The sequence below is a fragment of the Lathyrus oleraceus genome, chromosome 7 (assembly GCF_024323335.1).
Source record: "Lathyrus oleraceus cultivar Zhongwan6 chromosome 7, CAAS_Psat_ZW6_1.0, whole genome shotgun sequence".
Classification (NCBI taxonomy): Eukaryota; Viridiplantae; Streptophyta; class Magnoliopsida; order Fabales; family Fabaceae; genus Lathyrus; species Lathyrus oleraceus.
Window position 1 is genome coordinate 299,619,727 of NC_066585.1, and position 72,089 is coordinate 299,691,815.

At 37.8% G+C, this 72,089-nt stretch overlaps 2 protein-coding genes across 2 annotated transcripts; both read left to right on the plus strand.

The window, feature by feature from the left end:
- The first annotated feature begins 1,931 nt into the window (after window positions 1-1,931).
- Window positions 1,932-50,714, plus strand: LOC127103523 (uncharacterized). The gene is made up of 3 exons (XM_051040776.1): window positions 1,932-2,472; window positions 12,290-14,274; window positions 50,520-50,714. Exons 1-3 carry the CDS (start codon window positions 1,932-1,934, stop codon window positions 50,712-50,714), a joined length of 2,721 nt encoding a protein of 906 aa, XP_050896733.1.
- A 4,604-nt stretch (window positions 50,715-55,318) lies between these two features.
- LOC127107891 (F-box protein At2g27310) lies at window positions 55,319-56,824 on the plus strand. Its single transcript, XM_051045234.1, has one exon. It carries the CDS (start codon window positions 55,598-55,600, stop codon window positions 56,639-56,641), a length of 1,044 nt encoding a protein of 347 aa, XP_050901191.1. The 5' UTR covers window positions 55,319-55,597; the 3' UTR covers window positions 56,642-56,824.
- The last annotated feature ends 15,265 nt before the right edge of the window (window positions 56,825-72,089 follow it).

Sequence of the window (72,089 nt, forward strand, 5' to 3'; positions counted from 1 at the left end):
GGTGGAAGGTAGGGATAAGTAGCCTATCCCCCACTATTCAGTGTGTCCTCTCTCTGCTCCCATTACATGGTTGAAGCATCGAGATAAAAACCCAAGATCTATCGAGTCAATAAGGGGAAAGAGTTCCATCTTTCTGAACTCCCCTACTTTCTATTTGATGCTCTCCCAGGCCAGGGATAGAAGCAATGAGGCACACCCCTCATCTCCTTTCCTCTGCTTCACCTTAGCCTCTCAATGGCAAGGTTAAGAGCACACTTACCCCATTCCAGTTGGCCCTAGTGCCTAACCTCTGATGTTTGAGCCCCCTTGTTGGTGTGTTTATTTTATGCTATCTGTGTTTGTGATTGCTTTGTTTGCCTCTTTAGGCTCTAGTTGCTTGCCCTTGTGCAATAGGTTGTGCTTGGCTTGCTTCCTGTGCAAGTCAAGTCTGTGTGGCTTAACCCTTGTGTGAGCCACACTTAGAGTTGCTAGGCCGAACTACGGCAACTCTGATTCTCATGTCCAGATGAGATACGTAGGCACGAGATGCGATGTCTTGTCGAGTTTGACTAACCACTAACACTAATTCTTTTCTCTCACCCCTGTTGTGATTGAGATATCCCCTTTCTCTTGCCACTAGTTGCAATTGAGATCCCTTGCTTCCTGTGCAAGCCTTGTCTAGGATAGGTTGGCCCTTGTGCCATTTAGCTAGAAACCTTAACTTAGGGTTGACTTTGCATGACAACATCTAGGCTCGAGTCGTAGTCTCCCTAGAGTTGTGTCTCCCTCTGTTATCTGGTTAGGCTAGATCCTTTGTCCCTGCGTAGGGGAACTACATCGCCCTGATCTTCATACCAGATGAAGTATGTAGGCAGGAGATTGAGCTGATCTCTCCGGGCGCCCTTTTTCTTTTTCCACCTTTGTGTCTTAACCACCCTTGTGTGTGTTTTGGTTCGGATGCTGATGTAAGTCCAGTGATTGGCATTCAGGCTCCATGTTTGCCTCTTTGTGTGTGTTTTAGGTTCGGATGCTGACATAAGTCCAGTGATTGGCAGTCGGGCTCCATGTTTGCCTGTGTCTTGTTTGTTTGCGTGCGTGTCAGCCGAGCTACGAATGCTCTGATTCTTCTCTCGTCCGAGAAGATACGTATGCATAGGGTGCGATATCCTAGCGAGCATGTGTCCTTTCCCCAGTCCGAACTACTTCGACTCTGATGTCTATGCCTGATAGACTAAGTAGGCCCAGGATGCGACATCCTGCCGAGTCAGTTTCAGTCAGTTCCTTTGTCTCTTTCAGCCAGTGTGTGTGAGTATTTGAGCAGTGTTTAGCAACCAATTTTCCTTCCTTTTGTGCATGGATCCCGTAGAGTACTACGGATGCGTAGGGTGCCTAACACCTTCCCTTCGCATAACCGACTCCCGAACCCATCCTCTTTGGTCGCGAGACCATGTTTTTTCCTAGGTTTACTTCGAGCGTTTCCTTTCCCTCTTTCGGGATAAATAACGCACGGTGGCGGCTCTGTTGTTTCTTTCTTTTCCCGCCGGTTTTTCGCGCGATGCGACACCATCACAGCATCCCGTCCTTGGGAAATACCCAGGGATCTTAATCAAGATAGATATCAACAAGAGTTCGTTCCACCAAATGCTCCTGTCTTCACTAATGTGCCTCCCGTTGTTCACTATACTCCTCACCTAGGAGAACCTGTCTATCACGGCCCTACCCCAAGTGAGGATCCTGGTCTCAATGATAGAATGGATGAATTCCAGGATCAGTTTGCGGAATTACAAAAAGAGATAAAAGCTCTTCGTGGGAAAGAACTGTTTAGCAGAGATGTAAATGATATGTGTTTGGTTCCAGACGTAAGGATGCCAGCAAAATTTAAACTACCAGAATTTGAAAAGTACAAAGGAAGTTCTTGTCCACAGACCCATTTGGTTATGTACGTGCGAAAGATGTCAATGTACACTAACGACCAAAGGATGCTCATTCATTGTTTTCAAGACAGCCTTACCGGTGCAGCTTTACGTTGGTATATGGGATTAGACAGTTCTCAGATCAAGACTTTCAACGATTTAGGCGAGGCCTTTATCAAACATTACAAATACAACCTGGATAATGTGCCAGACCGAGATCAGTTGAGGTCCATGCAACAAAGAGAAAAGGAGACATTCCGTGAATACGCGCAAAGGTGGCGCGAAATTGCAGCACAGGTTGTTCCACCTATGGAAGAAAAGGAGATGACGAAAGTGTTCTTAAAGACTCTTGATACTTTTTATTACGAGAGGATGATTGCAAGCGCTCCTACAGACTTTAGTGACATGGTAAACATGGGAGTCCGTTTAGAGGAAGCAGTTCGAGAAGGGCGTCTAGTTAGAGAAGGAAGTTCATCTTCAAGCGGGGCAAAGAGGTACGGAGGTTTTATGAAAAAGAAGGAACAAGAAACTAATGTTGTGTCCTATAATCATCCAAGAAGGATCAATTATCCTTACCATTGTAAGAACAAAAATTGTTCTACAACAGATTCCTTGATTTTGATGATAACAAAGGATGAAACCAAAAATGGCACCCTAACGAAAAGTTTCTAAGTGTGCAGGGTTCTAAAGAAAGAAGGAAGAAATCTGATGATGTCATCAGATACAGAACCAGATCAGAAGCATATTATCATATGATCAGAAGCATCTGAAGTGGAAACAAGTTCAAGGAAGTCTAACTCTGAGCATAACAGCAAAGTATCAGAAGCATCTGAACAAGAAGTAAGCTCTAGATGTTCTGACTCTGAACAACGCTATCTCTAACTTCCAGAAGTTATCAGCTCTATCTGAAGAAACTATCTGAACTCACAAGAGATTAACATCAGAAGCAAGATTCCAAGATTCTCCAGAAACACAAATACTCTGAGCATGGAATTGCTAATCATGAAAGAGTAACGTTAAAGTCAAGTAAAGATTTGCAAATGGTTTTCCTAATTAAGAAAGAGACGTTAATCTCCAATTTCAATAAAGAAGATACTACTTGTGGTAAGTAGTCATTTCAAGGAGAGAAAGTTATCCTGCAGAAGCTATTTAAGTGATGGCGTAAAATCATTTTAATATCCACCAGTTTCAACTACTACTTCAACTGATATATAAAATGGGCTGCAATCAACTTTGAAGAACAAGCAAGCCAACAAGCCAAAATTATACTGAAACATCAACGCTCAAGAAAAACACTCTTGCTCTCTAAAGATCTTCACGAAGCTTTTGCTTATAACGTGAAAAACTCTTGTTCTTAATACTGTAATATTTGCTTTCTTAGAAGCACTCTAGATTACATAAATCTTTTATCAATTGTTTGTTTATTTCCTCAAGTGACTTTGTGAAGTTTGTATACTTGAGAGGACTAAGAGATCTTTCTCTTAGACGTTGTTTGTAATCTTTCAAGATTAGTGGATTAAGTCCTTGTTGAAGGCGAAATCACCTTGGCCGGGTGGACTGGAGTAGCTTTGTGTTATAAGCGAACCAGTATAAAATCATTATGTGGTTTTCATTTTGAAAAAGCGCTTATTTTTCCAAACAATTCAAACCCCCCTTTCTTGTTTTTCTCACCTTCAATTGGTACCAGAGCTCCGGCTCTGTTATTGATTTTCTAATCAAACACTTAACAGTGTAGAGAGATCCAGTACGAGAAAAACCATGGCCCACTCAAATGAAAGAGATAGTTACAATGCTAAGCCTCCTGTTTTTGATGGAGAGAAATTTGATTACTGGAAAGATAGAATCGAAAGTTTCTTTCTTGGTTATGACGCTGACCTCTGGGACATTGTCACAGATGGATACACACCTCCAGTCTCAGAAAATGGAGCTGAAGTTCCCAGAAATAAGATGTCAGAAGATCAGAAACGTATCTTCAAAAATCACCACAAGGCCAGAACAATACTTCTAAATGCTATATCATACAACGAATATGAAAAGATCACCAACAGAGAGACAACCAAAGATATACTTGACTCTCTGAAGATGACTCATGAAGGAAACTCCCAAGTCAAAGAGACGAAGGCTCTGGCGCTTATCCAGAAATATGAAGCCTTCAAAATGGAAGATGACGAAGCTATAGAGGCTATGTTTTCTAGATTCCAAACTCTTATTGCAGGTCTCAAGGTGCTAGACAAAGGATACACAACTGCAGATCATGTTAAGAAGATTGTCAGAAGTCTGCCAAAGAAATGGAGACCTATGGTTACTGCTCTGAAGCTGTCAAAGGATCTGAACAATATCAGCCTTGAAGAACTTGTTAGTTCTCTCAGAAGCCATGAGATAGAACTAGAGGAAGATGAGCCTCAGAAAAAGAACAAGTCCGTAGCGCTAAAGTCCAGATCTGAAAGACGGAAACCTGACAGAACCAAAGCTCTCCAGGCAGAAACTGAGGATACTGACGACTCTGAACCAGAAGACTCTGATGATGAAGAAGAGTTGTCCCTACTAACCAGAAGAGTTAAGCAACTCTGGAAAAAGAGGAACAACAACTTCAGAAGACCAAGACCCAGAGGGGATCAATCTGAATCAACTTCAAAAGGTAAATCTAACAAAGATATTACCTGTTATGAATGTAAAGAAACAGGTCATTACAGGAATGAATGCCCCAAGCTAAAGAAAGACAACCCTAGAAAAGAAAGCTTCAAGAAGAATACCTTCAGGACAAAGAAAGGACTGATGGCTACCTGGGATAATAGTGAATCTGGATCATCAGAATCTGACTCTGATGAACAGGCCAACGTGGCACTTATGGCTACCACATCCAGGAGTAGCTCAGATGAAGAATCTGAAGAGATATCCTATGCAGCAAAGTTCAGACACCAGTCATGGTACCTGGACTCTGGATGCTCGCGACACATGACGGGAAGAAAGTCTATGTTCCAAAGTCTGGAACTTAAAGACGCTGGATTTGTAGGCTTCGGAGGAGATCAGAAAGGAAGGATCAGAGGCTCCGGAACTATTGGTAATGGTACTCTTCCCTCTATATCTGATGTTCTCTATGTAGAAGGATTAATGCATAACTTGTTATCCATAAGTCAATTAAGTGATAACGGTTATGATGTAATCTTCAATCAAAAAACATGTAAAGCCATTAATCAGAACGATGGCTCTGTCCTTTTCACAGGCAAGAGGAAAAACAACATTTACAAAATAAATCTTTCTGATTTAAAAGATCAAAATGTTAAATGTCTAATGTCAGTTCACGAAGAGCAATGGGTATGGCATAGACGCTTGGGCCACATTAGCATGAGGAAACTTTCTCAGCTAACTAAACTCGAGTTAGTCAGAGGCCTACCTAAACTGAAGTTTTCTTCAGATGCTCTGTGTGAAGCTTGTCAGAAAGGAAAATTTTCAAAAACATCTTTTAAAAAGAAAAATGTTGTTTCTACCTCTAAGCCTCTGGAACTTCTTCACATTGACTTATTTGGTCCTGTGAAAACAGCATCAGTTAATGGAAAGAAGTATGGACTAGTCATTGTTGATGATTACAGTCGCTGGACATGGGTAAAATTCCTAAAGCACAAGAGTGAGTCTCACTCTGTATTCACTAGTTTCTGTTCCATAGTGTAAAATGAATTTGACTCTAAAATTATTAGAGTCAGAAGTGATCATGGTGGAGAATTTGAAAACAAAGATTTTGAAGAATTATTTGATTCTAATGGAATATCCCATGATTTCTCCTGCCCTAGAACTCCACAACAAAATGGAGTTGTAGAGAGGAAGAATATGACACTCCAAGAGATGGTCAGAACCATGATCAATGAAACTAATGTAGCAAAGCACTTTTGGGCAGAAGCTGTAAATACAGCGTGTTACATTCAGAATAGAATCTCTATAAGACCTATTCTAGAAAAGACTCCCTATGAACTGTGTAAAGAAAGAAAACCAAACATTTCATATTTTCATCCTTTTGGATGTTCTTGCTTTATATTAAATACTAAAGAACATCTGAACAAGTTTGATTCCAAAGCACAGAAAGGTATTATGTTAGGATACTCAGAACGCTCTAAAGGCTACAGAGTATACAACACAGAAACCAAAATTGTGGAAGAATCAATTCATGTCAGATTTGATGATAAGCTTGACCCTGAAAAGTCAAAGCTAGTTGAAAAGTTTGCAGATTTGGAAATCACTCTTGTAGAATCTGATAAACATCCAGAAGCAACTGTCACTCAGAACTCTGAAGAAATTAAATCTCCAGAAATCCCAAAGAAAGTTAAAAGTCGTATCAATGTATCTGAAGATTTGATTCTGGGAAACAAGGACGAACCTGTCAGAACCAGATCTACCTTCAGGACTTCTGAAGATACTCCTCTGGGACTAGTGTCTCTGATTGAGCCTACGTCTTATGATGAAGCACTTCAGGATAACGACTGGGTGGCAGCTATGCAAGAAGAATTAGATCAATTCTCAAAGAATGATGTCTGGGATCTCGTTCCTAAACCCAGAGGCACTCACGTCATTGGAACCAGATGGGTATTCAGAAACAAGCTGAATGAGAAAGGAGAAGTCGTCAGAAACAAAGCTCGACTGGTAGCTCAAGGTTATAGTCAACAAGAAGGTATTGATTATAATGAAACCTTTGCTCCAGTCGCGAGGTTAGAATCTATTCGTCTTCTTGTATCTTTTGCTATTAATCATTCTATCAAATTATACCAAATGGATGTCAAGAGTGCATTCCTTAATGGTTACATTTCAGAAGAAGTGTATGTCAATCAACCTCCAGGCTTTGAAAATTCAAACTTTCCAGAACATGTTTTTAAACTTAAAAAATCTTTATATGGACTTAAACAAGCTCCCAGAGCTTGGTATGAACGTTTAAGCAATTTTCTTCTGGAACAAAATTTTATCAGAGGGAAAGTTGATTCTACACTCTTCTGTAAAAACCTTAATAATGATCTCATGATATGCCAGATTTACGTTGATGATATTATTTTTGGTTCTGCTAATATCTCTGTTTGCCAAGAATTTTCTAAGTTAATGCAGGTAGAATTTGAAATGAGTTTAATGTAAGAACTAAAGTTCTTTCTGGGAATTCAAATCAATCAAACTTCAGAAGTCACGTACGTTCATCAAAGCAAGTACATTAAAGATGTTCTGAAAAAGTTTGACATGACTGAATGCAACTCTGCAAAAACTCCCTTGCACCCAACTTGCATTCTTGAAAAGGAAGAGGTAAGCAACAAGGTTTGTCAGAAGCTCTATCGAGGTATGATAGGCTCTCTTCTCTATCTGACTGCTACTCGTCCTGATATTCTCTTTAGTGTCTGTCTTTGTGCCAGATTCCAATCAGATCCTAGAGAATCTCATTTAACAGCAGTTAAGAGAATTCTTAAGTATCTGAAAGGAACTCCTAACCTGGGCCTGATGTATGAGAAAACATCAGAGTATAGACTCTCGGGTTACTGTGATGCAGATTATGCAGGAGATAGAATAGAACGAAAAAGCACTTCTGGAAATTGCCAGCTTCTGGGAAACAATCTGATATCCTGGGCTAGCAAAAGACAATCAACAATTGCTCTATCAACTGCAGAAGCAGAATATATCTCAGCATCACTATGCACAACTCAGATGCTCTGGATGAAGCATCAGTTAGAAGATCTGCAAATCTTTGAGAGTAACATTCCTATCTTTTGTGATAATACTGCTGCTATTTGTTTAAGTAAGAATCCCATTCTACATTCCAAAGCCAAACACATTGAAAGAAAACATCATTTTATCAGAGACTATGTTCAGAAAGGGATAGTAACATTGAAGTTCATTGATACAGAACATCAATGGGCAGATATCTTCACTAAGCCTCTAGCTGAAGATAGATTTCTTTTCATCTTAGAAAATCTGAACATTAAAAATTGCCCTGAATGAAGTATGGCTCTGAAAATGTAAAATGAGACTCTGATATAAAAACAAATGTACTTCTGCCTCTGACTCTGATACTTCTACCAGTTAAGAAGATATTTGAGTTAGAAATCTCCAGGAATCAATCTTTTGGTATTCCTGAAGATCAGATACATCAACACGTGGAGCACTAAGCGTCTAACCCTAGAACTTCTAGACAGCTGTCAAAAGAAATTCAAAGGACAGACGTTTTGAAATCTCCTTGAGCAGTGTGCGTACTGTTGGGATTAGACATTCATTAATTAGCTGTAATCATTTTTCCCCCAAGCGTGCAATCTTGAGCTGTGTACTAACGCAAATTGATGTGTCGTTTTGCATGTGTTTTACTTAGAGTATATAAACACTTTTCTCACATTTCACACACTTATCACTCTCACTCACTCTAAAACCCTAAACCTCTCTGAAGCATTCTCTGAAAGCTCTTCATCTTCATCAATCTTCTTCTTCTTCACCATGGACGCTCAACAACAACAAGTCTTTAACTTCTCTCAAGAAATGGAATCAAGCTCTACTGCTCAAACTTCAAGCATTCCAACTCCAACGGTTACAGGCGTCACCATCACCCCTGTTTACAAAGAACCCCATGTTCTTGACCGTGAACGCCATATTAACCTTTCAACCCCTTTTGAAGGACTGGACGTGTTGTGTGAATCGCTAGTAGATTTCGACAACTTGAAGAGAAATGGCGTTGATCTCACTGAAGAACTTCGTAAACAAGGTTGGGAAAACTACTTCCAAAGGCTTTATGGTCATGTTTAACCTCTTCTCATCAAGGAGTTCTGGAGATTTGCAGATGCAGATGACCATTTCATCGTCTCCTATGTTCTGGGGGTAAAGATTGTAATTACTGAAGGGTCAATTGCCTCTTTACTGAACATGGAGAGAGCTGGAGGAAAAAGGATTTACAACATCCCTCCTAGGTCAAAGCGCATTACTGATGTAATCAATCCAACAATCTTCAAACCCAACACTGAAGGAAATCCTTCAAAGAACAAAGAGCTGCATCAGAACCTCAGAGTGTGGCTGAAGATCATTCTGGGAACTATTCACCACCGTCCAGCCTCTAACTCCTCTGACTACATCAATGCAGATCAGAAATGCATTCTGTATTGCATTCAGAAGGGTGTGAAGATCTGCCTCCCTGCTCTCCTTTTCAGATACCTCAGAGATTCTGTCAGAGAAACCAGAAACAATATGAAGCCCAGATCCTACATCCCTCTGGGAAGATTGCTACCTGATGTTTTCATCGAGAATGGACTGGTAGATCATCTGGAAAAGACCAAACTGATGGATGATCTGGCAATAGATACTGGGAAGCCTCTGAATGCCAGAAATCTCAAGAGTATGGGGATAATTAAGAAGATTCAAGTCAGACCCACTCTGGACACATCCTGGGATTCTTTGAAAGATCAGAGGAAGATGCCTCATGGCCTTGCCAGGTTCTTCAAGAATGAACCCAGAGATGCTGTTGCTATCTATCTTCAGCGTCTGCTGGATGATGGTGTTGACATCTCTGACTTCAGCCTCGACGACTGTTTGGATTCAGAAGAAGACTTCGTCAGATACAAGAGAGGTCTCTCTGAGAAGAAGATAGCATCACAGGCAAAGAAGGCCAGAATTGGAGAATCTTCTGGAAGCAGATCTCCAGCTCCTCTGAAAATCTCTACTGGTATGTCTGTTCCTCCTCTTTCCTCTGTACCTCCGATGGTTTCCTCTACCCCTTCCTCTAATCCTCTCCCAACACCACCAATTTATACAACCTCTGAAATCTCACCTTCAACCATCAGAACCTCTCAGCCTTCACCAGTTTTAAATGTCGCCCGTACATTCATACCTCCTTCTGAACCTGAACAAATGAACCAAAGCACTTCCTCTTCTTCATCTTCCACAGCCCCAGAATCACCACCATACCTCAACATTTCTTCTGACCCAGAACTCTCAGACTCTAACTCTCCAACCCTAGCCCAAATTTATGCTCTAAACCACGCTTCACAACAACCAACAGAACCTGAAATAACTTCACCACCACAACAAACAACCACCATCCCTTCTGAAAACCAACCTTCTGAAGACCAACCCTCTGACCTTCCCACCTCTGATATCAACCCACCAAACACCTCTACTGCACCTGAATCAGAAACTGAAACTGAACCCTTAGACTTAAACCCTCTTTATGCTTCACCTCAAAGATCTGAACCTGAAGCAGAATCTGAACCTCTCACATTAAATCTCAGCCCTCCACCATCTTCACCTCAAACCTCTGAACCAAACCTTTCTGTACCTACCCTTGAGGAAGCCATCATGCTGGTAGCAGGGGCTTCAGTACAAAAGGTCAAGTCTCTGACCACTAACTCTGAAGTCAGTGATGATCATAAATCTGTAAGGACACACTGGAACAGAGTCATTGGCTGGATGACCTCTGAGGCTTTTCGACTGAAGAACATCTCTGAACAAGTCAGAAATGGCTACATCAGAGATGCTGAGGCAAGACTCCAGGAAAGACTTGCCAGAGAAGCTGCTGAGGAAGCCAGAAGGCTAGAGGAAGAGAGACTTGCGCGAGAAGCTGAAGAAGCTAGAAGGCTAGAAGAAGAAAGAGCAAAGGAAGCTGAAGCTAAGGCTCTGGTAGATGCTAAAGCGCAAGCTGCTGCTGAAGCTGAAGCGCAGGCTGCTGCTGAAGCACAGCAGGCTCTGACTCTGGGGGAGTCCTCTTCTGTTATCCCTATGGTTCTTCAGACTCTGAAAGAACTTAAGCAAGATCAGAATGAACTCCGGGCCAGAATGGACAAGCAAGATACTGTCAACGACAACATCCAGAACATGCTTGCAATGTTGCTTCAGAGAATGCCTCCGCCTCCGAACCCTTAGGCACTTAGGATTTATTTTGTTTGCCAGTTTGTTTTGTTTTTGCTTTCTGATGTTTTCATATTCTTGTTGCCTTTGTGTTTTTATCTGAATACAAGTTTTTCTCTTAATTTATTTATTTTTTGCTATGTCTTTTTGATTCTGACAAAAAGGGGGAGAAGTCATTAATAGCTCTGATGAAAATATTGTCTAATACCTTAAACACTCTGCAACATATTTTTCTTAAAAATAAAATTATCTAACTTGGACTTAAGAAATTGCAGAAAGTTTCAGAAACCTCATTGCTTGGAAGCTCTGGTAAGAACTTCTGAACTCCCTAGCACTATCTCAGGGGGAGCTTCTGTCTATCTGATCTGATATTATTCATGTTTCATCTGCTAATTAAGTTTGTTTTGTCATCATCAAAAAGGGGGAGATTGTAAGAACAAAAATTGTTCTACAACAGATTCCTTGATTTTGATGATAACAAAGGATGAAACCAAAAATGGCACCCTAACGAAAAGTTTCTAAGTGTGCAGGGTTCTAAAGAAAGAAGGAAGAAATCTGATGATGTCATCAGATACAGAACCAGATCAGAAGCATATTATCATATGATCAGAAGCATCTGAAGTGGAAACAAGTTCAAGGAAGTCTAACTCTGAGCATAACAGCAAAGTATCAGAAGCATCTGAACAAGAAGTAAGCTCTAGATGTTCTGACTCTGAACAACGCTATCTCTAACTTCCACAAGTTATCAGCTCTATCTGAAGAAACTATCTGAACTCACAAGAGATTAACATCAGAAGCAAGATTCCAAGATTCTCCAGAAACACAAATACTCTGAGCATGGAATTGCTAATCATGAAAGAGTAACGTTAAAGTCAAGTAAAGATTTGCAAATGGTTTTCCTAATTAAGAAAGAGACGTTAATCTCCAATTTCAATAAAGAAGATACTACTTGTGGTAAGTAGTCATTTCAAGGAGAGAAAGTTATCCTGCAGAAGCTATTTAAGTGATGGCGTAAAATCATTTTAATATCCACCAGTTTCAACTACTACTTCAACTGATATATAAAATGGGATGCAATCAACTTTGAAGAACAAGCAAGCCAACAAGCCAAAATTATACTGAAACATCAACGCTCAAGAAAAACACTCTTGCTCTCTAAAGATCTTCACGAAGCTTTTGCTTATAACATGAAAGACTCTTGTTCTTAATACTGTAATATTTGCTTTCTTAGAAGCACTCTAGATTACATAAATCTTTTATCAATTGTTTGTTTATTTCCTCAAGTGACTTTGTGAAGTCTGTATACTTGAGAGGACTAAGAGATCTTTCTCTTAGACGTTGTTTGTAATCTTTCAAGATTAGTGGATTAAGTCCTTGTTGAAGGCGAAATCACCTTGGCCGGGTGGACTGGAGTAGCTTTGTGTTATAAGCGAACCAGTATAAAATCATTGTGTGGTTTTCATTTTGAAAAAGCGCTTATTTTTCCAAACAATTCAAACCCCCCTTTCTTGTTTTTCTCACCTTCAACCATTCCCAACACCAATATATAGCAGCCGTGACTCCAGTAATCACTTCCGCTCCAGTTCAAGTCCAATACCCTCAGCAGCGTACCAACCGCTTCCAACAAAATACTCAGTATCAGCAACAACATCAACCTCAACAACATCAACATCAGTTACAACAACGCCCACCACAGCAACAAAGAAGAACCAATTTTGATCCAATTCCGATGTCATATGCAGAATTGTATCCAGCTTTGATCACTAAAAACCTTGTGCAACCACGACCACGACCTCCTGTACCAGAAGTGCTACCTTGGTGGTACAAGCCAGAGGTATCTTGTCCCTTTCATCAGAATGCTCCAGGTCATGACTTAGACAACTGTTTTGCTTTAAAGTTGGAAGTACAGAAGTTGACAAGAGCAGGTATCCTGACCTTCAAGAGCATGGGTCCCAATGTGAAGGACAATCCAATGCCAAGTCATGGTCCTTCATTAGTGAACAATATAGAAGTTTGTCTCAATGAACAACGTGTTACGAAGATAGAGGAGATTCGGCAGTCTTTGGTTGAAATTCATTCTGTTTTATGTGCTCATGGTCTATTCCAACATGACCACCAGATCTGTGGTACATGTTCAGTCAATTCAAGAGGTTGTAGAAAGATTCAAGATGATTTGCAAGGCGTCCTTGATCAGGGTTTGATTCAGATTTCTAGACAAGTGAGTTCTCCAGAATCACAAGAACAAGAGGTGAATGTCATCATTCCTTGCTTCAACATTCCAGAGAAAGTAGAGATAGCTTATCATCCGAGGGAGCCAGTGGTGATTTGCCCTCCGGGCCCAATGCCTTACACTTCAGATAAAGCGGTCCCCTACCGCTATGCAGCAACTATTATTGAGAACGGTAAAGAGGTCGAGATTAAAACCTTAGCCTCAGTTACCAATATCGCAGCAAATAGCCGAATGACGCGCAGTGGCCGCGTGTTCGCTCCGCCGGTTATCCCAAGTAGAAATGTTGAGAAAGATCCAGTAGTCGTGGTACCAGTGACAAGAGAAGCAGAAGGGCAAACAAGCAATTCAACCCTTGACAAAGAAACAGATGAACTACTCAGAATTATCAAGCTCAGTGACTACAAAGTGGTAGATCAGTTGCTACAGACACCGTCAAAAATCTCGATCCTGTCCTTATTATTGAACTCAGCTGTCCACAGAGAAGCACTACTGAAGGTGCTTGATCAAGCCTTTGTAGAACAGGATATAACAGCAGAGCAGTTCAACAATGTTGTAGGCAGCATCACTTTGTGCAATGGCTTAGGCTTTTGTGATGAAGAACTGCCAGAAGAAGGAAAGAATCACAACTTCGCTCTCCATATCTCAGCCAATTGTCAAGGGGATTCTTTGTCTAATATCCTAATTGACACCGGTTCATCTCTGAATGTCATGCCCAAGTCTACCTTGTTGAAGCTAAAGTACAAAGGGGGGCAAATGCGGCACAGTGGAATTATTGTGAAAGCGTTCGATGGATCAAGAAAAACAGTCATTGGAGAAGTTGATTTGCCTATTGGTATTGGACCACACGTATTCCAGATCACTTTCCAGGTTATGGACATAGTGCCAGCTTATAGTTGTCTGCTCAGACGCCCATGGATTCACGAGGCGGGTGCCATTACATCCACGTTACACCAAAAGTTAAAGTTTGTCAAGAATGGGCAAATAGTGACGGTTAATGGGGAGCAGGCTATGCTGATTAGCCACCTTTCATCGTTTAGTGTGATAGAAGTAGACGAGACGGCTGTTCAGACTCCATTTCAAGCCCTGACCATCGATGATTACAAGAAAAGTGAAGGTTCAATCGCGTCATTCAAAGACGCCCAACAGATTGTCAAGACAGGTCCTACAGAAATATGGGGCAAGGTGATAGAGTTGCCAGAAAACGTTAACCATGCAGGATTAGGCTTTGTTGATGGAAAACAAGTGCAGACTTCAGTGGTGCGACCTTTCAAAGATATCTTTCACAGCGGTGGGTTTATCAACATGGTAGTAGTTGAGGAGGATACTTTTGAGGGAAAGACAGAAGACGAAGGCCCCAGATTTATGACAGCAGGAGTAGTTATGAAGAACTGGACCGCAGTTGACATCCCACATTGTGTCCACATATCAAAGTAATTAAGCTTTTCAGTTTTCAAAAATCTTCCGCTTTAGCCCAAAGCGCGAAGCATTAATTTTGTAAAATGGGCACTTTTGTCAAAAACGTACTATCCATGAAAAAGATCTTTTGTGTTCCTATACACTTGTGTCCTTTTATCTTTTCAGCTTTTTCGGAAAATGGTAACACAAAAAAAACCTTAAAAAGAACACATTTTTGCATGTCATGGTCAGTCCTCTAAAAACAATTGTTTGTACAGGTTACTTAAACCCGTTGAACACAATGACATCATGCCCTCTCCCAACTTTGAACATTCTGTATTTGAAGCTGAAGAGGAAGAGTGGGATGAGATTCCAGAAGAGGTCGCCCGCCAGCTTGAAAATGAAGAAGACACTATTCAGCCATACAAGGAGCCTTTGGAAACAGTCAACTTGGGTTCGGAAGAAAATGTGAAAGAAGTCAAAATTGGAGCATTGTTATCCCCACAGGTCAAGGAGCAATTGATCAGCCTGTTGAAAGAGTATGTAGATGTGTTTGCTTGGTCTTATCAAGATATGCCTGGTCTCGACACTGACATCGTAGAGCACAAGCTACCTTTGAAGCCAGAATGTCCACCGGTCAAACAGAAATTAAGAAGAACACATCCAGATATGGCCGTCAAAATTAAAGAAGAAGTTCTGAAGCAAATAGATGCTGGTTTTCTTGCCACTTCAGTGTATCCAGAGTGGATAGCAAATATTGTGCCAGTTCCTAAGAAGGATGGGAAGGTACGAATGTGTGTCGACTATCGTGACTTAAATAGAGCAAGCCCAAAGGATGATTTCCCCCTGCCTCACATTGACATGTTGGTAGACAATACAACAAAGTTTGACATATTCTCCTTCATGGACGGATTCTCCGGGTATAACCAGATCAAAATGGCTCCCGAAGACATGGAAAAAACTACATTCATAACACCATGGGGAACATTCTGTTATCAAGTGATGCCGTTTGGGTTGAAGAACGCAGGTGCTACTTACCAGCGAGCCATGACAACGCTCTTTCACGACATGATGCACAAAGAGATTGAGGTTTATGTGGATGACATGATCGCGAAGTCTCGTTCAGAAGAATGTCACTTAGTAGATCTATTGAAGCTGTTTCAACGATTGAGGAAGTTCCGTCTTCGCCTCAATCCGAACAAATGCACATTTGGCGTCAGGTCAGGTAAACTCTTGGGCTTCATTGTCAGCCAAAAAGGCATTGAAGTTGATCCAGATAAAGTAAAAGCTATCCAAGAGATGCCCGCACCAAAAACAGAAAGGCAAGTGAGAGGTTTTCTAGGACGATTGAATTACATATCCCGGTTTATTTCTCACATGACTGCCACTTAAGAACCTATCTTCAAATTGCTGAGAAAGAGTCAGAATTGTGTTTGGACAGAGGATTGTCAGAAAGCATTTGACAGTATCAAAGAGTACCTCATGGAGCCTCCTATCTTGTTACCACCTGTTGCTGGAAGACCGTTGGTTATGTATTTGACAGTGCTTGAGAATTCTATGGGCTGTATTCTGGGTCAAAAAGACGAAACTGGAAAGAAAGAGCATGCCATTTACTACTTAAGCAAGAAATTTACTGACTGTGAATCACGATACTCCTTACTCGAGAAGACATGTTGTGCATTGGCTTGGGCTGCTAAGAGATTGAGGCAGTATATGTTAAGTCACACCACTTGGTTGATATCCAAAATGGATCCAATCAAGTACATTTTTGAGAAGCCTTCACTCACTGGTAAGATTGCCAGATGGCAGATGCTGTTATCAGAATACGACATTGAGTATCATACCCATAAAGCTATCAAGAGCAGTGTGTTGGCTGAGTACCTTGCTCACCAACCCGTTGAAGATCACGATGATAATGAGGATGAGTTTCCTGATGAAGATGTCATGTTCCTAAAATCCAGAGATTGTAAAGAGCCACTTCCTGAAGAAGGACCTGAACCAGATTCTTAATGGGGTTTAGTATTTGATGGAGCTTCCAACGTTTATGGACATGGAGTAGGTGCAGTCATTATCACTCCAGAAGGTTCTCATATTCCTTTCACGGCAAGAATTTGCTTTGAATGTACAAACAACATTGCTGAATATGAAGCCTGTATCATGGGTCTTGAAGAAGCCATTGACCTCCGCATCAAAAATCTTATTGTTTATGGTGACTCAGCGTTAGTTATCAATCAGATCAAAGGAGAATGGGAAACACGGCACCCTGGCTTGATCCCATACAAAGACTATGCAAGAAGATTGTTGACTTTCTTCACCAAGGTTGAATTGCATCACATTCCTCGGGATGAGAATCATATGGAGGATGCTCTAGCTACGTTGTCTTCAATGTATCAAGTGGGTTTTCCAAACGAAGTACCCAGAATTGTGATCAAGCGACTTGATAGACCAGCACATGTGTTTACAGCTGAGGCCAATTTTGATGATAAACCATGGTACCACGATATCAAGCATTTCCTTCAGACTCAGGAGTATCCTCTTGGAGCAACAGAAAAAGATAAAAAAGACTTTGAGAAGATTGTCAGGCAGTTTCTTCCTTAATCAGAATGTGCTCTATAAGAGGAATTATGACATGGTCTTACTCAGATGTGTTGACAAAAAGGAAGCAGAAATGTTGATGAAAGAAGTTCACGAAGGGTCCTTTGGTACTCATGCAAACGGCCACTCTATGTCAAGAAAGATGTTGAGAGCTGGTTACTACTGGTTGACCATGGAATCAGATTGCTGCAAATTTGTAAAGAAGTGTCACAAATGTCAGATCTACGCTGATAAGGTTCATGTACCACCAACCTTTTTGAATGTGATTTCTGCTCCTTGGCCATTCTCAATGTGGGGCATTGACATGATCGGTATGATTGAACCCAAAGCTTCCAACGGACACCGTTTCATTCTCGTGGCAATTGATTACTTCACCAAATGGGTGGAAGCAGCTTCGTATGCAAAGGTGACAAAGCAAGTGGTGGTCAGATTCATCAAAAATAATCTCATTTGCCGATATGGCATTCCAAACAAGATCATCACTGACAATGGCTCCAATCTGAACAACAAAATGATGGATGAATTATGTGAAAGTTTCAGGATCGAGCATCACAACTCTTCTCCTTACCGTCCCAAGATGAATGGGGCAGTTGAAGCAGCAAATAAGAATATCAAGAAGATCATTCAAAAGATGGTTGTTACCTACAAAGATTGGCATGAAATGCTGCCTTTTGCACTACACGGATATAGAACATCAGTCCGTACTTCAACTGGGGCAACCCCATTTTCACTTGTATACGGTATGGAAGCTGTGTTACCGATAGAGGTTGAAATTCCATCAATGAGGATACTAATGGAAACTCAATTGTCAGAGGCTGAATGGTGTCAAAGCAGATACGATCAGTTGAATTTGATTGAAGAAAAAAGAATGACTGCCTTGTGCCATGGACAGTTATATCAAAAGAGAATGAAGCAGGCATTTGATAGGAAGGTTAAGCCGAGAGAATTCAAAGAGGGTGACCTTGTGCTCAAGAAGATGATACTATTTCACAATGATTCTAGGGGCAAGTGGACTCCTAACTATGAAGGACCCTATGTTGTCAAGAAAGCCTTCTCAGGTGGTGCTTTAATTCTTACAAACATGGATGGTGAAGAGCTTCCACGTCCCGTGAATACAGATGCAGTCAAGAAATACTTCGCCTAAAAAATGAAAAGAACAACTCGCTAAGTTGAAAACCCGAAAGGGCGGCTTAGGCAAAAATGAGCGTCTCGGTGGACTGAAAACCTGAAAGGGCGGTCCAAGCAGAAATTAGAGACATAAAAAAACAAAGAGAATATTATCCCGGTAGATTGAAAACCCGAAAGGGCAATCTAGGCAAAAGTTAGGGATTTCAGGCAAGTAACTACATAACAGAGATAAGATCATTGAAGTATCAGAATATTTTCAACAGTTCTCCAACTTTCTCAAGGCTGCAATACAAGTCAAAAGTGGAAGAGAGAATGATGTCATTGTAGTTCAATGTACCCTTTTTCCACGAAATTACCATTTTCCAATTTGTAAAGATCTATGGAATCACGCTGTTGGCTGATTACCATCCTATAAAATCAATTTGAGCCTTTCTATATTTCTTGGCACTCTTAATTTTCATTTCAAATTACGAAAGTTCTTTTACTTTGACAGATATGTTTTGAAACAAAAGTTTTGAATTAAAAACAGTTTTTGAAAAATATAAAGATTATTTATTTTGATTTGTGGACATCAATAAAAGGATTGAGACATGTGGTCCCAGTAATTCTGAAATCATGTGATTCCAACTAGACATGTTCATATTACTATCCTTATATGTATATGATGAAAAAATCTCCACAGGTGTCTTGGCAGTAATATTTTTCCAGCAGAGGTTGTGATTCTGGATATCCCCAGTTATGCTTCCTAGTTTTCCTCAAGAGATCATGAGTAATACAGAGGTCTCCATCCCTCAGCGAGTGAAGAAAGTTGATATTCAGAAACTACAGGGAATCTCCTGTTGTTCTCTGTCCATTCAATAGAAGGATATGTCTCCTCCTCAGTAATGTTTTATAGTAAAAGAAGAGTGTGTTATGCATTTTAAGCAAATTCAAGAATTGCAGGATTTCTCCTGAATTCTCATTTATATTCAAAGGTCAGACATCACTGTTCCCCGGCAGAGTCTCCTAGAGGAAAGATCTCGTAACCAGATATCAGACACCATAATCCCCTGCAGAGTCTTCATATACAGAAAGTCTCCATGATAATTAAAGCAAAAAAATCAAGGATAGATTTCCCCTATATTCTTATTCCCTGGAAAGATACCACCTATCCCCAGCGGACTTTATCCCCAGCGGAGTCTTCCAGAAGAATAATCCCTTCTGCATTATCAGCAAATTCAAGAATTGCAGGACTTCTCTTACAATATCATCTTATTTCCAGAGGATAACACCTTGTATCCCCAGCGGAGTCCTCAGAAAGGTCCAATCCTCATATACCTCACAAATTCAAGAACCACAGGGAATCTCCTGCATTTTTGAAGTAGAAGGCATCTCCATTCTTCTACAGAATCCTCAGCAGAGACAGACTTTTAAAGAAACCTGGATATGGTGCTCTTGTACCAATTCCCCAGCAAGTCTTTGTACTACTCCCTAGCGAGTCTCAGTGCAAATCTCCAACAAGTCCTTATGCAGTTGTTAACATTTTTAGTTATTCCTAGTTTTGTCTGTCCATCATGCATTCATTACTAAATATTCATGCATATCTATGACATATCATGCTTGCATTCATATGCACCTTGTTTCCTTGTTTATATTGTGGGTTGAGTCAATCTCTCCATATAGAGTATCCTCATAAGCAGCAAAACACCTTTTATTGGTCATGTTCCCCACAGAGATCTATGCCTCGTGGAAGATGGTTGTTTCAGTTGTAAATCCTGATGAGTTCATTCCTCTTCAGTTGAAGTCTTGTTTGACCGTTTCATTCTAGTTCTATCCTAGTTTGAACCTCGTGTCTCCAGATAAAGCTCAGAAATTGCCAGTAAAAGAAGGCAACAATATAGTCTTTGTGACTCTCATTCAGTAAAACAGACATGACAAATATTGTGTCCAAGTCCTTTATACCTTCATCTTTGAGTTGGTACCCGTTACAAACTTGAGTTACCTACATCCATGAGTGGTAACCTTTGTTATCCCTCGGATAAATTAATTACTATCTCCATCTATGAGTTGATAACATCCTCACAGAAAGTTCCATGGTTCTACCTGCAACTTTGAGCTGGTAGCGTGCTTTCGTCTTTGAGTTTAGCACAGATTCCTTTTGATTCCACCTTCGTCTTTGAGTTGGTGAAGTACCTTCAACTTTGAGCTGGTAATATGCATTCATCTTTGAGTTCGCACATTTTCCTGTGATTCCATCTTCGTCTTTGAGTTGATGGAGTACCTTCATCTATGAGTAGGGTATGTTTGATCCTTGTTGAACTGATAGTGTGCTTTCATCTTTGAGTCTGCACAGATAACTTTTGATTCCATCTTCGTCTTTGAGTTGATGGAGTACCTTCATCTATGAGTTAGGTACATTTTGTCCTTCCACCGTCATCTTTGAGTCGGTAATGATAAACATCTCCAGGAGAATATGTTCTAAATTCTTTTAAACACCTTTGTCAATGAATCGGTGGTTGCCTTCAACTTTGAGTCGGCATTTCTCTGTCTACCTCATCAATGAGTTGGTAGTGTGCATTCAACTGTAAGTCTGCACAATGATCCTTAGATCTGATTCTTCATCTACACCATCATCAATGAGTTGGAATTTGATTTCCCTAGCAGTGTTATTATCAATCTTTTGAAGGTTGCCTTCAACTTTGAGTTGGCATGTCCTGTTTACCTCATCAATGAGTGGGTAGTAAGTTGTCAACCATGAGTTAACGCAGTTCGATTCTTATTATGCCCTTGTTATACCTTCATCCTTGAGTTGGTATTCATCTTTTCTGTTACCTCCATCTTTGAGTTGGTAATGTACTGTCACATCAGTACTCTTGTTATATTGATCTTTTCCCACTTTCACCTATGAGATAGTGATGTATCGTCAACATTGAGTCGATATCTCTTTTCCTCCTATTTTCCATCTATGAATAGGTAGTGAATCTTCCCCAGCTGAGTATTCTCAGTGTTTACCTTCATGCATTGAGTCGGTGTATGTCCTTCCCCAGTAGAGTTTGCACTCCTGTGTCTCTGTGTCTGTCTGTCTTTTGCATCATGCATACATGCATTTGCGGTCAAATTTTGTGGCGTTTGTCATATTTAATTACCTTACGCCATTCGATAGCCTCCGGCTATCTGGCCTAAGTTAATTAAATAGGGGCATTTGTCGCACCCCAAAATTTGACTTTGGCTTTGTTGACCACATCTTGATTAATCTCGTTGTCTCGTATTCATCTCAATTTCTTAAACTTCGCGTGACAACTGGTTTGATTAGGTTTTGTGTGTTTTCGTTGCTTACCGTGTTGTATTTCGTTGTTTTAGCAAAACCTGGCCGATATCGTTGCCTTGTATTTATCTCGCTTATCTCTTTTGTGCGTGGCATCGCTTCGATTAGGTTTTGTGCGTTTTTATCTATTTAATTGTTTGTTTGTCGGTATTTTGACTGTATTTCGAATATATTAGAGTTTTCGTATTATCCGATTATTTGTGATTGTGTTTGTCAGCGTTTTCGTGATGTCGTGTTGATTTTATTATTGCCTAGGGTTGTTTATTTAATTACGTGTTGTGCCTTGTGATTTAATCGAGTTTGTTTGAGTCGTGTTGTTGATTTTACTGGTTTATCGGTTTACTGGTTTATTGGTTTTATCAATTTGTCTGTTTTGCTGTGCAAATTGTCATCGTTTTTATCGCGTTCGTGTCGCTCGATTTTATCGTATTTTAATCGTGTGCCGTTTAATATTATTTGTGCTTAATATTAATTGTGTTTAGTTGTTAATTAGTTTATTTAATTAGGATTAATATTATATTAGTTTATTATTATTATTATTATATAATATATAAATTATATTATTAATTTATGTTAGATATTTTTTTAGGTTTCCTATTGTTTAAGTAATCTAAATATATATTATTAATTTATGTTAAATATTTTTTAGGTTTCCTATTGTTTAAGTAATCTAAATATATATATATATATATATAGATGTTGTTAGTAAGAAAAGAAGGGGGGTGAATCAGTAAGGAAAAAACGTGTGGTGAGAGAAACAGAGAATTGAAAAGAAATATTTTTCCAAAAGCATTACCGTATTTCACTTGTTCTTCATTTTCGGTAACCCAAAATCGTCCCGATTATTCATCGAACACAAAACCAATTTCATATCTTTGAAGTTCGTTGAGTCCAGGTCACAAATATCCAAGGTTCATTTCATTCCGGCGTCGTTTCACCGATCAAAAGCGACGTTGAAGTCAGGTACTCACGAAGGCAGCCAGCACTGCGTCGGTGACGGTTTCCAGCTTTCGGTCGATCATTTGGACGATCAGAAGTTCATCCTCTTCACACAAGGTAATATTCTTCACTTATCTCTGAAATCGGCAAAGTTCCGGCTTGCCGACATGTGTTTTAATATATTATTTATCTAAATATATATATATATATATATATATATATATATATATATTATTTTTGTCTATTATATATCTAAATATATATATATATATATATATATATATATATATATATATATATATATATATATATATATATATATATATATATATATTATCTTTGTCTATTATATATATTATATATATATATATATATATATATATATATATATATATATATATATATATATATATATATATTTGTCTGTCTATATATTATTTGTTTAAATATACATATATATTATTTTGTCTACTATATATTTAAATAAATATATATATATATATATATATATATATATATATATATATATATATATATATATATATATATATATATATATATATATATATATATATATATATATATATATATATATATATATATATATATATATATATATATATATATATATATATATATATATATTACTTTTGTTTACTAAATATTGTTTATCTTTTATTATTATTTTGCATATATGTTTTATTTAAATGTTAGTTAAATTAATTATTTGTTTAAATGTTTATTTTAATTAAATGTTTATTTATATCAAATGTTTATTTTGTCTAAAGTAAATGTTTATATTGTTTTTTTATATTTGTTTATGTTGTTACTAACCGTTTCGTTTCAGTTTCAGCTCGATTAACTCCACTAACTATTCGTAATACTAACTATTCATAGCTAACTGTGTTGTAATAATTTACTTTCTCGCATTTTTTATTTTCTGTATTGTGTGTTTAATCGTATTGTTCACGTTTTATGTTAAAAAATCGAAAAATCCAAAAAAGAGAAACCCGATGCGATTCCAACGGTCGCCGTTTAAGAAACCCTTTTCACACACTCATAAGCTTACTCTTGGGCTTTCCTGTAATGAGCCCATTTATTTATTTCTTTAGGGTTTAGGCTCGTTCAAATCTAAAATCAACAAAACAGACTTTCCCCTTTTCTTTAGGGAGAACTACGTGGATTCTGATTTCTCCATTGCGCTTTGGAGATACGTAGGCTTGAAGTCTACGACTTTATCGAGTCCAAAAACAATAAAATCAAGTTCTTTTCTCATCTCCCCAATCAAACGATCAAAGCGAAAAAAGCAAAGCATTCACATAAACATAAGCAAAAAGGTTCCTGTGGAGTACCACAGATGTAGAGGGTGCTAATACCTTCCCTTTGCATAACCAACCCCCGAACCCGTAACTCTAAAGGGATTTATCATTATTTTTCCCTTCCTCTTTTTGGATAAAATAAAAGACGGTGGCGACTCTTGCATTTAAAATATTTTTCAAACGGGTTAAGTTCAATCAATACTTAATCTCGTGAAAAATCCCGCCGCGACACTTGGTAGAGACTCCTATAGGAGTTAACCCTATAGGATGCAAGTGGGTCTTTAAAAAGAAGACTGGCATGGATGGTAAGGTACATACCTATAAGGTAAGACTGGTTGCAAAAGGATATAAACAAATTCATAGGGTTGACTATGATGAAACCTTTTCACCAGTTGCAATGCTTAAATCTGTTTAGATTTTACTTGTTATCGCTGCATATCATGATTATGAAATATGGCAGATGGATGTCTAAACTGCTTTCCTTAATGGGAATCTTCTTGATGATGTGTACATGACACAGCCTGAAGGATTTGACATACCAAAAGAAGCCCAAAAGATTTGTAAGTTACAAAGATCAATCTATGGATTGAAGCAAGCTTCTAGAAGCTGGAATCTTCGTTTTGATGAAATAGTAAAACAATATGGATTCATCAAGAATAAATATGAGCCTTGTGTCTATAAGAAGGTTAGTGGGAGCATGATCATCTTCCTGGTATTATATGTAGATGACATATTACTCATTGGAAATGATGTCCCTACCGTAAAACAAGTAAAGTCTTGGTTGGGGAAATGCTTTTCTATGAAGGACCTAGGTGAAGCAACCTATATATTAGGAATCAGGATCTATAGAGATAGATCATAAAAACTGTTTGGCCTAAGTCAGAGTACATGCATAGACAAAGTGCTTAGACGCTTTAATATACGTGATTCTAAGAAAGGATTTGTACCTATGCAGCATGGCTTGTGTCTATCAAAAACATATTCCCCTTCAACTAAGGAAGAAAGGGATCGCATGAATAAGATTCCATATGCATCTGCAATAGGACCTATCATGTATGCCATGTTATGTACTCGACTAAATGTTTCGTATGCTTTAAGTGCAACGAGTAGGTACCAATCTAATCCCGGTGATGCTCATTGGGTAGCTGTCAAGAATATCCTTAAGTATATGAGAAGGACTAAGGACTCATTCTTGATATATGAAGGTCAGGAAGAGCTTGTTGTAAGTGGATACACCGATGCTAGCTTCTAGACAGATAAGGATTACTTTAGATCGCAATCTGGTTATGTGTTTTACTTAAACGGTGGTGATGTGAGCTGGAAAAGTTCAAAGCAAGATACAGTTGTTGATTCTACAACCGAAGTCGAGTATATTGCTGCCTCAAGTGCAGCAAAGGAAGTTGTTTGGGTCAAAAAGTTCATTAGTGAACTTGGCATATTTCCTATCATTGTGGATCCCATTGATCTCTATTGTGATAACAATGGTGCTATCGCACAAGCTAAGGAGCCTAGATCTCACCAATGATCCAAACACATACTTATGCGTTATCACCTCATTCGAGAGATAATAGATAGAGGATATGTGAAAATATGAAGAGTACCTACACTTGATAATATTGATGACCCACAAACAAAGCCTCTTGCACAGCTGAAGCATGATGGCCATACTATATCTATGGGCATTAGGGGTATGCCTGATTAGCTCTAATGCTAGTGGGAGATTCTTGGTGTAAGCCCTAGAGGCCAATACTTTTCGTACTTGTATCGAATTATTTATTAATAATAAAAGGCTTTTTCTTTATTATGTTTGTTTAATAAAGTCCCTAGAATAGATAGTCCGTTTAATGTATCAAGTGTAACTTAATCATGACATCCCATTAAACATAAGGACACTATTCTTAAAGTATCCGCAGTCGACCTTTGTTGTGAAGTGGGATAACATTAAAGCATTAAGATTGTTATGTATATAGACTGATGATCACATCTCATGGATCATAGATAAGGAGTTATCAAGTCTTAAACATAGGTATGAATATTAGGAATAATATTTATAATGGATTGACCCGCTATAAGAATACCATATAGAATATTATGCAAAGTGTCATAAGTTATTCTCATAGTGATAATGGTATATATCACCCTTCGACCTGAAACCACTATGGACCCTAGTTGTAGAGTCGAATGCTTTATTGCTGATCAAACATTTTCTGTAACTGGATGACCATAAAGACAGTTTATGGGTACTCCATGAAGCATGCTGAGGGACATGAGTGACCTAGATGGAATTTGCCCATCCTGCGTAACAGGATAAATGTCTACGGGCCCAATATTGAACTGGACAAGGATGGCACGGTCTATGCCTTGTGTTCAATATAGACATAGGGGAAAAGGGTAATTATACACATAAGTATTATCACAAAAGGGTTTGTCATATCACATGACATTTTCGTGTCTTGGGTAGCAGTGATGTGTTGCTAGGTACCGCTCACTGTTTATTATGTTAAATACGTGATGTAATATAATTACCAATGTCGCGAGAACCTACAGGGTCACACACAAAAGGACGGGTTGATGAGAGATAGAGTAAATAAGGAACATCGTAAGGTACGGTGCACTTAAGTGAATTGTAGAACATCGTAAGGTACGGTGCACTTAAGTAGAATACGAAATATGGTAAGGTACCACGTGCTTAAGTGATTTTGGTATATCATAAGATATGAGCCACATACACTTAAGTGGGTTTTTTAGCTTAAAACCCACACAAGTGGTTCTATAAATAGAACTCTTGTGCATAAGAATTTGTTCAATTGAAATTTTACTTCTCTCTCTCTCTCTCTCTCTCTCTCTCTCTCTCTCTCTCTCTCTCTCTCTCTCTCACACACACACACACACACACACACTCTATCTCTTTCTCTCTCTCACTCAAAGCCTTCATTCGTAGTAGCTAGCACTGAGATATAAGGAATTCGTTCATGTGGACTGACTAGAGGCGTTGTCACCATTCAACGTTCGCGATCACTCCTTAGATCTGCATCAAAGGTTTCAATCGCCACAAGAGGTAACGATTCTATCACTGGTCATACCCATTCGTAAGGATCACTAAAGGAGAAAAAAATTAATTTCCGTTGCGTTTTGGATCGCTATTCTCCTTTAGAAAGAACCATTCAGTCGTTTAAAGAGCAGATTGAGTTAGTTAACTTGGTTTCCGAGGATGATATTAAGGAAGTCAAGATTGGGTCTCAGCTTTGTCCAGAAATTAAGAAGCAGTTGGTTGATCTTACCCGAGAGTACTCTGATGTGTTTGCTTGGTCCTATCAAGATATGACAGGTCTTGATACTAATACTGTGGAGCATAGATTGCCTTTGAAGCCAGAATGCTTGTTGGTCAAGAAGAAGTTGAGAAGAACTCATCCTGATATGACAGTGAAGATTAAGGAAGAAGTGCAAAAGCAGATTGATGATGATTTCCTTGTTACCTCCGAGTATCCGTAATGGGTGGCCAATATTGTGCATGTTCCTAAGAAGGATGGAAAAGTCCGCATGTGTGTTGATTATAGAGATTTGAATAAAGCCAGTCCTAAATATGATTTTCCTCTGCCACACATTGATATGTTGGTAGACAACACAGCTAAATTCAAAGTCTTTTCTTTTATGGATGGATTTTCCGGTTATAATCAAATTAAGATGGCACCCGAAGATATGGAGAACACCACATTCATTACGCCTTGGGGAACATTTTGCTATAGAGTGATGTCTTTCAGTTTAAAGAATGTTGGTGCAATGTACCAGAGAGCCATGACCACTTTTTTCCATGATATGATGCATAAAGAGATTTAAGTTTATCTTGATGATATGATTGCTAAATCAAGGAATGAAGAAAAGCATTTTGAGCATTTGTTGAAGTTATTACAGCATTTGAGGAAGTATAAACTTCACTTGAATCCCAATAAGTGTACTTTTGGTGTTCGCTCTGGTAAGTTGTTGGACTTTATTATCAGCGAGAAGGGTATTGAAGTTTATCCTGCCAAGGTCAAAGCAATACAAGAGATACCTGCACCCAAAACTGAGAAGAAATTCATAGGTTTTCTCGGCCGCTTGAACTATATTTCGAGATTTATTTCGCATATGAATGCCACATGTGTGCCTATATTCAAGCTCCTTCAGAAAGATCAATCTTGTGATTGGACCAAAGATTACCATAAAGCTTTTGACAGTATCAAAGAATATCTGCTTGAGCCTCCGATTCTGTCTCTGCCTGTTGAAGGAAGACTTTTGATCATGTATTTGACTGTGCTTGAAGAGAGTATGGGTTGCGTTCTTGGTCAGCAAGATGAATCTGGGAAGAAATAATATGCAATTTACTACCTCAGTAAGAAGTTCACCGACTGTGAGACTCGATATTCTATGCTTGAGAAGACATGATGTGCTTTGGCTTGGGCTGTTAAGCGATCGTGCCAGTATATGTTGAATCATATTACTTGTTTGATATCCAAAATGGATCCAATCACGTACATTTTATAGAAACCTACTTTAACTAGGAGGATTGCACGTTGGCAAATGTTATTATCTGAGTATGATATTGAATACCGAGCTCAAAAAGCTATTAAAGGTAGTGTCTTGGCTAACCATTTGGCTCACCAACATATTGATGATTATCAGTCAGTGTAGTATGATTTTCCTGACGAAGAGATTTTGTATTTGAAGATGAAAGATTCTGATGAACCATTGCTTGAAGAAGGGCCAAAACCTGGTTCCCGTTGGGGCATGGTATTTGATAGAGTTGTTAAATCATATGGTAATGGCATTAGGGCAGTGATTATTACTCCTCAAGGCACTCATTTTCCATTTATAACTAGATTTATCTTCAAGTGTACAAATAATATGGCTGAGCATGAAGCTTGCATTATGGATCTCCAAGAAGCCATTGATCTCAGAATAAAATATCTTGACGTCTATGGAGATTCAGCTTTGGTGGTTAATCAGGTCAAAGGTGAATGGGAGACGAATCAAACCGGTTTGATATCGTATAGACATTATGCAAGAAGGATATCAACTTTCTTTATAAAGGTTCAGTTTCATCATATTCCTCGACATGAAAATCATGGCAGATGCTCTTGCAACGTTGGCTTCCATGATTATGGTGAAGTTTTGGGATGAAGTTCCCAATCTAACTGTGATGCATCTTGATATGCCAGCTCATGTATTTGATGTTGAAGAAATCAAAGATGATAAACCATGGTATTATGATATCAAATGTTTCCTCCAAAGTCAGGTTTATCCGTCTGGGGCATCTTTGAAAGATAAGAAGACTTTGAGGAGATTAACTGGAAACTTCTACCTGAATGGTGATGTGCATTATAAGAGGAATTTTAATATGGTTTTGCTCAGATGCATGAATAGACACGAACCTAACTTATTAATGATAGAAGTCCCTGAAGGTTCCTTTGGTCCTCATTCCAATGGACATGCTATATCAAAGAAGATGTTGAGAGTGGGTTACAATCAGCTGACAATGGACTCTGACTATTGCAAGATTGTGAAGAAATGCCACAAGTATCAAATTTATGCGGATAAGGTTCATGTTCCTCCGAAACTTTTGAATGTTATTTCCTATCCATGTCCCTTCTCCATGTGGGGAATTGATATGATTGTCATGATTGAGCCCAAAGCTTCGAACAGACATTGTTTCATTTTTGTGCCTATTTACTACTTCACAAAGTGGGTTGAAACGACATCGTATGCAAATGTGACCAAGCAAGTTGTTGTAAGGTTTATCAAGAATCAAATTATATGTCGTTATGGTGTGCCAAGTAAGATCCTTACTAATAATGGATCGAACTTGAATAACAAAATGGTGGAAGCTCTTTGCAAAGACTTCAAGATTGCACATCATAATTCCTCTCCCTCCATACCCAAGATGAATGGGGTTGTTGAAGTTGTGAATAAGAATATCAAGAAGATTATCTAGAAGATGGTTATGACGTACATAGATTGGCATGAGATGCTCCCATTTTCTTTGCACGGGTACCATACATCCGCCCGCACTTCAACAGGGGCAACCCCTTTATCTCTTGTCTATGGCATGGAATTTATGCTCCCCGTGGAGGTTGAGATCCCATCATTGAGTATCTTGATGGAAGCCAAGTTGACCGAAGCTGAATGGTGTCAGACCAGGTTTGATCATCTTAATTTGATTGAAGAAAAGAGATTGACTGCCATGTGTCATGGTCAGTTATATCAGCAGAGAATGAAGAAAGATTTTGAGAAGAAGGTCAAGCCTCATGTGTTCAGAGAAGGTGACCTCGTGCTCAAGAAGATTTCATCTTTCAAACCTGATTCCAGGGGAAAATAGACTCCTAATTATGAAGGCCCATATGTTTTTAAGAGAGTCTTCTCATGCGGTGCATTAATTCTTACAACTATGGATGGTGAAGAGTCTGCTCGTCTTGTGAATGTCGATAAGTCAAGAAATACTTTGCCTTAAAAGAAAAGAACAGCTCATTAAGTTGAAAACCCGAAAGGGAGGATTAGGCAAAAATGAGCATCTCGGTGGACTGAAAACCCGAAAGGGTGATCCAGGAAAAAGTTAGAGACATAAAATAGAATTTATCCCGGTAGATTGAGTACACCTTGGGGCAATCTAGGAAAAAATTAGGGATTATGGCAAGTAACTGCATCTGGCTGATCCTAATCTTTGAAGTAGTTTTGAACAGTCATTTAGTTCTGATTCATCGTTCTCAACCGAAGATAAGAGCACAGTGGATTTCAAAGTTTGTATGGAGTGTAGTGGTCATTGTATTCAATGTAGCCATTTTCCATGTAAATTACCATTTTTAAACTTTGTAAAGATCCATGGAGTCCCGCCATTTGTAGACTACCATTCTATTAAACAAAGTTGAGCTTTTATCCAATTATTTGTAATTCTTACTTGTTTCTATTTATATAAAATTGAAATTTTTATGATGATAACTTTTTAAATAAATAAATCAATGAATAATCATTTTTCTAAAATAATAAGGCATTTACTTTAAGAACATCGATTTCAAAAAGGAATGTCAACAACAATCTAAGAATGCTAAATCTTGATGTGTGAAGCATTGTTGTCTTTCCCAAGCAGTTTGTTGGTGATTTTATCTCCCCAACAGTTCGCTGTTCATCCCCAGCATTGATCAATGAGTTGCTCCCCAAGCAATTTATTATCCCCGGTAGAGTTGTTGTGTTGTTCCCTTTGCAGTTCATCCTTCCCCAACTGAGGCTTTCATTTTTTTTGCATCCTCGGTTTGTATATTGCTGAATGAACCCCCAGATCTCTGTGAAACCTTTATTTTGGTTTTCAAATCCCCAACACACCTTTATTTGGTTGTGGCATAATTGTGGCAGTTTCTCCCCTACATGAGTCTGCAGATCCAGTTGTTATGTTTGATACCTTGGAATTAGTTTATTTCTCAATCTCCAAGAAGAGTCTTATGAATGTTGTTTTCCTTTTGATGAATTGGTTACTGATTTGTATCCTCATGTGGCCTTTGATTTGTCTTGGCAGATTTTTGAATCCTCAATGAAGCCCCACAGAGTTGATTTTGATGGAATTCTCCAGTAGATTGTCTGCTTCCCTCACTCAGAGTTTTGCCTCTCGTTGTGACTCGGATCCCTAGCAGAGTTCCATCTTCTGATAGAAGATCTCTTCATTCAGGAAATATTTGATTCTGAGCAGTATTGCAGTTGTCCCCTCCAGGATTGTCTCCCATTTGATATGGTGTTGACCTAAAAATTCCCGCAACATTGACTTGTTGCTTTGAAGTGTATGTATGTGTGTATATATATATATATATATATATATATATATATATATATATATATATATATATATATATATATATATATATCCCTCGACTTGAGATGTTGGATCCTCGATAGATCTCTCTTACCCTTAGCATGCTGGTTGATATCCTCGGTAGTGCTTTCGTTCCCCAATGAAGTCGCCAAGCTGTATTTTCTCCTCTCCTAGAGAGTTTGAGATTTAAGCAAGATCTGTGTCGATCGTTGCTTATCCCCTAGCGGTTATTTCCTCCTCTCCTAAGATTCGAGTATTGAAGTTGGATTTTTTTAGCCCCCATGATTGCTACACATATATATTATTCATTTCCTTTGAGCGCTGAGTTCAACAGTTTTAGGTCGAATGCATGTTCTTCATGCTTTTCCCCAACCAGAGTTTAGCATTGTTTTGGATTGTTATATCTCCAGTCTTCTTTGAGCATTGGTTATGTTCTATACCAGGGAATTGAATATATTTTTGAGTTAGGATTTTTATCCTTGATGATTTATTTTCATCCCTAGCAGGTTCTCCAGTTGGTGTTTCCCATCTTGTTGAGATTAGCTGAGTATCTAGTGGTGATTTGGACCTACATGTTTATATCCTTTGTGCTCATTTGTCAGCATAATCATTACATACTTATGCATATACATGCATAAACATAGAATCAGATATTTCATTGTGTATTTTTACACATTGACCTTTCTTTTGATCCCCTACTTTGGTGATATAATTTCCCCATGCAAATTTGGTGTGTCTGTCCTCCTTCAATATAGAGTATTATCCTCTTAAGCAGAAAGAGTTTATCCTTTCTTCTTCCCCACTAAGTTATTTCCTCGTGGATGATTGTTATTTATGTTTCCTCCCCAATTCATTATCTGGATGAAACCACACCCTTTGCGCTATCTGGATGAAACCACACCCTTTTCCTAGTAGGTTATTCTTACCCAGTAACTGGTAATGAATATTCCTCTTTTTCCTCAGCGAGTCATCCTTGATATGTTTACCCTAACCGGTAACGAATGTCCCTCTATCTGAGTATATTATCTCCATACCCAGTAACCGGTGGTAGATAATATATCTCCTTTTACTCATGTGCTGGATTTTTTCTTCCCCAGTTGAGTTTGGGTTTGTATTTCTTTGAGGAATCAAATTTCCTTTTGTTTGTTTGAGTATTTCAGCTTCATCCTGATCTACTCTCTTCCCCTGCGGATGTCTTATGATGTATTGGTGTTATCCCGATACATGCAGATTTCTTTCTCCTACAGTCTGAATCTTTCCATTAATTTATTTTCATGGAAATCCTCATGTGTCTCCAACACTCTTTTAAGTCGTAGTCTGACCTACGCATAACTTTTTATCCCCAGAGTCTTTGTCTCCCTAGTGAGTTTTCCTTATGGAATATATTATGCTCCTATGGACTTTCAGTCTCTCCGGATTCTTTTCCTTTGTGGAAATATATTCCCCATAAAGATAATTTTTACATTCATATCATATGCATCATGAGGTCTCTTAGGGACCAAAGTTTGTTTCTTGATATTGTTATTTAAGTCCATTCTTCCGAGTTGATACAAAGATTTTAACCTTCACATCCTCAGCTAGAATGTCCTTAAATAGGGGCAGCTGTAAGACCCTAATTTTGACCCTAAGATCCCCCATGCCATCTCATCAATTTGCATTGGCTTTGGGATCATACCTTGGTATCCTCCTCATCCCTCATTCATTGGGTTTGCATTGGGAGAGATCACCAAACATATTTGATTGTATCATACTTAATTTTTATTTGTTTACTAACTAAAATACCAAAATATGTCTAGTGTGGTGTTATTTTTTTTGTAGGTAGTGTGTGCATCCATCTGTGTCTTATCAAGCTCACATCTAGGGTTTGAGACCCTTAATGCAAGAGATCAATCAAGGAAAGGTTCACATTGGTTATAATAATCATATATGGATATCCATGTTCTTTATTTGTCATTTTGATCAAGAGTTCATCAAGAGTTTGAAGCTTGTTTGTCAAGGAAGCTCTAATTCATCTAGGTATCTTGTGTGACTTCCTCAGCAAGTTTCTTCAACTTTTGGTCAAAGATATCAAAGGATACTTAATTAAACATCATATTAAGCATATATGATCCTCCATGATCCCCAAAGAGCAAAATAACTTCAAGTTTGCAAGTTGGTTCAAAGAGGTTGACTAGAGAAGTCAACTGGTCAAATCTAGGGTTCCCTGGACCCTATTGTCGCATCTCAAAGAAACGCACACACAAAACAGAGTTGCCACCAATGTTATTTATCCTAAGAGAGGGAAAGGAAACATTGAGTAAACCTACAAAAAGATGCATCTAATGATCTCGCATCCAAAAGATGGGTAAGGGAGTCGATTACGCAAGGGGAAGGTATTAACACCCCCCACGTCTGTAGTACTCTACAGGATCCACTCTTGTTGTTCTAATCAGAATGGTGTGTTTATTCTAAAACCTACTGACTAAAATGGAATTCATGTAAAAATATTGAATTATAAATAAAAGGAAAGTTTTATTATTGCGCTCGCTTAGGTTTCGCAACCCAATGCCTACGTATGAATAAAGAATCAGAGCACCGTAGTTCTTCCCAAAAAAATTGGTTTGTTGGTGCTTTTTATGGGTAACCACCCTTATTGAAATTTTCTATGAGAAAATCTAGGCGGAAAAAGAAGTTTGATTGGTTGAGTATTTTTGTTGAGAGAATACATCAAACGATCCACCCATGGTAGGAGGTATCTGAGCACTTCTCTCTTATTGTTTAAAGAGTTCAAGTAGTATTTAGAATGTTTTTGGATTTTGATTAAGAAAAAGGTTTTTGTTTCAAAATGAATGCAAATGAGAAAATTGAAAATCTAAAGGGATTCTGAAGAGAAACCTAATGTGGACATGCAATAGTGGTCCTAAGGTTAGGATAAAAAGGAACATCTGCCTAAATTAGAATGCAAAGATAGACTTATGATTAAGGATCAAGGGGACTACCTAATGTTGTCATGCTTGGTTAATGAACCTAAAGTCTAATTTAGTTCGATCTTAACCAAGAATGAACCAAAGAAATCATATGGGGAACATGTTATCCACACAAGGAAAAGAGATTAAAGAAGAAGACAAATCCATATCAAGTCATGGAAGAAAAATTGAAACCATCCAAATCAAGTCATGGAACAGTAAATATCATAATGACAGATAAACAATCCATATCAAGTCATGGAAGAAAAGAACAAGTCATAGCAATCCATATCAAGTCATGAAAGAACAGATGAAAGATAAACCAGGTAATCCATATAGAGTCATGGTAGGAAAGATGAAAGTACTTCATATAAGCAAGAGATAGAGGTGGATTATTAAGTCTCAACATGCTTTAGGACATCAAAAATTATCACCAAATGGTCACATGTTACCAAATGGTAACAACTCATTCAAACTAGTCATGAAAGAGGGAGGCAAAGCTCAAAAATAGGTTATTAATACAACTAAAACAATCAACAGATTATCAAACCAAAGTGGGCATCAATCATGACATCAAAATAAGCATAAATACATGTTATTCAAATGACTAAAGTATCCATATCAAGAAGGAACTAAAATAAACATTGAATTCATGGTACAAGCACCAAAGTGCACAACATCATTCAAAATTGTAAAGGAAAATGAACACAGGTGTGTGAGTAACTAAACATGGCAAATCATATATAAATGAATGAGATAAAAAGCATAGACATGATGTAAATATTCATAAATAAACTAAATACATCACAAAGGCATCACATTAAATTATACTCAAAGGTTGAGGCAAGTAATGATCAAAATTAAACCCTAAGCATGCTCCTAAAAGCCAATGCATTTCAAGCAAGCATATATGAAGTATAATTATGGGGAAAATGGTATAAAACCACATAAGTCAGAAGTAGGTTACATATTAAACTCCACATACAAGTCACTCAGGCACTATGACTTACTCACACGAGCTATGCTCAAAGATAGGCCAAAAGATGGGCAAACAGTCACACAAGTTCAAAAAAAGCTTAAGAAACAAATAATCAAACAAATGAAGGTACACACATAACATCAAGGGATATGATACTTGTTCAATAAGTTAAATCAATATGGGGTTCAAGAGAAAAAAGAGAATTCATCCAAACTTCATACATAAATCAAAGCCAAGTAACTTGATAAACAAGTGAGGATATTATCCTAGAAAGGGAATCTTTTATCAAAATTAAACAAGATAAATAAAGATCAAAAGAGGATTTCTTATAGATAATGGGACAATAATAAAGTCCTCTTCAAATCATCAAGCACAAACTCTAACCCTTAAGAGGTATCAATAAACAAACTAACTCAAAGTTCGTGTACAACTAGCAAGCCAAAGATGGGCATCATCCAAACAAGGAGTCCTTTATCCAATCCAAGTAAATGATAAATGTAAGATAAAATTAAGACATGAATAAATTAATTAGGACAACATCAAATCATACAAATATGGATCCCAAGCTCCGAAGAGCTTCACCATCTACTAAACTTAAAACTAGGTCAAGGAAAGAAGAATGTAGCTCTTAATATGTCATCATGATGAATGGTAATGGAATACCATTAAAAGAATTATAAGAGCAATATATAAGGTAGCCAAGATCAAGGAAAACATAAATTTATGCAAGAGAGAATAAAATTCATTAGACTCATAGTATTCAAAATAGAATGCACAAGACAAAATCCAATTATGGCCTCCAAAGCAAACAAGAAGTACTTAAGACAAGCAAGCAAAGAAATAATCAAAAAGAGATGCCTACAAGGGGTCACGTGGATGAATTTAATACTTCTAAATAATGGTAATGAGGTCAAGAGAGAATGGGAAAGAGATCTCCAATGGTTTCACAAGTGCATTCCAAAATAATCTATTAAATGTAAAAGGTATCTCAAAGAAACAAGTATGTCTTGGATAACTTTAGAAAAAATAGTTAGGAGCATAGAAATATTATGAAAAATTAGGCATAGCAAGATGAGATCATAAACTCAAATCTCCCAAAGATATATTCAAAATTATGCATAAAAAGGTGTCCAAACAAACCCACCACTCAAGCAATTCACCATTGATTGACCAAACCAAACCATCTTCAAAAATAAGTTCAAAAACAATCCAAAATTGATTATCCAAGCATCAAATAAAATCCAAATGACCTAAATACAAAGGTCTACAAGTTTACAAAACATTGGGTCAAAATTCAAATGGAAATTTAAGAAACAAAACCCTAATAAATAAAAATAGCTTAATTAGACATATATAATTAAAAAAACAAAATAAATATTAAAAATAAATGAAAAATAAAAATAAAAAATATGAAAAATTAAATAACATTCAAAATATCAATCATGAATTAATTCAGAATTTTTGGCCCAAGGGAAATATTTTAAATAAAATTAAATAAAATGAAATAAAAATAAGTGAAAATGGAAAGGGGTGCATTAGAAAATTGGAAATGAACTAGGAAATAGTTTAAAGCGCAAATGAGCCTAAAGCAGGGGGTGGAGAAAGTGGAACTCAAAGGCCCATGGTCCAAACCCCTTAAACTCTGATAAAAAAAGCGTGGCACTTAAAAAATAAAATGAACAAAAGGCCATGTAACACGGCATCAATTGGTCACCCTCACTTAAGTCACTAAAGAACAAAAACGCACCCAACCAACCAGAAACTGCCAACACTCATCTTCAACCTCTGATCATGCATATATGAACCCTAATCCTGACCTTAACATGCCGACTTCTAAGCCACGCAACTCCACCCACAATGCATAAAAATGAATGAAATTAAAAGCAAAAACGTAGGTCTCATGGAGTATAACAACAACACATCAAACAAAACTTAAAAATATGAACTGAAGATGGAGAAAAATGGTGCGAAAGTTAGGTAAAACACACTGTTTCAAAAATTTCAGCAAGCTCAAACATCTTATATTCAAGTAAATAGACAAAACCAACATGGTGAATCAACTTCATACATCACCCTCAAGCTGTTTATGGCATATGCATCTCAAAAATGAAAGAGGTGAAGTGGGAAAAAGATTTACCTAGTGGAGAAGATCCACTGCTTCTTAAGCTTGACGGAGCTTCATAAATAAATCCAATCAAGCTTGGTGTTCTTCTGGAAACCAAGATGAAGTTGAGTGAATAGTGAAAGCGAGCTCAGAAATGAAGAAGAAAAAAAAACCTCAAGCTTCAATGTTACAGCCTCCAAGCTCTCTCTCTCTCTTCAGTGACCTCCCTCCTCGAAATTAGGTTAAGGATTGTTTATATATCATATTGGTGATAAGGTGAGATGCTTTTCAAGGTGAAAGAATTGTTGGAGGGTAATTTTGGCAGTTTGTGCAAAGTTTGAAGAGTGGCATGCAAGGCTGTGTTTTGGATGCAAATAGTGCAGGCTTTGTGTCGTTTTAAGGAGCCTGAGATGGAGTGAAAGACCTCAGGATTTGTGTGACCTGGAGGCAATGGAGAGAGAAATGGAGACAAACAAAAATATTTCCTCTTTTGGCCAAATTTAGACATGATGTTCATGCAGACAATACGTTTGTTGTCGGTCTATTCAAGGCAAGAAATGGTGTGTTGGTCGTGTGGAGCAAACCATGTTGTAAGCAAAGGCAACATCATGCATAATTCCAACAGTAAGTGTGATAATGGAGATTGAATATCAGTCATCTTTATGCCAACATAACTCCATGGCCTCTTGGCCAAACAGAATGAATTGGGGCATTTTGGAAAGAGGGGAATGAGGGGAACATGTTTGATGTTGGGGGCAATTTAAAATAAAACCTTGAGCTCCTTCAAAAATAAGCACTAAGAAGGCTGCTTGATACTGCATGTCAAAGTGTCAATTATAGGTCATCCTGAGGACCTAACTTACCATGCCCATAACTTGTTCCCTAAGCTACCAAATAGGAAAAAATTTGAAGCAAACGTGAAGAAGAGATAATGTTCTACAACTCTCATGTTAGGGTCAGATCCAAATGGAACTTGTAACCTTATGAAAATTGGACATGAAATGGGTTTCTTGAGATGATCAAATACTTAGAAATTTTTTCACTACGTATAAACCCAAATCAACAATCCTGAGTTATGGCCAACCAATTGAGATGTTCTTGGAACCAATGGAAAGAGGAGACTTGACACTATAATTTTCATGTAGGAAGCACCTTGCGATGGAGCCCCTAACATCCCTTAAAACTACCATGATCATGCTTGGGAATCCTGACTTGGGATACTTAGAAATTTTCTAAGTGTTGGGACAATTGAAAGAACTTGAAATACCAAACTTTCAATGACCAAATCTTGAGCCATGATGATCCAAATTCTTCAATCTTGGTGCCTCCTCCAATCTTGGAGAAAGGAGAACAAATTTCATGTTAAGGTCGAATTGATTTGGAGTCTTGATCATAGAGAACATTGGCCATGAAGGTAGTTGTTTACTAACACCAAACTTGCCAAAAATAGCAAGTTTCTAAAACTCTAATTTCAAATTTAGGTAACTTTCCATAATTCTTGATTTTTGATGGATCTCTTGACTTTTTTTTGATCAAATTTCAAGCATAGATCATTTTTGACTTGTGGAGTACAATTTGACCAAAGGAATCAAGAGTTGACTTTTTTACCTGCTCAGTTGACTTTTCCCCAATTGAATCAAACCAATGATCATTTGGGCAATTGAGCTTCTTCTTAATAGATTTGATGGCCAATTTTCCAAACATAGATAATTAGGGTCACATAGAACACCATGGAATCAAGTCTTGCTCAAAAAGTCATAAATAAATTGATCTCATCACAAACCCTAATTTCAGTCCAAAAGGAACAAGAGATGAATGCACTACTTCATAACCTTGATTCTTCTAGGGAAATGGAGATAAACTTGAACAAAGAGGTCTTGCATAACATCAAGATGAAGATGAATAAAATTGGGTCCATCGATATACCACACACTGAGGTAATCAACATTCCTAGCTCAAGGACCAAAAGATATGAGAGTGTGATCAACTTCCATTCTCTTGTAATTCTCAATCAACTGATGAGATGATGGAACAATTCAGATATCTTAGGGCATAAGAAACCCCTTGTAGCTTAGATGATTAACAATTTGAGGATATTCCACCCTCCTTGCATTGACTATCACTTTTCTTCCTTCTAAATCTTGGAGAAAGTCACAAGAGAGATGCTTTGATCCTATAAACATAGAAACCAATGATATGCATGAATGTATATGATGATAAAACATGAGCCAATATGATTTGAGAAAAGAGGGTAAATTTGGGGGTACAATATCTATCTCCTATAATTTTTGTTATATGAAAATGATTCTAAGAGAAAAGTTACTCTTTATGACATTCCAAACAACTTTCATGTTGCCATCAAGAGCTAATTTTTCTTGGAAAGTCACTTTTTATGGTGAAATATTATAGGTCATTTTGTTTGTGCCCTACATAGAAGGTAAACTTCCAAGGACCATAACTTGCTCAATTTTTGTGATATGAAGACCATCCAAGTTTCATGATCAATTTCAAGATGCCTTCTCCAACTTTTATTCTTTGAGAAATGTCAAATTTCACTTGCAAGGGCATGTACCAAGAGGAAACATTATAGGTCATTTTGGGGCATCATCATTGAACAAGCATTTTTCCTCAACTTCTAAAATCCATAAATACATCATGAAATATTAAAATTGTGTCAAATTTGTGATAAATTTGAAAAAGATTTAAAGAGCTACAACTTTGAAGAAGGAGCCAAAGTCATTTGAAGCTCATATCAAAAGTTATTCAAGGTGGAAAAAATGGTCATTTGACTTTTAACTTGGAAAAATTTCAACTATGTTTGATTCTTCCAACTTCCACACCAAAATTCATCATGATCCAAGCTCCAAATGGAAAACATTTCAACATCAAAGTTGTTCCCCTTCATGATATATTTCCAAAGAGTCCAAGATCATGGCATTTGGATCAAAATTGAGGGACTTGCGCATGGTTCCTTTGTTTGGTTTGTTTTGGCAATTTTTGCACTCAAATAATAATTCACATTGCATGGATTTATGTTATGACTTCAGCATCAATTTCACACGAATTGGAATTGGGTCACATTATTATTTGGGCCTTGTTTCATGCCCATGCAACCATGCACACCACATTTCTATTATTGGCCATTTTTTGGAAGTGTGTGGAAATGAATCTTTGAGGCTATAAATACATGTCATTTTGATTATAATTGGTGACCCTTGGCCCAAGCTTTGACCTGCAATCTCTCTCACCCTCCATTAAAAGAATTTCTTGAAGATTTCTCTTGAAATCTAGTTTTGATTCCCATTCTGTTATGGAATTGAAACTCCAAGAATTCAAAGCCCTTTTGCATCCAAATCACCTCCTGCAAGCTAGTAGAAGCAAGGCCAGTTGAATTGGAATTGAGATCAAGCTTCATCACTGCAAACAGAAGGTGAATTTTCAGAAACTTTCCTTCTTCGATTCTCCCTCAATTCTCCATCATTTTTCTTAATTTTTTGTTGTCTGAAGTCCTACCAATGTATGCAACAAGATTTAGTTGCTTTGAGGTCAATTCGAAGCAAATCAGTTCATACACCTCATTTTTCAATTCCACATATCTCTTTATATAGTGAGAATTGGAAGAAATTGAGGTTGAATTCTTGCTCCTCGTGTTTTTCTTTTTAAAACCATGTTTGGATCTTCCATTTTCATGAAAGTTTCAGTAGGACCAGTCCGTTGGAGGCCATCAGAGAAGATAACCGGAGCTAGGGCTTCAATGATGCGTTGGCACAACCCAAGCCATCTAATCCTTGGTCCACGTTATAATCTTAGCCTTTAATTTTAATTACCAATGTTGCTCCGTATTGAGTTGTGTCTATCATGGAATTCACACGTATGTGTAAGACCCCAATTTTGACCCTAAGATCCCCCATGCTATTCTCATCATATGCATTAGCATTGGGATCACAACTTGGCATCCTCCTCACCTCTTATTCATTGGGTTTGCATTGGGTGAGATCACCAAACACTTTTGATTGTATCATACTTCATTTTTCATTATTTACTAACCAAAATACCAAAAATATGTCATTGTTAGTTTAATTCTTTTGTAGGTAGTGTGTGTGCTCACATATGCTCTAGCAAGCTCATATCTAGGGTTTAAGACCCTCATTGCAAGGAGCTCAATTAATAATTGGTTTACATTGGCTCTAAGTATCATATATGTATTTCCATGGTCTTCACATGTTATTTTGATCAAGAAAATCATCAAGAGTTTGAAGTTTGTTTGCCTTAGAAATCTTAATTCATCTGGGTATCTTGTGTGACTTCTTCAACAAGTTGCTTCAACAATTGATCAAATATTTCAAGGGATACTTCACCTTACATCATCTTATTCATATTTTATTCTCCATGAGTCCCAAAATTCAAGAGAATGTTAAGCTAGCAAGTTGGTTCATGGTGGTTGATCAGAGGATATCAACTGGTCAAAACTGGGGTTCCCTAGACCCTATCTCCTACAATGTTTGTCATATAAAAATTATTCCAAGAGGAAAATTACTCTAAATGACATTACAAACAACTTTAATGTTTAATTCAAGATCTAGTATTGCTTGGGAATTCATTTTTTGTGGTAAACGATTATAGGTCATTTTGTCTAAACCCTAATTTGGAGGTCAACTTCCCAAGGCCATAACTTGCTCAGTTTTTATGATATGAAATCCACTAAAATTTCATTATCAAATTAAAGATGTCTACCTAACTTTTATGTTTGTAGGAAGTGCAAGTTCAACTTTCAAATGAATATGCCAAGAGGAAGCATTATAGGTCATTTTGGACCAATACCATTGAAAAAGTGATTTTCCTCAAATTCTAAAATGCATAACTCCTTCATACCAAATCCAAATGAGGTCAAATTGTTGACCAAATTGAATAGGTTTGAAAGATATACAAGTTTGATGAAGTAACTTTAAACCTTTGAAGTCCATAGAAAAAGTTATTCAAGGTGGAAGAAGTGAACATTTGACTTGGGACTTAGAAATGTTTCAAATATGTTTGATTTCCCAAACTTCCACCTCAAAATTCATCATGATCCAAGCTTCAAATGAAAAAGTGTTCAACATGAAAGTTGTTCCCCTTGATCTCACCTTTCCAAAACATCCAATATTATCTCATTTGGACTAAAATTGAAGGACTTGCGCATGGCTTCATTATGGGAAGTGTTTGGCAAGATTGAACTTCACATGATCATTTCCATTTGCATGCTTGCACATGATGGTTTCAGCAGACTTTGTACATGATTTGGAATTGGATTGCATCAATCTTGAGACCCAAATGATTGTCCATGCATCCACGTAAGGAAGTTGCCAATTTTGTCCAATTTTCCAATGGTGCAAATATCAAACACATTGCCTATTTAAACAAGCTTAGGCTTCAGATTCATTATCAACACCTTGCCCAAGCTTTACTAGACCATTGCAAACCCTCACTGCCATAGAATTTTCTGAGATTTCTCTTGAAATTGAGCTTGAACTTCACCATCTGTTTGGAAGTTCAAACTCCAGAAATTTACTTCCATTTTCATTCCATTTGGTTTTTGCAAGACAGGGGAGGAGAAAGCAATCATATCCAGATCAAGATCAAGTGAAATCGGATCAACTCGAAGGTGATTTTTCAGAAACTTCTCCTCTTCGATTCTCTCTCAATTCTCCATTATTCTTGTTGATTTTTGGTTGTCTGAAGTCCTACCAATGTAGGCAACAAGATTGAGTTGCTTTGAGGTCAAACCGAAGCAACTCAGTTCATGATCCTCAAAATTTAACTCCCTATATCTTCTCCTATACTTGGAGTTAGACAAAATTAAGGCCAGATTCGAGCTCCTGAGCACTTTTTCTTTAAATCCATGTCTTGCTTTTTCATTTTGGTGATGGTTGAAGGTGGATCAATCCGGTGAGGTCCACCATAGGATCCATTTAAATTGTTTTAATCCTGTGCACTAGTTCTGATTACCACGCGTGCTTCTTAGTTGACTTAGGTCCATGAGGAATGTGCACGCTGATCCATCTGATCTGCCACCTCAATTAATGAGGGAGGTCAGATGGTCCACATTTTTTTGAATTTCTGTTAATTTCTTTTATTTGCATTATTTTCATTAATTCATATTAATTTCATTATTGATCCAAAAAATATGGGACTTTCACAAAAAAAAATTCAAATATTTTTCTCTTTCATTTTCTGAATTAAAATTATTTTTTGGATCAATATTGATATTTTTCATGATTTAATTGTTTTTGTGTATATTTTTAATTGTTTAAAAATACTTCTGACTTTTCAAAAATAGTGAAAAAAATTCCTCAAGGTCCTTTGACCTTGTTTGACCTATGATAAATCTCTTGGCCGTTTATTTGGTGTTTTGAAGAGGTTTTAGGTTTTTGATAAAACATAATTTAATTTAATGCATTTTTAATTGATTTTTAATTTGTTTAATTGAAAATAAATTGTGTTAAGCCATTCTTATTGACTTGTGAAGTTTGACTATGTGTTTGGGCCTTGGTCAAGGTTGATTTGACTTTTGTTGGATTAAAATCATTCGATTTAGGGGATTGATGAAATGTACATTTCATCTCCCAAAATGAATGAATGATTTTAATTTGATAAAATTCCTCCCATGACCAATTTGTGTTTGTCTCATCTCCCCTCCCTCTTCATCTTCAATCCCTTTCTATCCCATTCCTCTCATTGGCCAATGACATCTCAATATCCTAAGGCTAATTGGTTCATGAACCAATACAAGTATCGATGAGATTAGGTCCACCCTTTGATCATTTTCTTTTTTGTTTGGTATGTTTTAGGAGTATGGTTCATTATACCATATCTCTAACATGCATTAACACCAAAAAATTTATTGCCCGACCTCAGATAGTTATGACTTCTACATAAGTCCAATTACGATTGCTTAACATAACGCTAAATTTTGACATAAAAGGCATAGCATTCTAGTAAGTGAGATTGTAAGTCTCCCCCTTTCATGGTATTGTGTGGAAACTTGGCCTTTTTTCCTTCCTTTGGAGGATGTCTTGGTTCAAGGATCCATGCTTGTGATAGAGGGTTGAGTGTTCTCCAAAGAATAACTTAAACAATTGAAAAGCAAAACTCCACTAACTTCTAATCAACTAACATTTGACTAACTTTTAATTTCAAAGTCATTTACTTTTATGCACTTTAAATTCAATCCTTTTATCATTTTCCATTATACATATCATTTAACTTGTTTAGTTTTAATTCCATTTTCACTTTGCTCACTTGATCTGATCTTTGGACTTAGAATTAGGCAACATTCCCTATGAAAAAGGACTTGGCAATGCCAACGTTTCTGAAACCAAGTCATTATGATGTGAGCTCTCATCTGATACAAGTATTGGGATCCAGTTGAGTTCATCTGCAATATGGTCTTGATGCAAATGTTATTTTGAACCTGTATCTAATGCCTTATCCTGAGCCATTCAAGGAGTATGTCATCTGATACATGGGGAAGATTATGAATAAGACAATGAAGTTGCTAGCTTGGATGTGACTATCTTTATTTGATATCTTGCTCTTCATCTTTCTTGCTTATTGATATTGCTTGATTTTAAAGTCCAAAGGAAAAGTGGGTTTCTATATTACATTCTTGTCTATTGGAGTGCATCTCATTGGTCAGATCTTCTCAACTCTTAACTTTTAAATTTTTTCTTAGGATTAGTCTATTCATCTCCTCCCACTTCTTAAATTTAAAATCTCCCCCTCTTTTCAAAATCTTCTCTGCTTGTGATTTTTTAAACTTAGACTTCATTGCAAACTAGAAACTTTGGCCTTATGCCATTGCATTTTTAAACTTTTTTCTTAAATCAAACTTGTAAATGAATCTAATCATATTGACTTAAAATTTCAAAAGACAAAAAGAACTAAAACTCATTCAAACTCTTTTATGCCCTTTTGTGCCTCTTTTAAATTTAATTTTTTATTAAAAGCAACTCATTCACTTTGAGATTGATACCACGAACTACGAGGTTTTGATCCCTCATTTTTATGTTGGTACGTAGGCACAAGTCCAAGGTCTTGTCAAACACAAAAATATAATTAATGAATTCTTTTCTCATACCCTCACTCTATTTATTACAAACATCATTTTATACTAAAACACATGCACACATAAAAAAGGGCTCCCTATGAGTACCTAGGACACTTTGGGTACTAACACCTTCCCTCTGTGTAACCAACCCCCTTACCTGTAATCTCTGGCATTTTATTAGTTTTGATTTGAAAACTTCTTATCTTTGGGTTTTGTTCGTACTTTTTCCTTTTCCTTTGGAAACAATAAAAGCGCGGTGGCGACTCTGGTTTTATTGACGTTAAGTTTATCCATGGCTTAATGGTCATGAATTTACCGCTACAGTATGACCATTAGATCTACCACCTAAATTAATGAAGGAGATCGATGACCCTTGTTTTTTCTCTTTTATTTTATTTTCTGATTTTTATTTTAAATAGCTTAATTTTGTTTAATTCATAATAATTTCATTTTTTATCCAAAAAATATGAGACTTTCACCAAAGATCTTTAAATAATTTCCTCTTTCATATTTTGAATTAAAATCATTTTTTGGATTATATTTGATATTTTTGCGAATTAAATAGTTTTTTACTTCTTTTTAAATATTTTTAAATATTTCTGACTTTCTAAAAATTTCCAATTTTTTTGTCTAAGGTTCTATGACCTTATTTGACCTAGGATAAATCTCTTGGCCACTTATTTAGTGAATTGAAGGGATTTGAGGTTTTCCCCTTTTAAAATGCATTTTATTTCATTTTTAAATTGACTTTTAAGTGTTTAAATGTTTAAAAATATTTTTGAGCCATTTGGTTGACCTTGTGTTGTTTCATCTTACGTTTGGCCTTGATCATGGTTGATTTGAACTTCCATTTGATCAATACTATTGGATTTTTGGGGTTGGTAAAGTGTACACTTCATCCCTCAAGATGAATCGATAGTATTGATCAGATGAAATTCCTTCCATGATCAATTTGGGTTTCTATTTTCATCTCCATCCTTCTTCTTCCCCAATCCATCATTGACCAATGAATTCTCTACAAATCAAATGCTAGTTAATTCATCAATGACCTTGTGTCAGATGAATCTACATGAGCCTGATTGAGAAGGTTCATCCCAATTTTTTGTGTGTGGTATGTATGCTTTAGGAGCTTGGTTCACCATTTATTTAGCATGCATTAACACCAATATTTTTATTGCCCGACCTCAGATAGTTGTGACTTCTACATAAGTCCAATTACGATTGCTTTGAGGACTTGGCCAATGCCATTATCTGAGACTGAGTTATCTTGGCCAATGCCATTCATTTGACACAAGCCTGGAACTTCCCCTTTAGTTTATTTATTACTTTGTCTATGTGCTTAAGCTGTTATTTTGATCTTGTTGTGTATATCTAAAGATTGTTTTTATGAGTTTGCCACAAGGAATATTTCATCTGATATATTTTGAAGACATCGAAGACTACTTACTTTTGGAGTGCTTGCTTGGATGTTGGCCATCTTTATTTGATGCTATGATCTTCATATTGATTGCTTGGATGGTTATGCTTATTGCTTGCTTAAAAGTCCAAAGGAAATGGGTTTTTATCTGACAATATTGTCTTGTTGATTGCATCCCATTGGTCAGATCTTTTTAACTCTAAACTTTTAATTTTTGCCTAGGATAGTCTCTCCATCTCCTCCCACTTCTTTAATTTCAAAATCTCTCCTTCATTTTAAAACCTTCTTTTTTTTGTTTTCAACTTAGACTTGTTTTAATGGTTAGAAACCTTGGCCTTATGCCATTGAATATTCAAATATTTTCCTAAATCAAACTTGTAAATAAACTTAACCATATTGATTTTAATTTCAAAAGACAAAAATAACTAACAATCTCATCTAATCGTTTTGGCCATTTTATGCCTTTTTCTTTTAACCTTTTCAAAAGAGAGCATTTAGATTTGAGTTATCTTTGGTTGAGATATAATTCTCCCATTTCCATGATATTTGATTATAATTCTTTCCATTTATTAGGGGTTAGTGGCATACTTGTTGATTGAATCCAAGTTGGAGCCCTCCCTCTTAAATGTTGTAAAGCATTCATTATTAGTGGATGTTTGGTTGAGTATTCTCCCTTTGATAACAAAAGATCTTTAAAGCTTTTGTTAACATCAATCCACCAATTTCTTTGAATTTTTTACCACGAACTACGAGGTTTTGATCCCTCATTTTCATGTTGGTACGTAGGCATAAGACCAGAGGTCTTGTCAAACACAAAAATATAATTAATGAATTTTTTTCTCATCCCCTCATTCAATATTTTAGCAAATATCATTTTCAACTAAAACACTTGCGCACAAAAAAGGGTTCCCTAGGAGTACCTAGGACACTTTGGGGCTAATACCTTCCCTCTATGTAACCAACCCCCTTACGTGTAATCTCTGACATTTTATTAGTTTTGATTTGGAAACTTCTTATCTTTGGGTTTTGTTCGTACTTTTTCCTTTTTCCTTTGGAAACAATAAAAACACAGTGGCAACTCTTGTTTTATTGACATTGAGTTAACCAATAGCTCAATGGTCATGAATTTACCATTACAATTTACTATGTCTTTATTTATTTTTTATTGATGACAAAGGGGGAGAAGAATGATTTTATTTTTATATACCTAATTTTAACTCTGAAACCCAAACATGTCTTTAACACTATTTCTAACATTGGTAACTTTTCTGGGAACTTTGAAAAAGTTCAACATGTTGCAAGTTGACCAAGTGTTTCAGGTTTTAAGGCATTAACCAAGTTGATTAGAGTTTAAATTAACCATGCATATGTTCTAAATAATTAACCAGGCAGTTTGCAGTTAACCAAGCATATACATGTGCTGAACTCAGTTCAAGTAAACCAGGTGTGTATTAAACCACATATACAAGTTCTGAACCAGATGAAGTTCTGAACCAGGTGTATATAAGTTCTGATAACAACCAAACATACAACCAAACATATGAAAGCTCTGACAAATCATGCTCTATTATAAGGCTGATGACCAGACTTTCTGATACTCAAGCAAAGCTATTTCTAAAATGAAATACTTATGTACCCATGCTTATGCATTATGGGAAGTTACTACATCCATAGTAACCAGGCTTTTGCCTTATGGGAAGTTATTCCTTTCATGCTGATTAAGATATTTTATATGTGTTAAGATTATTTTAAGTCTTAAATTCAGGGGGAGCTTGCAAACCTCTGAAATTATAAGCTATAAAATAATTTTAATAGTATAAATTCAGGGGGAGTTTACAAACCTCACTCTGATGTTTTTATGTGATTAAACCAAGTAAAAATTCTTCATCAAAATACATGGTTTTGTCATCATCAAAAAAGGGGAGATTGTAAGAACAAGATTTGGTTTTGTATCTGGCCTTTACTTTTGATGATAACAATGCATCTTTCTTAGAGAACAATTTTGTACCATAATGGTTTTGTCTAGTGTGTAGCTTTTTCTAGTAAGTTCTAACTATGAAGAATTGACGTGTGACATCACCAGATTTGGGACACAACACACTCTGACTCTGAAGAGATACAAAGTGTTTTACAAGATGATATCAAGTTCTAGAATGATTTTAGAAAACGGTTCTGATGAACGTTTATGCTAAAGCTTCTGATTGTGACTCTGATAGAAGAGACTCTGAAGGTGTGTTAAGCCTTCAAGATTATGCGCTCTTAAGTTCTGAAGAACAAAATCTGAAGACCGGGTTATGAGGAATTGTATCAAGACTCTAAAAACCAAGGTTTTGAAGATTCTCTCAACCAGTATCTTGATCTTTCTAAACATGCTTCAACATTATTTACTCAGAAGACTCTGAAGATTAGAAGATAAGATCTAAAGGTTTTGCATCAGAAAAATAGTACACGATACAAGATCAACCTTCCCTCCACTATATTGATTTTGTGGGCTAAGGATTGTACTATTGTACCATTTTCCTCTTACTATGCAAACTGTTATACAAGGAGACATCTGCATTTTTGCTATTCCAATTCTACCCTCTAATGGATCTTTGCATAGCCTATATAAAGGATACTTTGAGGATTGGATAAGTTTCTAATTCACGTTGTTATTTCACATATACATATAACACTTTTTGTTGAACTATATATATTGTGTATAGATAAAAGAAACACACATAGTTATTTTGTTTGTTATTGTGTGAGAAATCATTGTATTAACCTTGTGTTATTATGCTTTCTTAGAAGCAATCTTGTAAACACATTCTTGTGAATCTCATTTATTTGAGTATATTTCTTGAGTGACTAGGGTTTTAGTTAAATAAACTCAAGAAAACAAAGGTGGGCAGTCTTGGTGTATTTGTAATCAGTTTAGGTTATAGTCGATTAAGTCCTTATTGAGAAGGCAAAATCACCTTGATGGATGGATTGGAGGTAGCTTAGTTAACAGCGAATCACTATAAAAATAACTGTGTTATTTTTCTTGTTTGTGTTTACTATTTAATTATGTTGGTTTTAAAAAGCTTTCATTTTTAGAAACCCAATTCAAACCCCCATTTCTTGTGTTTCTTGTCACCTTCACACACCTCCCATTTTCTAAAGAGTTCCATGAAGAGTACATGACCCTTTATTCACAAACTCCTCCCGCTATCAAGAATATGTAAGATACCCTTATGTTAAGGGCGTTGATGCTCCAAGATATTGAACAAGGACGGTATGATAAGGATACGAATGACCTAGAGGCGAGGCTCTAAGACTAAACAAAAGCCTATAATGAATGTCAGTGATTATTGCATTACCTCTAACGTAACGAGGGGGGAGGCTAGAGGATACCCAGGCTAAAGCCAGGGAGGTCTCTATCGAGCAAAAATCTCTGGAGGACTTCTTGCATGCAACTCTCTTCGGCTAAAAATGTTTGGAGGAGGAGGTCTCGGATTTAACTAACGAACTTGTGTCGGTTGCCAAGGTATCTTTAGAGAAGGCCAATGAGCAAATCCTCTTCTTATACCCTGATCTAGATTTGAGCCTTTTGGATCCTTTCAAGGTTGTTAAAGGTGGGGCGATGGTCGATCAGAAGGCAACATACTTCTCTAAACCCGAGCCTCTCCGTTCACAAGAGGAAAGTGTGGTTAGAGAGGAAGGTGATCTTGGGAGTCTATAGTTGGTGTCTGTTATTATGGAGGAGGAAGCCCTCGAAGAATGATGTTTCTCCCTATGTGGCATATTTTTGTATCCCCTTTTGACCCCTTGGGAGATTTTATAATTGTATGAAACAGTGGAGCCCCTTAAGGTGCATCTGTATATTTACTTTTGAATGTTAAATTATTCTTGTCATTCTTATATTTAGACGCCATGCGGCCATGGTCGCTTACTCGAGAAACAAGTATTTATCCTCAGGGGATCCATCAAATATAATCTCCCTTATGGGCGGCAAGGATCCACCCTTGAGGGATCCAACAAATGTAATTGCCTCTATGGGTGTCAAAGATCCACAATTGGGGGATCTAGCAAGTATAATTTCCTATATGGGCGGAAAGGATCCACCCTTAGGGGATCCAGAATGTATAATTTCCTCTATTGGTGGCAAGGATCCACCCTTGGGGGATCCAACAAATATAGCTGCCTCTATGGGCGATAAGGATCCACCCTTGGGGGATCCAGCAAAGATAATTTCCTCTAGGACGGCAAGGATCCAACCTTGGGGGATTCAACAAGTATAATTACCTCTATGAGGAGCAAGGATCCGCCCTTGGGGGATCCAACAAGTATAATTGCCTCTATGGGTGGCAAGGATCCAGCTTTAGGGGATCCAACAAATATAATTATTTTTTCCTCATGGAATTGGATTTCCTGCGTAGATATGGCATAACGAAATAAATATAGATAAAAGACAAGGTGCCTTATTAAAAACCCACACCCCTCGGGAGGTGCAGAGGGAAAAGAGTGCATCTGAATTATCAACTTGTCCTTACAACTAGCAAAGTTTGAATAACCGCATATGGAAAAATTCCAGCTAACTAAAATAATAGAAGATAAAGCAACTACATTAATAATAGAAGTAGAATGATGACACAAAAGTTCTCGATGATAAAAGATCTTCTCTTGCTCTCAGACTTCATCGCATGGCGAAGATGGTTGGGAAGCTTCCTTGTCATGTTCAGCTTCTTCGGGCAGAGTAATCCAAGAGTTTTCCTTTTTACCTTACGCTCGGAGGGTGTGCTCTTCTTATTTTGAGGCTTTCTGCATAACACTTCCTAGATATTTTTTGATCTCCTTGAACCACTCTCACTCGCCCACTAGGGGGCTGGTATTTCATGCATAAATATAGGGTAGCTAAAGCGGCTCCCAGCCGGTTAAAGGCCGGTCTCTCATTAATCATATTATACGAAGAAGGGGCGTGTCAATGACTAAGTATTTAACCTTTATTTCCTTAGTGTGGTCATGTTCTCCGAATGTGATCCTAAGGGTGAGGCAGCCTTTCACCTACACATGTTCTCCCAAGAATCCCATAAGTAAGCCTTGGAAGGGCTTCAGATCCTTGGGGATAAGATGCAAACTCTCGAAGGTGTCCCAATAAAGTATATCGGAAGAGCTTCCCTGGCCGACTAGGACTTTTTTGATCTCCCATTCTTTGAATTTGATGGTGATGACCATGGGATCATCGTTGTGAGGATGGTCGTCGAACACATCTTCTTTCGAGAAGACGACCATGACTTCTGGTACCTTCTAACTTATGATCTTGGGAAGATTGTTTATACTCAAGACTTGATGAGCGTACCTTTTGCAGGCGGAACTGGTATTTTCTCCCCTGGTGAATCCTTAAGATATGGTGTTAAGAGTGTGACGCAGTGCTTGCTCGCCTTCATCCTGAGATGCTCATTTGGTCTTGCTCGACCCCGAGCCTCTAGTATCTTCTTGTTCTTGTGGGTCGCGTCGTTATGCCTGGTTTGAGGGGTTGTCCTTTACGTACTTCTTGAGGTGGCCCTCTTATATCGATTTTTCTATTTCCTTCTTTAACTGGTAGTCGTCATTAGTGTGATTCCATTTGACCATATGGAATGTACACCGCCTTTTGGGCTCATTCTTATGTAGGTGGAACACCTCGCTCAAAATATGTTCTCGACGGGTGTTCAAAGGCGTGAGATTCTATGTTGCCTTCCCCTCCCTCTTAAATAAGGATTTATCCTTCTCGAGGGAGGTATAGCTATTCTTCATTGAAGGACGGGAGCTTTCAACATCGATGACACGCTCTTTGGCGTCGAGCCTTCTTTTCAGTGTTGCTTTTCTCGCCTTTGGTGTAGCATTCTGCCCTGACAACTACTTCGGCGAGTGAGAGGGTCGGCTTTTGGGTGAGGGACTCATTGAAGTGTCTCTCCTTGAGTCAATTATGGAACTCTCTCACAAACATGTCTTGGTTTGGAGGGACTACCTTGATCTTGGCTTCATTGAAGGCAATATAGTCCCTCAATGAATCCGGCAAACCCTGGCGGATGTTGAACAGGCTGGTGGTGGACATTTTCCTATGGCGACTGGCGGCGAATTGGTGCACCAGCTTTCTCGCCAATTTCTGGTAGCTCTTAACATAGGCCCATGTACCATCGAAGGGCAACCTCCATAAGAGTACCTAACAATAACTTACACTTTAGAGAATCTGGTGCTCCTATGATGGCCATCTGGGGTTTAATGGAGGTTACTTGTTTGCAGGGGTTGCTACGTTCATCAAACTTGGCTAAGGTTGGAGGTTTGAAACCTTCAGGAACAGACCCTCCCCATATTTCGTCCGAGAGAGGCTATGGATCTAGGAGTTCCGTCTCTTCTGGGGGATTTACCTCCTATTGGTGTTATGTGATGCTTTAGACGTCATCTTCCAACGTCCAGTTGTGGCATTGTAATTCATCCAAGACAACTTGCGTCTCCATCATGACCTTGACATCGCTTATACCGCTGGTACCCCTGTGAGTAGGGGATGAAGCTCTTATGTTCACCATGTCTGGTAATGGTTAGAAGTGGGAGTTAAGGGTATTATAGGGACGGTGATGGGTTTTTTTAGAGAGAGGTGTGACCCAGGTTAGTTTTATCGAGCCCTACGATGTGTGTGTTCTCCCTGCAATGGCAGGGAGACTCAGAGGCTCTAGTAGGTATATTACACGAATGAGGTAAGGTCTAGCTCGTGGTGGCGAGTAGCCCTTTATGATGGTTTTTAGGCTGTTTAAGGGGCTAGCTCACGTGAGGTGGGAGACCATGTTGGCGACCGACGTAGCTAGGTTGCAAGCAGGCGGTTAGAGTGATGTTGTTAATGTCACTTGCAACGGAGTGTTCTCTGAGTAACATTGTGTTGTAGTAAGTGTGTATCACTTGCATCCCTTTCCCCTCCGATGGGTAGTCTATTTATAGGAATTCTCGGCGACTAGGGATTATGGTCCCCCTCCAAACGTGGTCTTAATTGTTCCCCTTTATTAAGGAGATTATTGATCGACTACATTTACAGAATTAACGAGGACTTTCTCTTATTTAACTTTCATGCCGGACGGACCGCGAGGGCGACCCATTGGATTCCGCCAAGACGGCCCAATTTTCAAGCGAGGGGTGCCCTAATCTAGGACTTTTCCAAATAGGACACTTCAAAAGTAAAACTATTTTGTCAATCTATGTCAAGTCTACCAACACTTTTTGATGGGTGTAACACTAGTTCATGCAAAAACTAAGCCATAATTTGGCTATGATGACTAAGTCTTAAGGGGAAACAGTTATGGACTGAGCCAATACTTTCCTGCTTGAAATCGGGTCACTAAAGTCTTAAGAAGTAGGGTGAACTAAGGGATTGTCACGTCTTAGAGACACACTTGATCAGAGTAAACGACCCTAGAGATCATCAAATCATAAAACATACATGATAATCAAACAATTGCCCATTAAGACAAGTGTCTTAGAGAAGATTGCAAGCCCCCTACACCCTAGGCCCACATTATAAAATCCCTTAAAATAATTGTCTTAAAGAAGGTTTTAGAATCCCTAAACCCTACACATGTAATATAAAGTCTAACTAATGGTTTAGACTTAGATACACACTCTTTAAAAGTCTAAACCTCACATTCACGATTTATACTAACTTGGTCGTCCGTGTATTTGCAGATACATCTCATCTATAAGAATATTCATATCAACAATTATCATGAAGTGTTTACCATTATTCAAATCTTCTTAGTTCAATAAAATTAAAAATAAAACAATTATTCTCTTTTATCTGAAGACTATATAGAAGGTTTTAAATTGTGTATAAAAAATTAGAAATTTTTTAAGTTGCTTTATGTTTTAGTTTGGTACTTTAATCTTCAGTAAATTTCGTTTAAAATAAAGTTTAGTTTATTTTTCCAAAATAAATTAATATTATAAACGACACGACATTCATAGGTGAATAATTGATACATACTCAACCAAATTATAAATAGTAATATTTCCTCCTATTAATATTATAAAATATATATTTTTTAAATATTTTTTCAATAGTTTATTTATTTATTGAGATTGAATGCATTAATTATTTATTTATAATATTTATGAGAGAGAGTATATGTCCATATACAAAGACTCTTAAAAAATAAAGAGCATATATTCTCATGCTCTTTTCTTATCAAGTCAATTTTTTAAATGAATCAATTATGACTACATAGTGGAAGACGGCTATGAAAAATGAAATTTTATAAACCACAAGAAAAAGAGGGTGTAAAAGACTAACAATATCAAATCTGAAATCAAAGGGTTTGAACGTTAATACTTTACTAATGATGTGATGAAGTTTCCCATATGTGGACAAACTTGACAACCAACATTGACTTGACTCTTCATCATTCCAACATATCATCTAAATAAATCACACACCCTCTATAAATCACACACCCCTTCAATTATTCTTTAGCTTGTACCTATCCAAGTAATATTTCTTAATCATATCCATTGCAACTATAAATATTTCACATTTCATATTTTCACCCTTCTCATATCGATCTATTAACATAATAAAATTAGTGTTCGTAAGATAAGATCATGGTTATTGTTTCAACACCGCCGGAAGCAAAAACCGAAAGCATGATGGCTGCTTCATCATCATCATCAACATCAAGCATCATAACCATGCATCATGACATCATCCATACACACATCCTCACACGCCTTGACGCCGCCACGCTGGCAACAACCGCTTCCACTTGCTCGCACCTCCGCGACCTCTGTATAGACGACAGTCTCTGGCGAAAAATCTGCACCGCCACGTGGCCTTCCTTAGTAGACCCCACCACCTGCCACATCATCTCCACTTTCCCAAACCGCCACCGTTCGCTCTTCTCCGACGCATTCCCCGCACTTCATCATTTCTCTTGCAATTCAAATCGTCCGTCGTCTCCTCCTCCGGCAGAGATCATTTCCGCCGTGGATATTTTCTACAAAGGTAAGCCGGTGTTTTCGAGAGTTCGGCGAACCGAAACAACGAAGAACTCATTTCTATCCTCGCCGCTGTGGATTGAAATTCTGGAACCGAACGAGTTAATTCCGACGCCGGTGAAGTTCGTAAGAAAAGACGAAGAATTAATGAAGCATTTGGAAGAGAATTTATGTTTAAGCTGGATCCTAATCGATCCAACCGGAAAACGATCGGCAAATGTTTCGAGTCGGAAGCCGGTTTTAGTACGGCGGCACTGGCTCACAAGAGACGTGGAGATTCTATTTGCAGTGACGATGGCGGGGGAGCCGCGACGCACGACGGAGAGTGTACAGTGTATGGTGAAGGTCACGTGCTGTGGGAAAGTAGGAGGGGAGTTGCACGTGAGGGAGGTGAATTTAGTGATGGAGGATATGGAAGGAGGGAAGGTGAGTGGGAAAGAAGGGGTTATAATTTTGCAGAAGGCGATGGAGTTTGGGGAGAGGAAGAAAGTGGGTGAAGTGGGAGAGATGACGGAGAGGTTTGATAGATTTTTGGGTATGATTAGGGAGAGGAGAGAGAGGAGACATAGAAGACAGAGGGAACGTGATGGTGTTTCTATGGTGGTTGCGTTCATTGTTTGCATTTGGTTATGTTACCTAGCTGGTTTTTGAGGGAGGCCTTGACTTTTACTACAATATACAGTGATTGTGAAAATTTATATTAAAAAGATTAGATCCAAATTTATACAAGTAAACTAATTCTTTAGCTTGAAGAATTACATTATAGAGAAAAAATGTATTTACTAGTGTCCTTGTATGTATTATCTTACATAATGAAGATATTATCTTTTGGTACCGATTATTCTAATCTATTGCTATACTAATAATTTTATGTTAGGTTGAATGATTCATATTATCTTACCTAATCCTAACATAATTTTATAATTCGACAATTGTAATCTAGTCATTATTCCACTATAAACTCCCCCTCTATCTCTTTAATATAAGATTTATTTATTTAATTATTAAATTAATAAGACAAATATTCAATCATACCTAATTTGTGTAAAGTTTCTTAATATTCTTATCAGGACTATTTATTTAAAAGGAAATTTTTTGATGTAAACTCCATTGATTGTATGCATCTTAAAATATAAAGAAATAAAATAAATTATGTAATATATTAGTAATTATATAAAAATAGTTATCGAAAAAATAAAGTGCTGAAGAATGTATGGAAATATAGAGATGCATAGATATGGCTATATCTAAAATTAGGAATGTCCAACTCATGCACATTTATCACCACATAATATATCTATTTTTCTATTCAATTACCACGTGTGCATTAATTATGGCATATGGCCAGTAGAATGATAAGCATGGCCAATAAAATAATAAGAGATCACAATTGTCATTTATGTAGGAGGTATCAGTTGTTTTCCTCCTCGTTGGAAAATCTCTTTTTCATATTCATCCACTCATCAATGACCCTTACAGAGATGCTCATTCATATTCCATATTAAAGTGATTTTTGGTAATGTCCATTGTCTTCCTTAAGTAACACATATTCCTTAATTTATGTAACTCCCATGCAGTCATGGAGAAGTTTTGTAACCATCATATGTGATTCTTTATGTTGCCTCTTGACATCCTTCTAGGGATAGAATCCAACTTGTTCATCTACCAGAGTCACTACGTGACCGAATCTGACCTGCTTACGTCTCATAACAATGTTCTCCTTGACGGGGATCCGACCTACTTAGGGTTTATACCATCCGACATGTTTTCCATTTTGTATTCGGCCTACAAAAGCTACATAAGTCCCTCGATCACGAGATCTAATTGAATTGAAGTGTTCGGACAAAAAAATCTTAGAATTCCTTATTCCTTAAACCGATCACTTACTCGGTAAATTACCGTCTGATAGTGATTTAAAATATTAATAATAAAAATTATTCTATCTCCTTGTCATTACGACTTTTATGGTAATCATAACTTGTCATCATGGTTTTTTAGTTCGATACTTGACCGTTGTAAACTTATTTCCATAAAAGACCCCTTCTTCATTTGTTTTCTCACCTAACTAGTGACCTCTATTTCAAGATTTACTGACGAGATTCCCTTTGCTTCCTCTGTCAATCGTTCATTTTTTCAAGCTCAAGCTTCAGGTATTGCTTTTTCTTTCCCTTTTACTCTCTTTCTCTTTTACTCTTTTGTTATGGTTATAATATGAGATTGTGATGATTCGGGAGAGTTCCTGATTTCCCTTACTGCTTGTGAGAGAAGAAAACTCTAAAATGAATGTATGAGAGAATGTGAGGTTTATTTGAATTGAACGGAGTTTGATCAGATTATTAGGGAAGTTTATGGTGAGATCTCTTCACCTAGTAGTAAAACCGACTCAGAGTCTTCGTCGTCAGGTTTCATGGATACTCTGATGGAGTCAATAGGATATTTTATTGATAAAGAGGTTCTAAGTTATGACCATAGTGACATCGATGATAGTTATATTTCAAAGCTTTGCTCCAATAATTCGGTTTCCTCTATTGGGAACATATGATGTTGTGTTATAACCCTTTGTGGTTGATGAGAGAATCTATATTACTCGGCCAAAGAGAGTGCCAAGTGAGTATTTTTATTTTTACTTAGGGGTAATCGAGAAGTTTAAAATTTGTATCCCCTTTACTTATTTTGAATCCGACCTCCTTAAGACCCTAAATGTTTCCCCTTCTCAGTTACGCCCAAACGGTTGGGGATTTATTGAAGTTTTTGAACTTGTCTGCGAGACGGTAGATATAACTCCCACCTTAGGTTTGTTCTTCTCGTTCTTTGAGTTGAAAGGAGCGGAGAAAAGAGGTTGGGTTTCCCTTAGCGGAATTTAGGGGAAGTGTTTCCTTCAGGCTTATACTACCAATTATAAGGGATTTAAGGATACGTTCCTTCAAGTGAATAGTGGCGAAAGGCTCCCTCAAGTTATGTATGTGTTGGACAGGAACTATCGCTTACCGATTTATTGGTTGGATAGCTCACTGTCGGTTTTTGATTTTGATTATGACAAATTGAACGCTTTGAAAATCTGAGCTTGGGTTGTTCTTGATGCCTTTCGAGTAGTAAAAGTTAAGGACTTGCTACATATGGCTAACTGGTCGCATTCGCGAAAAACAACCGGCGGGCCAAAACAAAAACAAACAGAGCCGCCACCGTGCGTTATTTATCCCAAAAGAGGGAAAGGAAACGCTCGAAGTAAACCTGGAAAAGACATGGTCTCGCGACCAAAGAGAATGGGATCGGGAGTCGGTTATGCGAAGGGAAGGTATTAGCACCCCTACGCATCCATCGTACTCGACGGGATCCATGCTCAGAAGGAAAGAAAAAGGTGAAGGTGAGAAAAAAACAAGAAAGGGGGGGTTGAATTGTTTGGAAAAATAAGCGCTTTTTCAAAATGAAAATCACACAAGGATTTTATACTGGTTCGCTTATAACACAAAGCTACTCCAGTCCACCCGGCCGAGGTGATTTCGCCTTCAACAAGGACTTAATCCACTAATCTTGAAAGATTGATTACAAACAACGTCTAAGAGAAAGATCTCTTAGTCCTCTCAAGTATACAGACTACACAGAGTCACTTGAGGAAATAAACAAACAATAGATAAAAGATTTATGTAATCTAGAGTGCTTCTAAGAAAGCAAATATTACAATAGTAAGAACAAAGTGATTCACGTTATAAGCAAAAGCTTCGTGAAGATTTAGAGAGCAAGAGTGTTTTCTTGAGCGTTGATGTTTCAGTATAATTTTTGCTTGTTTTTCTTCAATGTTGATTGCAGCCCATTTTATATATCAGTGAGGTAGTAGTTGAAACTGATGAGTAATAAAATGAATTTACGCCATAACATAAATAGCTTCTGCCAGGATAACTTTCTCTCCTTGAAATGACTACTTACCACATATAGTACCTTCTTTATTGAAATTGGAGATTAACGTCTCTTTCTGTATTAGGAAATCCATTTGCAAACCTTTACTTGACTTTAACGTTACTCTTTCATAATTAGCAATTCCATGATCAGAGTCTTCGTGTATCTGAGAATCTTGGAGTCTTGCTTCTGATGTTGATCTCTTTTGAGTTCTGATGGATTCTTCAGATAGCGCTGATAACTTCTGGAGTTTAGACATACGTTTGTTCAGAGTCAGAACTTCTAGAGCTTACTTCTTGTTCAGATGCTTCTGATACTTTGCTGTTTTGCTCAGAGTTAGACTTTCTTGAACGTGTTTCCACTTCAGATGCTTCTGATCATTTGATAATTTGTATCTGATCTGGTTTTGTATCTGATGACGTCATCAGATTTCTTCCTTCTTTCTTTAGAACCCTGCACACTTAGAAACTTTTCGTTAGGGTGTCATTTTTGGTTTCATCCTTTGTTATCATCAAAATCAAGGAATCTGTTGTAGAACAACTTTTGTTCTTATAATCTCCCCCTTTTTGATGATGACAAAACAAACTTAATTAGCAGATGAAACATGAATAATATCAGATCAGATAGACAGAAGCTCCCCCTGAGATAGGCTAGGGAGTTCAGAAGTTCTTACCAGAGCTTCCAAGCAATGAGGTTTCTTGATACCTTCTGCAATTTCTTAAGTCTAGAGTTAGATAAATTAATTTTTAAGAAAAATATGTTGCAGAGTGCTTAAGGTATTTAGACATAATTTTCATCAGAGCTATTAATGACTTCTCCCCCTTTTTGTCAGAATCAAAAAGACATAGCAAAAATAAATAATTGAAGAGAAAAACATTTCATTCAGATAAAAAGCAACAGAGGCAAAAGGAACAAGCAAACATCAGAAAGCAAAGCAACAAAATCCTAAGTGCCTAAGGGTTTGGAGGCGAAGGCAATCTCTGAAGCAATTGAGCCAACATGTTCTGAATGTTGTCGTTGACAGTATTTTGTTTATCCATTCTGGCACGGAGTTCCTTCTGATCTTTCTTCAGTTCTTCCAGCGTCTGGAGAACCATAGGAACAACAGATGAGGACTCCCCCTGAGTCAGAGCCTGTTGTGCTTCAGCTTCGGCGGCAGCAGCAGCATCAGCCAGAGCTTTAGCGTCAGCTTCTTTTACCCTTAGAATTTCAGCTTCCCTTGCTCTTTCTTCTTCCAGCCTTCTGGCTTCTTCTTCAGCTTCTCTTGCTAGTCTCTCTTCCTCCAGCCTTCTGGCTTCAGCTTCTCTCGCAAGTCTTTCCTGGAGTCTTGCCTCAGCATCTCTGATGTAGCCATTTCTTACTTGTTCAGAGATGTGCTTCAGTTTAAAAGCCTCAGAGGTCATCCAGCCAATGACTCTGTTCCAGTGTGTCCTTACAGAGTCAGGATCATCACTGACTTCAGAGGTAATGGTCAGAGACTTGACCTCTTGTACTGAAGCCCCTGCGAATAGCATTATGGCTTCCTCAAGGGTAGGTATAGAAAGGTCAGGTTCAGAGGTATGAGGTGGAGAGGTTGAAGGGCTGAGGTTGAGTGTTAGAGGTTCAGGTTCTGCTTCAGGTTCAGATCTTTGGGGTGAAGCGTAAAGAGGGTTTAAGTCTAATGGTAGAGGTTCAGTTTCAGCTTCAGGTTCAGGTTCAGCGGAGGTGCTTGGAGGGGTGATATCAGAGGTGTGGAGGTCAGAGGGTTGAGGTTCAGAAGGTTGGTCTTCAGAAGTAATGTTGGTTGTTTGTTCTGGGGGAGGTGAAGTTGCTTCAGATTGTGTTAGTTGTTGTGAAGCAAGGTTCTGAGCCTGAATTTGGGCTAAGGTTGGAGAGTTAGGGTCAGAGTATTCTTGGTCAGAGGAGAGAATAAGGTATGGAGGGGATTCTGGGGCTGAAGATGATGAAGAGGAAGTGGTAGTGTGAGAAGGATTAACATTTGGTGGAGGTTGTGAGGTTCTGGTTATAGAAGGTGGGGTTTCAGAGGTTGTGTAAATAGGTGGTGTTGGGAGAGGATTAGAAGAAGCCATAATTTGTTCAGAGGGAATAGAGGGAGCAGACGTACCAGTAGTTTCTTGCAAAGGCGCTGGAGATCTTACTTCAGAGGTTTCTCCTATCCTTGCTCTCTTTGCCTTTGAAGATTTATTCTTAAGGGGACCTCTTTTGAATCTGACAAAGTCTTCTTCTGATTCCAGACAATCGTCCAATCTGAAGTCAGAGATATCAACTCCTTCATCCTTCAGACGTTGCATGTAGAGGAGGATTGCATCTACAGGTTCATTCTTGAAGAACCTTGCAAGACTATGGGGCAACTTCCTCTGATCTTTCAAGGCATCCCAGGAGGTATCCATAGTGGGTCTGACTTGAATCTTCTTCAGAATTCCCATACTCTTGAGATTTCTGGCGTTTAGAGGCTTTCTAGTATCTATCGCCAGATCTTCCATCAGCCTGTTCTTCTCCAGGTGATCTACCAACCCATTCTCAATGAAAACATCAGATATAAGCCTTCCCAGAGGGATGTAGGATCTGGGTTTCATGTTGTTTCTTGTCTCTCTTACAGAGTCTCTGAGATATCTGAAGAGAAGTGCAGGAAGGCAGAGCTTTACACCCTTGTGAATGCAATAAAGTATGCACTTCTGATCTGCATTGATGTAGTCAGAGGAGTTTGATGCTGGGCGATGATGAATGGTTCCCAGAATGATCTTGAGTCATACTCTGAGGTTCTGATGAAGCTCTTTGTTCTTTGAAGGATTTCCTTCAGTGTTATGTTTGAAGATGGTTGGATTGATCACTTCAGCAATGCGTCTTGACCTAGTGTTGATGTTGTAAATCCTTTTTCCTCCAGTTTTCTCCATGTTTAGTAAAGAAGCAATTGACTTTTCGGTAATTACTATCTTTACCCCCAATACGAAGGAGACGATGAAGTGGTCATCAACATCAGCAAATCTCCAGAATTCTTTGATGAGATTTGGGTAAATAGGGCCATAAAGCCTTTGGAAGTAGTTTTCCCACCCTTGTATACGGAGTTCTTCAGTAAGATCTACTCCATTTCTCCTCATGTTGTCGAAGTCCACCAGTGTTTCACATAACACATCCAGGCCCTCAAAGGGAGTTGCTAGGTTAATGTGAGGTTGACGATCAAGAATATGGGGTTCCTTGTACACTGGAGTAATGGAAACTCCTGTAACCGTTGGAGTTGGAATGCTTGAACTTTGGGCAGTGGTGTTGGATTCCATTTGTTGAGAAAAGTTGAAAACTTGTTGTTGTTGAGCATCCATAGTTGAAGACGAAGAAGGTGAAGAGGAAGTGTTTGCAGAAATGCTTCAGAGAGGGTTTGAGAGTGAGTGAGAGTGATAAGTGTGTGAAATGTGAGAAAAGTGTTTAAATACCCTAAGTTAAAACACATGCAAAACGACACATCATTCAGCGTTAGCACAAATTTCAAGTTAGCACGCTTGGGGGAGAAATGATTAAGGCTAATTAATGAATGTCTAATCCCAACAGTACCCACACTGCTCGAGGAGATTTCAAACGTCTGTCCTTTGAATTTCTTTTGACAGCTGTCTAGAAGTTCTAGGGTTAGGCGTTCAATGCTCCACGTGTTTTGATGTATCTGATCTTTAGGAATACCAAAGGATTGGTTCCTGGAGATTTCTAACTCAGATATCTTCTTAACTTGGTAGAAGTATCAGAGTCAGAGGCAGAAGTACATTTGTTTACATCAGAGTCTCATTTTACATTCTCAGAGGCACAATTCATTCAGGACAATTTTGAATGTTCAGATTTTTTAAGATAAAAAGAAATCTATCTTCAGCTAGAGGCTTAGTAAAGATATCTGCCCATTGATGATCTGTATCAATGAACTTCAATGTTACTATCCCTTTCTGAACATAGTCTCTGATAAAATGATGTTTTATTTCAATGTGTTTGGCTCTGGAATGTAGAATGGGATTCTTACTTAGACAAATAGCAGCAGTATTATCACAAAAGATAGGAATGTTACTCTCAAGGATTTGCAGATCTTCTAACTGATGCTTCATCCAGAGCATCTGAGTTGTGCACAGTGATGCTGAGATGTATTCTGCTTCTGCAGTTGATAGAGCGATTGTTGACTGTCTTTTGCTAGCCCAGGATATCAGATTGTTTCCCAGAAGCTGGCAATTTCCAGAAGTGCTTTTTCGTTCTATTCTATCTCCTGCATAATCTGCATCACAGTAACCCGAGAGTCTATACTCTGATGTTTTCTCATATATCAGGCCCAGGTTAGGAGTTCCTTTCAGATACTTGAGAATTCTCTTAACTGCTGTTAAATGAGATTCTCTAGGATCTGATTGGAATCTGGCACAGAGACAGACGCTAAAGAGAATATTAGGACGAGTAGCAGTCAGATAGAGAAGAGAGCCTATCATACCTCGATAGAGCTTCTGACAAACCTTTTTGCTTACTTCTTCCTTTTCAAGAATACAAGTTGGGTGCATGGGAGTTTTTGCAGAGTTACATTCAGCCATATCAAATTTCTTCAGAATATCTTTAATGTATTTGCTTTGATGAACGTACGTGACTTCTGAAGTTTGATTAATTTGAATTCCTAGGAAGAACTTTAGTTCTTGCATTAAACTCATTTCAAATTCTGCCTGCATTAACTCAGAAAATTCTTGACAAACAGAGATATTAGCAGAACCAAAAATAATGTCATCAACGTAAATCTGGCATATCATGAGATCATTATTAAGGTTCTTACAGAAGAGTGTGGAATCAACTTTCCCTCTGATAAAATTTTGTTCCAGAAGAAAATTGCTTAAACGTTCCTACCAAGCTCTGGGAGCTTGTTTAAGTCCATATAGAGATTTTTTAAGTTTAAAAACATGTTCTGGAAAATTTGAATTTTCAAAACCTGGAGGTTGGTTGACATACACTTCTTCTGAAATATAACCATTAAGGAATGCACTCTTGACATCCATTTGATATAATTTGATAGAGTGATTAATAGCAAAAGATACAAGAAGACGAATAGATTCTAACCTCGCGACTGGAGCAAAGGTTTCATTATAGTCAATACCTTCTTGTTGACTGTAACCTTGAGCTACCAGTCGAGCTTTGTTTCTGACGACTTCTCCTTTCTCGTTCAGCTTGTTTCTGAAAACCCATCTGGTTCCAATAACGTGAGTGCCTCTGGGTTTAGGAACGAGATCCCAGACATCATTCTTTGAGAATTGATCTAATTCTTCTTGCATGGCTGAAACCCAGTCGTTATCTTGAAGTGCTTCATCACAAGACGTAGGCTCAATCAGAGAGACTAGTCCCAGAGGAGTATCTTCAGAAGTCCTGAAGGTAGATCTGGTTCTGACAGGTTCGTCCTTGTTTCCCATAATCAAATCTTCAGATACATTGATACGACTTTTAACTTTCTTTGGGATTTCTGGGGATTTAATTTCTTCAGAGTTCTGAGTGACAGTTGCTTCTGAAGTTTTATCAGATCCTGCAAGAGTGATTTCTAAATCTGCAAAATTTTGAACTAGCTTTGACTTTTCAGGGTCAAGCTTATCATCAAATCTGACATGAATAGATTCTTCCACAATTTTGGTTTCTGTGTTGTATACTCTGTAGCCTTTAGAGCGTTCTGAGTATCCTAACATAATACCTTTCTGTGCTTTGGAATCGAACTTGTTCAGATGTTCTTTAGTGTTTAAGATAAAGCAAGAACATCCAAAAGGATGAAAATATGAAATGTTTGGTTTTCTTCCTTTACACAGTTCATAGGGAGTCTTTTCCAGAATAGGTCTTATAGAGATTCTATTCTGAATGTAACACGCTGTATTTATAGCTTCTGCCCAAAAGTGCTTTGCCATATTAGTTTCATTGATCATGGTTCTGGCCATCTCTTGGAGTGTCCTATTCTTCCTCTCTACAACTCCATTTTGTTGTGGAGTTCTAGGGCAGGAGAAATCATGGGATATTCCATTAGAGTCAAATAATTCCTCAAAATCTTTGTTTTCAAATTCCCCACCTTGATCACTTCTGACTCTAATAATTTTAGAGTCAAATTCTTTTTGCACTTTGGAACAGAAACTGGTGAATACAGAGTGAGACTCACTCTTGTGCTTTAGGAATTTCACCCATGTCCAGCGGCTGTAATCATCAACAATGACTAGTCCATACTTCTTTCCATTGACTGATGCTGTTTTCACAGGACCAAATAAGTCAATGTGAAGAAGTTCCAGAGGCTTAGAGGTAGAAACAACATTTTTCTTTTTGAAAGACGTTTTTGAAAATTTTCCTTTCTGACATGCCTCATACAGAGCATCTGAAGAAAACTTCAGTTTAGGTAGGCCTCTGACTAACTCGAGTTTATTTAGCTGAGAAAGTTTCCTCATGCTAATGTGGCCCAAGCGTCTATGCCATACCCATTGCTCTTCGTGAACCGACATCAGACATTTAACATTTTGTTCTTTTAAATCAGAAAGATTAATTTTATAAATGTTGTTTTTCCTCTTGCCTGTGAAAAGGACAGAGCCATCGTTCTGATTAATGGCTTTACATTTTTTTTGATTAAAGATTACATCATAACCGTTATCACTTAATTGACTTATGGATAACAAGTTATGCATTAATCCTTCTACATAAAGGACATCAGATATAGAGGGAAGAGTACCATTACCAATAGTTCCGGAGCCTCTGATCCTTCCTTTCTGATCTCCTCCAAAGCCTACAAATCCAGCGTCTTTAAGTTCCAGACTTTGGAACATAGACTTTCTTCCCGTCATGTGTCGCGAGCATCCAGAGTCCAGGTACCATGACTGGTGTCTGAACTTTGCTGCATAGGATATCTGCAACATAGATAATCTTATCTTTCGGTACCCAGAATCTCTTGGGTCCTTTCAGATTAGTTTTCCCAGAGTTTCTTATAACTTTGGGTTTTCTAGCATTTTTAAATTTTTGTTCTTGTGTGTGTGTATAATGATATGAAAAGGGAGATTTAAGTTGGTCACTGGTAGAAGTTTTATCTTCCTTAGGATCATACCCAATTCCCTTTTTATTGTTCCGACTTACTCCATAAATCATGGATGCCATAATACTCCTATCTATCCCATTCTTCAGAAATTCTTGAAAGGCTTCTTCGTATTCATAAATTATTTTATTTGAAGTTTGTGGTGCTTGAGACAACGCTTCTTCTAATTCTAAGCTTTTTCTCTTTGCTCCATCTCTTTCTAATGTTAAAGATCTGATTGTATCTTCTCGTGCTAGAATTGTCATCTCAAGTTCACTACATTCTTCAAATTTTGCTTTAAGACAGCCTTTAATGTTTTTAAACTTTTGTTTTAATTTCTGATATGAGCTAAGAGTTTCTGACAAACAAGATTCTAGATCAGATCGAGAAAGTTCAGAAAATACCTCTTCAGATTCTTCATCTGAGCTACTCCTGGATGTGGTAGCCATAAGTGCCACGTTGGCCTGTTCATCAGAGTCAGATTCTGATGATCCAGATTCACTATCATCCCAGGTAGCCATCAGTCCTTTCTTTGTCCTGAAGGTATTTTTCTTGAAGCTTTCTTTTCTAGAGTTGTCTTTCTTTAGCTTGGGGCATTCATTCCTGTAATGACCTGTTTCTTTACATTCATAACAGGTAATATCTTTGTTAGATTTACCTTTTGAAGTTGATTCTGATCGATCCCCTCTGGGTCTTGGTCTTCTGAAGTTGTTGTTCCTCTTTTTCCAGAGTTGCTTAACTCTTCTGGTTAGTAGGGACAATTCTTCTTCATCATCAGAGTCTTCTGGTTCAGAGTCGTCAGCATCTTCAGTTTCTGCCTGGAGAGCTTTGGTTCTGTCAGGTTTGCGTCTTTCAGGTCTGGACTTTAATGCTACAGACTTGTTCTTTTTCTGAGGCTCATCTTCCTCTAGTTCTATCTCATGGCTTCTGAGAGAACTGACAAGTTCTTCAAGGCAGATATTGTTCAAATCCTTTGACAGCTTCAGAGCAGTAACCATAGGTCTCCATTTCTTTGGCAGACTTCTGACTATCTTTTTGACGTGGTCTGCAGTTGTATACCCTTTGTCTAGAACCTTGAGACCTGCAATAAGAGTTTGGAATCTAGAAAACATTGCCTCTATAGCTTCGTCATCTTCCATTTTGAAGGCTTCATATTTCTGGATAAGCGCCAGAGCCTTTGTCTCTTTGACTTGGGAGTTTCCTTCATGAGTCATCTTCAGAGAGTCAAGTATATCTTTGGCTGTTTCTCTGTTGGTGATCTTTTCATATTCGTTGTACGATATGGCATTGAGAAGTATGGTTCTGGCCTTGTGGTGATTTTTGAAGACACGTTTCTGATCTTCTGACATCTTATTTCTGGGAACTTCAGCTCCATTTTCTAAGACTGGAGGTGTGTATCCATCTGTGACAATGTCCCAGAGGTCAGCATCAAAACCCAGAAAGAAACTTTCGATTCTATCTTTCCAGTAGTCAAACTTCTCTCCATCAAAGACAGGAGGCTTAGCATTGTAACTATCTCTTTCATTTGAGTGGGCCATAGTTTTTCTCGTACTGGATCTCTCTATACTGTTAAGTGTTTAATTAGAAAATCAATAATAGAGCCGGAGCTCTGATACCAATTGAAGGTGAGAAAAAAACAAGAAAGGGGGGGTTTGAATTGTTTGGAAAAATAAGCGCTTTTTCAAAATGAAAATCACACAAGGATTTTATACTGGTTCGCTTATAACACAAAGCTACTCCAGTCCACCCGGCCGAGGTGATTTCGCCTTCAACAAGGACTTAATCCACTAATCTTGAAAGATTGATTACAAACAACGTCTAAGAGAAAGATCTCTTAGTCCTCTCAAGTATACAGACTACACAGAGTCACTTGAGGAAATAAACAAACAATAGATAAAAGATTTATGTAATCTAGAGTGCTTCTAAGAAAGCAAATATTACAATAGTAAGAACAAAGTGATTCACGTTATAAGCAAAAGCTTCGTGAAGATTTAGAGAGCAAGAGTGTTTTCTTGAGCGTTGATGTTTCAGTATAATTTTTGCTTGTTTTTCTTCAATGTTGATTGCAGCCCATTTTATATATCAGTGAGGTAGTAGTTGAAACTGATGAGTAATAAAATGAATTTACGCCATAACATAAATAGCTTCTGCCAGGATAACTTTCTCTCCTTGAAATGACTACTTACCACATATAGTACCTTCTTTATTGAAATTGGAGATTAACGTCTCTTTCTGTATTAGGAAATCCATTTGCAAACCTTTACTTGACTTTAACGTTACTCTTTCATAATTAGCAATTCCATGATCAGAGTCTTCGTGTATCTGAGAATCTTGGAGTCTTGCTTCTGATGTTGATCTCTTTTGAGTTCTGATGGATTCTTCAGATAGCGCTGATAACTTCTGGAGTTTAGACATACGTTTGTTCAGAGTCAGAACTTCTAGAGCTTACTTCTTGTTCAGATGCTTCTGATACTTTGCTGTTTTGCTCAGAGTTAGACTTTCTTGAACGTGTTTCCACTTCAGATGCTTCTGATCATTTGATAATTTGTATCTGATCTGGTTTTGTATCTGATGACGTCATCAGATTTCTTCCTTCTTTCTTTAGAACCCTGCACACTTAGAAACTTTTCGTTAGGGTGCCATTTTTGGTTTCATCCTTTGTTATCATCAAAATCAAGGAATCTGTTGTAGAACAATTTTTGTTCTTACAAAAGGTTGCTAAAACAAACATCACACACACACACTGAAAACAACACAGGTGGGAGAAGAGGGGAAAGGGCTCGCTAGGATATCGCATCCTATGCCTACGTATCTCATATGGAATGAGAATCAGAGCTACCGTAGTTCGGCTCACGCACGCCGAAACAAAACACACACAAACAGGCAAACATGGAAACCGAATGCCAATCGCTGGACTTACATCAGACTCCGAACCAACAAACACACACTGGAAACCGACTGCCAATCGCTGGACTTACGTCAGACTCCAAGCACACAACAATGGGACAATAAACAACAAGTTACTAAGGAGCCTGGCACTCGAGCCTAGTAACTGTCAAGCAAACACACACAAAAAGGAAAAAGGGTGCCCGGAGAGATCTCGTACGACCTCCTTCCTACGTACCTCATCTGGTATGAGGATCAGGGCAACGTAGTTCCCCTTAACAGGGGAGAAACTTTCTCCTAACCAGAGACTGGGAAATGACTAACTAGAAGGGAGACTGACTCGAGCCTAATAGTTATCATGTATTCCACAATGGTCCTAGGTTGAGTTTTCTATCTAACTTGCACAGGCAGCAAGCTAACCTAAACAGGCAAAGCAAGGCATACAAGCACAATAAACAAAGCAAACATACACACAATTAGCACACACTATATATAGACAAAGTGGGCTCACACAAGGGTTAGGCTGCCAAAGCAAGCCAACTGTATCAGGTGATGTTAGCTCTTAACCCTAACATTGAGAGTTAGGGTGAAGCAGATGAAATAGGAAGTGAGGGGTGTGCCTCACAGCTCTTATCCCTGGCCAGGGAGAGCTTTAGACAAATGAAGTGTGGGTTCAGAAAGTTGGGACCCTTCTACACTTATGACTGACTCAACATAGATCTTGGGTTAATATCCACAATGCATCAACACCAGTTGTGTGAGCAAAGGGATGACTCAACTGAATAGCAGAAGATGGATTGGACATCTCTTGTATCTGCCAATTGCCTTATCAAAGGTCTTTTCCTGCTTGGGGACAAAGATAAACAATCACAAGCATTGCCTCTTAAGGAGGACTTCAGACAGGTGCCTGACCAAATAACAGGCCAGGTCTTCCAGACTACATGAAGTCAGTGAGTTATACCTCAATTGGTTAAGCAACCAAGCAACAGCAAAAGCAAGTTCAAAAGAACTATAGCAACTAATGTACCTGAAAACAATCTAACTCAGTCAGTACACAGCTCAAACAGTCAAACAGACAAACTAAAAGTCAACAGTTAACTGTACAAACAGACAACAAGCTATGCATCAAGCAAAGCACAAGCTCAACTCAAAGGAGCTAATCCACCTACAAAACAACTTAATGTTAACCAACATCAACCAAATATCAATCCAAATGAGCAAATGAATCAAACTCCTCAAGGCCATATGCTTCTTGTCCTGAAAACACAACTCAAACATAAGCACTAACCACTAGGACAAGGCCTAGGGTCAAAGAGGGAGAAATAATTCAAAACAGAACATGAAAATAGGCAAGAATCAAGTTCAATCAAATTAGAACATCATCCAAGTGGTCTCATGTTCATATCATACACCAATTTCATTTCATGAAGCATCTAAGGCAAAGTGTGCAATTTCAAAGCTCATTGAAGCAAACAGAATGAATCAATCCAAATCCACTCAAAAATAATTCAATAAATCTCAAGAAAAATCATGGCTAAACAGCACTCATCACATGATCATCATACCAAAATTCAAGCCATTTGGACTAGTCGAAGCAAGGCAATTAAATTCCATAAGACAAAGCAAGGCAAAACAAGCTCAAAGGAAGCACAATTTCATACATCAACTTCACACAAGCATAAAACAGAATCCACACATGATAAATGTCTCTAACCAAAGCCAAGATAAACTTCAAAGTGTCTATAACACATGTGCGAAATGTCAAGCTCATAGGATAAACACCAAGAATTTCACAAATCATCTAAGATCATGACTCTCAAAAAGTCCACAAATGACCAATCAGAAGAGAAAATCTCAAACAAATCCAAATTGCATCCAAAAATTCCATAAAAATTCACAAGCAAGCCTAACATCCAGAAGTAGCATCATGCAGACATTCACATCAATTGGCATTCATATGGCATGGCAAATAAAATCAACAAGTCAGGCAAGCAGTGGTGTGACACACATTGTCACACCTATATTGATCAGATCATATCTCACAAACCAGAAATGCAAAAATTGCAAACTCAATGCCAAAATGTCCCTAAGGATGTCTATTTTAAGCACAAAAAGGTTCAAGAATTTTGGATAGAATCTCATCATTTCATGAAGGATATGGCAAAGTAGGTCATGAAAACATACACATACACAATCCCTAAGCAAAATAAAAATCCAACAGTGCACAATTTCTGGAAAAAAACACCACAAAATACTAGAGATCATGAGGAACATTATGCAAAAAATTCCATG

Bases quoted from the DNA above. Each gene is read 5' to 3' on its own strand.
- LOC127103523 (XM_051040776.1), top strand. From the start codon at position 1,932: ATGTCAATGTACACTAACGACCAAAGGATGCTCATTCATTGTTTTCAA. The intron at 2,473-12,289 runs GTAAGAACAAAA...ACCAATATATAG, and splicing joins GATCAATTATCCTTACCATT to CAGCCGTGACTCCAGTAATC. The intron at 14,275-50,519 runs GTAGTAGTTGAG...TCGGTTGCCAAG, and splicing joins GCGGTGGGTTTATCAACATG to GTATCTTTAGAGAAGGCCAA.
- LOC127107891 (XM_051045234.1), top strand. From the start codon at position 55,598: ATGGTTATTGTTTCAACACCGCCGGAAGCAAAAACCGAAAGCATGATG.